This window comes from Prionailurus bengalensis, chromosome D3 (assembly GCF_016509475.1).
Source record: "Prionailurus bengalensis isolate Pbe53 chromosome D3, Fcat_Pben_1.1_paternal_pri, whole genome shotgun sequence".
NCBI classification, from domain to species: Eukaryota; Metazoa; Chordata; class Mammalia; order Carnivora; family Felidae; genus Prionailurus; species Prionailurus bengalensis.
The window spans coordinates 84999305-85071393 of NC_057356.1; positions in this window are offsets into that span (position 1 = coordinate 84999305).

A 72089-nucleotide genomic window follows, 5' to 3' on the forward strand; every position below is an offset into this window, starting at 1 on the left:
CCCCATTCATTGACCTGGAAGTACTGATGACATTCAGACGCGAATCTTCAGGGAAACAATCATTATCTTGCGAGGTTAATGTCCGGGCAAGGGAAGACCTTCTCAGCACTAGCAGCAGTTGGGAGGGGTCTATTTTGGCTTTCCTGGGAGTTTTAGGAGAATCTCCGAGTTTAGCTTTCTGAAATTCATTTACTCCTTCGTCTCCATCCAAACTGTGTGTTCTTATTCTATATCAGGGCCCTAACTTCAATATGAAGACTTTTTGAGACTACACACTTATTTTCCGTTGAAGTTCTTCTAAAATTATAATTAAATCCTAGACCTAATCTTCATCACTGTTTGCATTCCATCTGTAAGAGTTAAATGTCTCTATAAACACTTCCTCGGAGATCTTCTGGTTTCACACTGTGCCCTGAGTTGGTAATTATTAGCTTTAGCTTGACATTCGTGTTTTTCAAGGTTTTCAAGGCAGTTGATAAAAGCTCCAACTCCACAGTCTTAATTCCTATTACCACCATACCACTCAAGTAGTAGAGATACTACATGAACCAAAGATGCCCCTTCACCCTGTACCCCTTCCCATCCAGCACAGGGAAAAGTCATAGTAATTGTGGGACTACCACATGCCAGAGTTCATATCATTACCTTTGCTTCTACGAGTAAATTGTCTCTCTTTGTCCAGGATCCTCTGAGTGATCAAAGTCAGAATCCCATTCTGAGCAACTGCTTTCTTGGGCCCCTTCCTTTAGAACTATCTTATTTGGTTTCCACCCAAGGAGACCTGAAACAAGAATTTAGTTGCCAGCACATTACTTAGGAGGTAATTTCAGGAACTGGAGGGGACACTGGGGAGAGTGAAAGAGGGAAAGGGAAAAGATGATAAAGCCCGCATCACTGATCTGGCCGCTGCTGTGGGAAATGGTGCCCAGTCCTGGGGAACGTCCTCTGAGGACCCATAAAGCCTGCACCTCAGCATTCTCCTTCTGATATAAGAAGCACTTTATTCACTAATCCCCATCCCATTTCATGGATTGTGGCCTCTGGGACTTTAACTTTCAAGATTTTCAGGCTGCCCTTGTTGCTACTTGAATGGCTTCCCTTAGCTTTAGGATGGATAAATAAATAAATAAATAAATAAATAAATAAAATGCAGCATGAGGCTGCAAGAGGTTGCTAGTGTAGGGCAGTGGCCTTGGAGATCATCACCTGAGTTGTTATCAGGTGAGCGGAGGGGCACGTGAAATGAGGCACACGATTAATAGGTCATATAAAACAATTGTGAAAGTTGACAGATTGATGCAGAGCCCAGAAATAGATTCAAGTCCATGTAAAAATACACTGTGTGATGAGAATCATATTTCAGTTTAGTGGGACTAATAAATACTATTCACAACACCATTTTAAAGTTGGAGAATCATCAGTGGTTTGACTCTACTATTTAGACTATCTCATCATCTTAGGAAAAATAATGAAATTTATTGTAGTGGTTCCCAATGTATTAATGATAGCTTAATTCAGATGACAGTGTGATTTAATGTCCCAGCCTTTTCTTAAATGGAAAATGCAGCAATCAGTAAGTATCATCTTCAGTTGTCCCACAAAGGCATACTTCAGAAACCCAATGACATTATTAGTTATCATTGTAAATAAACAGAATTCAAAGATTTTGTTTTCCTGGATATCATAATACATGAAAGAGATTGAAAGCATTTTTTCATAAAGCCAAGGTTTTTTGTAATAAGGTTTAACGTTCCTGAGAAAAATATTGGTGCCTAATTTGTTTTTCATGGGTAAAATTTCACAGGTAAAATTATATGTAATTATTGTAAAGCAATGAACCTTTGTTCATTCATTCATCACACTCAATGCAGTATAAATGCAGAGAACACAAAGGAAATGTCAAGAAGAGGATGAGGAAATTTGCCCAAGATTAAAAGCCTTTGAAAATGACCTAATATTTCTAATATCAAAACCATTTCTGATCCCCCAGAATACTGTGTGCCTGTGAAAGAAAAATACAATCAGAAAGAACACAGCAGGGAATGGATAAATCTTTTAGAAAAAAGTACATGGGCAATATTTAGAAAGATTTTTGTCTGAACTCTGCAGGACAAAGGATGTGCAAACTGAGGATTAAGAGATATTCGCAAAGCAAAAAACCAAGGGAAACAAGATTGACAGCCTCTTATTGATGGATTTCAAATCCTAGAAGAGGAGGAAGAAGAAAGGAGTCAACATGTGTCAATTCGACAAAATAGAACTCCGGATAGGCTGTATTCTAAAAACAATGAGGAATAAAACCAACATAGGCTACTTATAAAGGGAAAAAAATATCATAAGGAATTTGTATTTTAAGTATGAGTTAAAATACACCACTTTTAGAGAAATATGCCACATTTTGGACATATCCACAAGTAAATAAAATGCAGTTGCTTTGAATTTGAGTCTAAGAGTATGTGCTCAAGGATATTAAAAAATAAATTTACCAGATCAAAAAAAAGATCAAGAACTAACATAATAAACAGAGGTAGGACTTATACACTAAGGAACCTAAAATAAGACTTGAGTCAAGGGAGAGATGTGAGATGTGTTTCTCTAGTATGGTAAGTTCTAGAATTATTTAAGAGCAATTCTTCTTTAATCCATAATTAAATGTACTCCCAGTATAATTTTTTATTTTAAGTTTAAGGGATGTCTTTAAAGTTTACTTTCCCCCACCAAATGTATAAAAATTGCTAGGAAATGTTTTGAAAACAAGTGAATAATAAGGACTTGCTTTGCCATAAAAATAGTGAATAACTAAAATAATGGCTGTTGAAGTAGACTCAGATTAATGAGGAGCCTAGAAATAAGGTCAAGTCCATAAAAAATATAAAATGAGACCTATTTTCAATGTAATGGACAAAATATACATAATAAGATGTTGAGGCAATAATTTTTTTTGGTGCAAAAATTCATACGTATTTATTTTGGTTATGATGTTTGAGAAATGCCCATTTTTGGTCCTGGGCCTATACACAAGTATGTTCTCCCTTTGCTTATCAGATTATTCACCAAATTTCTTAAAGCCCACAAATCTCCATTGTAAGGTGATGCAACGTTGCTCAACTAAAATAGTTAGATGTTAGTTTGAAATGTTGGGTTGAATTTAAGAGTGCGACTGAGTCTCATGACAGACTGAAATACTAGCCAACTACTTGTTCTTTCAAATGCCAGTTTGTAAATGCCTGGATGCTATTGATACATTGATACCTACATTCAGCCCAATTTTTAAAATTCCTCTAGCTTTGCTACTTGGGCAGACAGGCATATATATTGTGCAGTGCGAAAGCTGAAATACTTAGTCTCCACTTGGTTAGGGTTCACTTGGATAGAAGTAAAAAGAGCCCATTCTTAGTGCCACAGTTGAAATCAACAAATTAGACTTTAAACAGGCTAAAATATCTCCTATACTAGCTTAGACTGTGGGTCTAGCCTTCCATGAAGTACAACTTAGGCAAAGGCTATGGGGATTTCAGATCTCAGCTCAGAGATGTGAAGAGCTTGGAAGTTGTCAGTCCCAGACATAAAACAAGAAAAACCTGGACAAACCGAGAACCGATGACTCTTCCCAGATGACCAGGGAACTGGGTTTGCAGAACAAACTACTATTAGGAATCTAGAAGCACAGTCAAATTCTGAAATATAAGCCAGGATATGCTTAACTGAAAAAAAAGCCATGGAGTCATTTACATGTGTAAATGATAATTTTGACAATTGCTGGAGGCTAAGGGTTAAAGAACACATAAGTGAGAAACTCCTGGGACCTAGAGTCCTTGGGAGACCCCACATATTCATGGGCCTTACTTCCAAGAACCCTAATATTATAAAAGAAACACATACATACAGGATGATTGATTTTTGAGAAAAAAAAATTGCAAACACAATTCAATGGACAGAATACAGTTTTTTCAAGTTTTGTTGGAAAAATTGGACATCAGGTGGAAAATAATGAATCTTGAGATATTCCTCATAACCTTATTCACATAGTTAATTCAAATAAATAATAGAATTAAACATAAACTGTGAAAATATAAAATACTTAGAAGAACAGGAGAAAATCTTCATGATCTTGGTTTAGGCAAAGAGCTCTTAAATATGACACAAAACATGATCTATAAAAGATACAAAACCATATATTTGACTTGAGCACAATGAAAATGTTTGCTCTGTGTAAGATGCCGTTCACAGAATAAAAGTGAGGCTACAAGTGGGACAATATATATGCAAATCATATATCTTACAAAGGACTTGTGTCCCAAAGATACAAATCATTCTTTATTCACAAAAATAAGAAAATATACAACTTAGTTAAAAAAAAAGAATTCATGAAGGTTTTATGAGACACTTCATAAATGAATATACATGACTGACAAATAAGCACATGAAATGCTGTTAACTATAATTTCTCATTGCAGAAGATAAAATTAATACTAAAATGAAATGCTCTTACACACCTATTTGAATGTCTAAAATATAAAAACCTGATGATGCCAAGAACTGGCAGCACATTTGGATCCTCTACTCATCTGGAATGTATTTTTATGTATGGTATAAATTAGGGGTCAAAATACATTTGGAAAATTGATCCACCATCAATTATTAAAGTTCTCACACTTTGCCCACTGCACTACAGTGTCGCCTCTGACATAAATCATCTAATGGAATATGTATGTTTTTAGAATCTGTTTTACTTTCTATTGATCACCTAGTCTGCCCTTGTGCCAAATAAGCACAATAGATATTAATATGGATAGGGCTTAGGAAATTAATTTTAATGTTACAGTTTTCTTCAAAATGGCCATGCCTCTGGGATGTAACTTTTCCATATATGTTTTGAAATTATTTTTTTAATGTGTGCCCTCTCCCCCAAAGAGGGTTTTGAGATTGTTTTGATCTGCTGAGTAATTTGTGGAGAATTTGCATCTTTAAAATACAGTCTCCCAATCTTTGAATATATTTTTCCCCATCCAGCAAGATCTTCCTTAATTTCTTTCACTACCATTTTGTAATTTTTCAGTATGAAGGTTTTTCACATCTTCCATGAAATGTATGCCTGTGTTTTATATTAATAAATACGATTGTAAGTAGGATATTAATAATTTGGTTCTTATTTGTTTCTAATGGGCATATAGAAATATGATGAAATTTTGCATGTAGACCTGGTATTTAGAAAGACTAATACATTTAGTTATTATTTCTAAATATTTGTCCACTTTTGAATTTTCCACGTAGGCATTCATGGTATCAGTGAGTAATGACAGTTTTATTTCTTGTCCAATTTTATTATCCATTTCAGTTCTTTTCTTTTTTTTTTAAGTCAACTATTTTTTTAAAAAATTTTTTAATGTTTATTTTTGCGAGAGAGAGAGACAGAGTGTGAGCAGGAGAAGGGCCAAGAGAGAGGGAGACACAGAATCGGAAGAGGCTCCAGGCTCTGAGCTATCAGCACGGAGCCCAACACGGGGCTCAAACTCACGGACCTTGAGATCATGACCTGAGCTGAAGTCAGACGCTTAACCGACTGAGCCACCCAGGTGCTCCATTTCAGTTATTTTCTTGTCTTATTGCATCAGCCAGGGCATCTTGTACAATAATAAATAAAAAATGGCAAGAGCAAGTATCCTTGTTTCATTCTGTAACTCTCAAATGAAAGCAAAATAAATGTTTACAAATGAAAGAATTTCATTTTGAAATATGCTGAAATTAGTCAAATCTCTCAAACAGAAAGAAACAGTGCAATATAAGTTCTTAGCCATTCATAACATATTTTTTTAATTTTGTTACCTCATTTTCTCAAAACCATCATGGATGCATATAACAGGAATTACAGCTGATATAAACTGAATCTATTACTGGAAAGTTAGATTACTTTATATCACTTTAGGACACAACAACAGCCAAGCCAAATAATAAAATATACTTGTCCTTTCTCAAATAGTTTACTTTCAACTTATGGATGTTGCCAGTTGGTTTCTAACCATTAGCAAGTACAAAAGCATTGAGTCACAGCATAAATAGCAGTATGCCATTTATATACAATAGAATAGAGACGTTCTTCTTCTTTTTTTAAATGCTTATTTATTTTTGAGAGAGAGTGAGTGCATGCCAGTGGGGGAGGGGCAGAGAGACAGAGAGAGAGAGAGAGAGAGGGAAACACAGAATCCAAAGCAGACTCCAGGCTCTGAGCTGTCAGCACAGAGCCCAACACGGGCTAGAACCCACAGGCTGAGATCATGACCTGAGCCATAGTCGGATGCTCAACCGACTGAGCCACCCAGGCACCCCCTATGGAATACAGACATTCTGAAGCCTAAGTCGCAGAGTTGTATAGGAATGAAGAGAAAGCTTGATGAATAATTCTACTCTATTTAACGGACTTAGAGAATGATTCACCATCTACAAACAGGAAAAAAAATCGATGTCTCCTTGCAACACAAATTCTCCAAATTATTTTGCTTCTAAAGAATAAGCTTAATTCTCAAAGCACAATAAACAAAAGAAAAATTGCATTGTTTACAGAGTATATTAGTTACTTTGACTTCCAGAAAAGTAGAACAAAGACGATGCACTGACACTCAATTCGAATGTAATTTCAACTTGGCTTCAGAGGCTTTTACCCCTTATCTCCACATAGTCCAATTCAGAACTTCAGCCACCACACACAGAGAATTGGCTTAATCTGGATAAGTGCCTTACATTCTCTGCAACATTTTGTATGCCATACTACAATGGCTTTGAAATGCTGGTATGAACATATTCTCCTCATTTATTCCATTGAAATTTGATGAAGGGCTACATACAGGGAAAAGAATAGTGATATGGAAATCAGTTCCTCTCAAAAATGGTATCTGACCACCTGACATGAAATTATCAAGTAGGTTATAAAAATTTCATTCAGAATTAAATTATAAGATTTGTTATATAAATATTTGAATACATGCCTTTTTCTCCACTCTTCGGTTGACCCTTGAACGGCACTGTTTTGAAGCAGGCAAGTCCTTAGACGTGCAGACTTTTTTCAATAAATATGATACAACACTGTAACTGTCATTTTCTTATGGTTTTCTTAATAATAGTTTATTCTCTCTAGCTTACTTTGTTGTAAGAATGCAGTATAGAATACACATAACGTACAAAATACATGTTAATTGAATGTTTGTGTTTTCAGCAAGGCTTCCAGTCAGCATTAGGCCATTCGTAGTTAAGTTTGGGGGAGTCAAGGTTATAGGTGGATTTTCAACAATGTGTGGGATTGGTATCCCTAAGGTCTGTGTTTTTCAAGGGTCAACTGTACTTGGTTTCTGTTCCTGCCATTAAAAATATATGTAATAAATTTGTTGGTTTATAAAAACACAAATCTGTTATCTCAGTCTGTAGGTCAGAATTCCAACACAGATCTTGGCAAGTTATGATGAAGACCCTAGATCTACATTCTTTTTGTTTCTTTTTCTTTTCTTTTTTTTTAAGCTCTAGGGGAGAATTCACTCTTAGGATCATTCAGATTGTTGGCACACCTCAATTCTTTATGGTCCCCAAACCACAAAGAACTGAGGTATCCATTTCCTTGCTGGCTGTCAGCTGAAGACCATTGCAAGCTTCTAGAGGTATCTGTGTTCCTTGATTCATGGCCACCTACCTTTAGCCAACTGTCTGCTACAGTCAACCAGCCGTGGTGAGTAAGTCCCTCTTATATCTCTCCTGCCTCTCTATCTCATCTCTCTGACCCACTTTTCTACTTTCCTCTTCTACTTTTAGGGATTCATGTGATTACACAGATAATCCAGGATAATCTCCCCCTTAATTAAGGATTAAATCCTTAATCTTAATCACATCTATAAAAAGGCTGTTGCCATATAGTGCAACATAATTATGAGTTCTGGGGAGAAGGACATGGCCATCTCTGAGGGCTGTTATTCTGCCTGCCACATAGCCATCTAGACTTTTTGTAATTTTCACTTATTTCTAGAAGCAAAGTGTCCATTCCCTTCCTGTTCCAGGAAACTATAGTGTGGAACTTATCTCTCAAGGCACTGAAAAGTAATATGCTGATAAAGAGATAAAGAGGTAGCTTATCCAAGTAGGTAGATCTATCCAAGAGGTTGATCATCCAAGTTATCCTGTAAATACTCAGACACTGAGGTTCAAGGTATTAGAGGATAGCAAGTTTGCACCACGCTCTCCATTAACTCACACATTTGCATATGGAAGAACCAGACAGCGTAAGACCTCTACAGTACCATAACACACGATTGCCTGAATGACTATGCCCTGTTGAAATAGAGTTGTGTTTGGAACTTCGGAGCAAAGGCAAAAATGATAGGCGTCAGGTATGTATACTGTATCGTTTTTTTTTTTTTTTAATTTTTTTTTTCAACGTTTATTTATTTTTGGGACAGAGAGAGACAGAGCATGAACGGGGGAGACACAGAATCGGAAACAGGCTCCAGGCTCCGAGCCATCAGCCCAGAGCCCGACGCGGGGCTCGAACTCACAGACCGCGAGATTGTGACCTGGCTGAAGTCGGACGCTTAACTGACTGCACCACCCAGGCGCCCCTACTGTATCGTTTTAAACCACGCACATATACATTATCTGAATAATTTATTAAAAATGCAAAATTCTGGCTTCCCTCCAGGTCTATAAAATCAGAATCTCTGAGAACGATTTTTATGTTGGGTTGTGCCCCATGTGACTCTTACGTATTAAGCTTTGCAACAGACTGTACACTTTATAGGTAAAGGTTGTTTTTGTTTGTTTGTTTGTTTGTTTGTTTTTGTTGTTTTTTTTTTTCCGGGAGCTGCTTAAATATCATATAGAATATGGGCAGGTTTGTTCTGAATTCCTTATTGAATAAGTAGTATCTTGTTAAATATAAAAACGTAAGTGATTAAATATAAAATCCAGGCTTTTGACTTAAAAATCATGACGATTACAGAAAACATAGAAAACACATGACAAATACTAGCTGTTCTTTGCTCACGGAAATGCAATTCTCTACTAATAGGGGCTGCATTCTCCCCTAAGAGAAAACTGGTCACGCTAACACGAAAACACTAACCAGAGGAAGCACAGGAAACAGGTCCTGAGAAAGGAGCTCTTCCATACTCCACACTGAGTTATGAATAAAGAGATCAACCCAAAATCTCAGGCCGGGAAAGGAAACCTTACCCATCTAGACTACCAAGATAGATGCAAGAACAAAGCAACGGAAGGCAAATTGACACAAAGGGTTACATGTGGATTTTGAAAGATGATGAACCCTCAGTGCCATTGAAAGAAAAGATAGACTCAAGCTACATAACTGTTAAAGCCAATTAAGAGTGTTAAGGCAAATACAGTTTTCCTGTTTTATATATTCAAAACGAAATCATGAGTTTGGGTAAAAGACATTTGCCCAAACTCTGAAGTCCTATCCTCTTTCAGTATAAAAGTAGGGCCCTATGTATAAGAAGGATTTGGGAATCTGGGGCGCCTGGGTGGCTCGGTTGGTTAAGTGTCCGGCCCTTGGTTTCGGCTCAGGTTCATGAGGTTGGAGGCTCAGATCGAGCTCCACAGCTGGCAGCACAGAGGCTGCCTGGGATTCTCTCTCTCTCCCTCCCTCTGCTCCTCCCCTGCTGATGCTCTCTCTGTCTCTCTCAAAATAAATACATTTTAAAAAGAAGAAGAAGGATTTGGGGATCAGGGCAACTGTGCTTTAACACTTAGGACATATGGGGTAAAAGGGAGGAAAGGTGAATAGGTCTAATGAACTTTGACTTGACGTTACGTGTCTCAGAAGAAAAATACATATAGTTCTGCAGACCTGAAGCTATTCTGGTTTTGAAAGAAATGGAACGAAACCTTTAGAGAAGATATGTTTTGACAAATGCCTGTAATGGCCTTGCTCAGAGATAGCCAAGGATGCTTCTGTTGCTAAGTCCCCCGGGGAAGCTCACAGGAAAGTGAGTATGGCTGAGACTGGGGTGTCTACCTGGGAGAGGCAAACCGACCTTGAAGGATCTCTAAGCTTTCTCACAGAACAATCACAGCCGCCAAATCCTCTCCGGTGAGAAAGAGCACATCACACCTGCCTCATGGATGGTGGAGGTCACCCAGGGTTCTGAAAAGGTCTCAGACTCTGTGCCCTCATCTTCTGAAAGGAAATGTTATTTGGACTCGGCCTCCCCTTTCTGATGCTTAGACTCTGACATGGAGATTTATCACTAACTAATTCCTTAGAGGCAGAAACAGAAACACACGTATTTGAACTCTTCTTGGACACATGTTAACTGCTTCACCACGCTTGAGTATCCAAGCATAAGGAAATGTCCAAGAAAAAGGAACCGAGTAAAACGTGTACTTGCCTGAGAGAGACGAGGCAGAGCTAGGTGGCAGGGAGGCAAGGAGAGAGGCAAAGACAAGAGAACAGGGCAAATACAGCCTAGAAAAGTGACTTATAAAGGTTCCAACAGCAGGTTGTAGAAGACAGTGAAATAATGGAAAGGAAAACAATATGGAAAGTAGTAAGATAGGTCATAATTAAAAGAGTGGCATTTGGGCGCCTGGGTGGCTCAGCTGGTTAAGCGTCTGACTTCAGCTCAGGTCGTGACCTCGCGGTTCATGAGTTCAAGCCCCGCCTCGGGCTCTGTGCTGACAGCTCAGAGCCTGGAACTTGCTTCAGATTCTGTGTCTCCCCCTCTCTCTGCCCCTTCCTGGCTCGTGCTTTATCTCTCTCTTTCGCAAAAATAAATTAACATTAAAGATTAATTTCAAAAAGTGCTATTAATTATATAATTTTATTTTTATTTTAACTCATTGATAAATGAATTTATCTTAACTAGGTATTTATTTGACTTTTTCTAGGTTGCACTTCTTTAACTCTTTGTGTTGGAGATATGATTCATTATCATCCTCCTTTTAAGGCATTGTATTGGGCACCAAGAATGAGACAGGATATCTGTTCTCACAGAGTTTACGGTCATGGAGCATTTTGCCTAATACATAATTTATGCTATTCCTAGAGCCATTTTCACAGCAATACAGTTTAATACATGACTGACCCCAAATGACTGCAATATTCATTGGCCTCATCATAGAACCCATTGCAAATATGTCGATTTCACGGTCAATTGTTACCTTGAGTCTTGTACGTAACTTTTTTCCACTTCCACACCTGTTCTTAAGCAAAGAGTGGTACCATCTATTCTCTTGCTTAAGCTCAATATTTGAATTCATTCTTTTCTTCTTTTCACTTACTCCACAAATCCTGTCCACCAAACCTTGCCATTTCAATCTCCAAAATATATCATGAGTTGTTTAAGAGCCAATGGCAAACTTGTATCCAAGTCATAAAATTCTGTTCCCTATTCCCTGGACTACTGGAAGATTTTCATTTTCTACTTAAAATTCACTTAATACACAGCAACCACAGTTGTATTATATTCAAAATATAAATCAAGTCGGGGCGCCTGGGTGGCTAAGTCGGTTAAGCGTCCAACTTCAGCTCAGGTCATGATCTCACAGTCGGTGAGTTCAAGCCCCGCGTCGGACTCTGTGCTGACAGCTCGGAGCCTGGAGCCTGCTTCAGATTCTGTGTCTCCCTCTCTTTCTGTCCCTCCCCTGCTCATGCTCTGTCTCTCTCTCTGTCTCAAAAATAAATAAAAACATTAAAATTTTTTTTTTCAAATATATATAAATCAAGTCATGTCAATCCCTATCGAAAAACCTTCTATTGCTATGTAAGTGTAATTAAAGAATAAATACCTACATGTTAACAATGTGCAGAAAGACCTTTATGATTTAGTCCTGCCAAACTTTCTGCCCATATCACTTGCTTCTAGTTCATTCTGCTGCGGCCAGTGCCTTTGTTCGATTCCTTGGGATGTTTTCATGTATTGTCTTTCTCTAGTAGAGGATTTTCTTATCAAGACACCACTCCTTTTTTGGGGTTTTGTTTTGTTTTGCTTTTCCTATTTGCTTCTCCTTATCGTTCAGATTTGAGCACAACAACATCATAGGTGTTTGTAACCTGGTACATTGGAAAACCATCACAATATGTTTACCTTGAAGAAGAAGAGAAATCAGATAGAGAAGGTATAATGAAAGGAGAGTTCAATTATGTTTGAGAAAGAGACTCCCCACATGCAAAACTCCATTTAAAAGAGTAATCATAGCATGGATATAGCCACAGGAGTGATACAGATATAATTGTCAATTTCAACCTGGTAAGTAGCAAGATAACTGTTCAATTGAGTATTAGTTGTTGAACATCTCCATATCTAGGGAATCAGAATAGCTATCACTTATTAAACTTCACAAGTCTGTGGGTTGGAAATTTGAACTGAGCTTGGTTCTCCTGATCTGTGCTGGATTTGGTATAAGCTCAGCTCAGCTTATACATGTGTCTAGAGTCAAGTTCCTGCTTAGGAGCTGGTTGATCTAGGGTGGCCTTTTCTGGGACAAATTGTCTCCCCTCCATATAGTTTCTCATCTCCCAGTAGGCATGGCTGGAGCTTGTTCACAAAATGGCTCAGCACGCTTTCAAGGAAATAATGGAGTATTTATGGCCTCTTGAAACCTAGGCATGGAACTACACAATATCACTTCTGATGAGTTTCTGTCTGTCAAACGAGTCGCCAGGCTGATCCAGAGTCAAGGAGTGGGAAAATAGACTTCGCTTACTGGTCGAAGAAATGCAAAGTCACGTTGCAACAGGGCTTGGTAATAAGGAAGGGAGCAACGGCGGTCATGTTTTGTAACTCGATTCAAAATGGGAAGGAAAAAAAAAAGTAAACAGAAATAGGATGTTATTTACCAACCGCTTATATTCCCTAATGTCTATGCCTTTTGGTTAGAACTTTGCTAGTTGCAATTAAGAAGCCGGAATTCACTCATAGAGGTTAAAATGATCATTACTTAAGAAAAACCTTACTAAAGTAGGAGCATCATATGGTCCAGAGACAAGATGTAACTGTTCTCTTCTGGTTATTTTATGGATTTTTATAGGAATAAATATTGTTATTTCAGTAAGTACTTTACTTTGTAATCTCTAGTGCACTTTTATAGGTATTACCTGCTGGTAGTATTATAATTTTTCAAATATATATTCCCTACCATTGACTTAATGGGTTTGAGGCCTTAGTTTGTAAGTATAATTGCCACAATTACTTTAAAAAAATATTATTTGAAAGAGCAGCCAGCTCTTTCATGACTACTTCACTCATAAAGTTTTATTTCAACTCAACTATTTCCTGGACCATGGATGTAAGTAAAATTTTTGAGTAATAAACACTATAATTCCTTAGTGCTTACATGTATACAGACAATATTCTGCTCTTTTTAACCTGATGGCATCCTGGCTAGGTAAAGAATTTTAAACATATCCATTTGCTTTTTTAAAAATATTTTTTAATGTTTCATTTATTATTGAGAGAGAGACAGAAAGAGAGAGAGAGAGAGAACATGAGTGGGGGAAGGGCAGAGAGAGAGAGAGAGACAGAGAGAGAGAGGAAGACACAGAATCCGAAGCAGGCTCCAGACTCTAAGCTGTCAGCACTGAGCCTGACACGGGCCTCGAACTCACAGACCATGAGATCATGACCTGAGCCGAAGTCAGATGCTTAACTGACTGAGCCACCCAGGTGCCCTGCCATTTGCCTTTAAAACTCTCAAAAGATTGTTCATTATCTTCTGGAATCTAGTGTTAGGAGAACTCTGGGGCCAGTCTCAATTTTTCCACATCTTTAGGGACTGTGTTTTTTACGCCCAGCACTCGTAAGATACAATCATTTTTCTAGAAGTTTACATTTTTTTTGATATTAGGAACTCAGTTTTATTGGGAGAATGAACAATAGAGCTCCGTGTCCATGACTTTTTTTATGTACAAAGTAACAGCTCATGATCAATGCTCATTGCATTTTCCCCTATAGGAAATGTTACTGTATACTGTGTTTAACTTACATTTAATTTCTTTATTTCTTTTATTTATTTATGTATTTCATTGTGTTCCACACTTGTATTTATTCATTCACATGCTTTTTTTTCTACTTATTGATTCATTTTTTCAGAAAGCATTAATCTCACATATTCGTTTTCATAAAATGTTTTCCAATTCTGAAATAGTTTTACTCTTTTACTTGTCCCATTCCATCTCCTAATGTCCTGTAGTTTTAGATGAATTTCATATAAAGTTTACACTTCAAAAGAAATTCTTTTTCTTGAACTTAAAAAAAAAATCCAACTCTGACTCCTACTCCAATTTTATACTTTCTACATTCTTCAGTTTGGTTTAATAAAAAACATTTAACTAGTGTTAGCATATTTTTTCACTACCCACATAACAGAAACAAAAGCCCAATATTTTTTTTTTCCTATATGTCCTTAAAACTCCTCATCCATTAACAAGTAAAGAACTTTGCTAAGTGAAATAAGTCAGACAGAGAAAGACAAATACCATATGGTTTCACTTAGATGTGGAATTTGAGAAACAAAACAAATGAACAAACAAAGAAAAAAGAGACAAACAACTAACAGACTCTTAAGGACAAAGAACAAACTAGTAGCTGCCGGAGAGGAGGTGGGTAGGGGGGATGGGTGAAAGAGGTGGGGATTAAGAGTACATTCATCCTGATGAGTACCAAGTAATGTGTAGAATTATGGAATCCTCATATTGTACATATTACACTGTATGTTAATTATACTTTAATTAAAAAAGTAAAAAATTAAAAAAAAATAAAACTTCAAAACCAAAAAGAACTGTTGTGCCTCAGACCCACGTTGGAGGATTCAGCTAAAGGAATATGGAACAAAATTTAAAATACAAAGAGATAATGGCGAGTGCTAACTGCTCAAAACCACTGAAGTAATATACTGGAGTGATGGAGATTGAGAAGATACCAGAAACAATGGTCTTATACGGGGTAGAAAAACCCTGTCCTACTTTCATGCATCATCTTAGGTGGAAAATTGCAAGAAGATTCCTCGAGAGCGCATGGCTACTGAAAATGTGGCCCTTGTACCCACAGCACTGGTGTTACTTGGGAGATGGTTAGAAATGCAAAGTCAGAGGGAGCCAAACCATAAGAGACTCTTAAAAACTGAGAATAAACTGAGGGTTGATGGGGGGTGGGGGGAGGGGAAAGTGGGTGATGGGCATTGAGGAGGGCACCTGTTGGGATGAGCCCTGGGTGTTGTATGGAAACCAAGTTGACAATACATTTCATATATATAAAAAAAAAAGAAAGAAATGCAAAGTCAGAAAGGCCAAGTATCCTGTCTCATCTTGTTGATTTTGACTCTGTGGGACTGGTTCCAGGAATCTGTGCATCCACAAGCCCTCAGGTGGTAACTTTGCATGTTAGTTTAAACAGAGGATGCATCCCACACACCATGGAATTGATGTCAATGCGTTTGCGGGAAGGATGTACATGGGAGTCTGCGACAGAGTTGAAGGGTGTGGATGGACCACCAAAGGGGTAAGTGAGCTCTTCCAGTCTAGTCGTGTCTAGACATAAAGAGCACAATTGTTCCACAATAGCATCTGCATGCTAAACACACCACGACGAGGATGACAATCTCATATAGACCAAGAACTAAACCCATGCAATGGTTTCCTGACCTCGCGTAAGAATTGGAATTTTTAATGTGTCCATGAAGTTGGAACCTAGGCCCAATAAAGTCCATACTGAATGCGCCTCCATCCAAGTATGCAAGTGTGGATGGCTGGAGGTCAAAAAGTTTTCTGACTTAGAGGAAATTTAAGAATGTATTATCTATAAATACTAAATATTTGTATATAAAGTCCATATACAGTACACAGCTCTATTGCATTTTTTTTCTGTGAATGTGCTTTCCTTTGTTAAAGGCAGGTTAATCTAGTCCTACTATAGATTCAAAGTGATTATATGGCTTATCCTTTGGCAATTATTGCTTTGTATCTGAGCACTGCTTAGTGGTACCTTTTGGACTTGACCAGGGTTCCAATTAAAAATTCACTGCCGGGGTGCCTGAGTGGCTCAGTTGGTTAAGCGTCTGAGTTCAGCTCCGGTCATGATGTCACAGTCCGTTGGTTCGAGTCCCGCGTCAGGCTCTGTGCTGACAGCTCAGAACCTGGAGCCTGCTTCAGATTCTACCTCTCCCTCCCCCCCCCTCTCTCTCTCTCTCTCTCTCTCTCTGCCCCTCCCCTGCTTGTGCTCTCTCTCTCTCTGTCTCTCTCTCAAAAATAAATTAACAAAACCTAAAACAAAAAAAAAATCACTGCCTGTGTGAGTTTGAGGTATGAGCAGACAGAAATAGGAGAGGTTGACCAGAAAGCACATTGCAAAAATAAGTCTGCAGCTGTTTAGGTCAGAGTAACTGCAAACACATTTCTTTCAAATGTCCTAGGCGCATTTTTTTTAATTAGGACTACGTATTTGTCAAGAGCCTTAACCTTATCTTTAATATGAATAATCTGAGGGAATATACTTTTTCTGTTTTTAGTGTCTCTAGTCAATGCATTCACACGAAACTCTTTGAATGGGGTCTGTTTCTGTTCTATTCCAAGTAATAACCATCCAGTTCAAATATCTAATCTAGTAGTTTACAAACCTCATTTCATCCCACTCCAGGATTTAGTTAAAGTATACACCCTTCCCCACCTCCCTGGTGCTGCTGTGGATAAAAAAAGAAAATTGATGTGGCTCATGGTTTCTTCCATTAATCAGATTGATGTATCTCTAATTGCATCTGTTATGTAAAATTTTACTTTTAAAGGTTCTGTTTAAGTTTTCTTTGGATGTTGAGTAAGTTTCTACTTATTAAGTACTTTCAAAGTTTCAGTAATACTCAGATGTGTAATAATACTCATGGATATATGTTAATGAATGATATAGCATTAATGGTGAATTCCAATAAAGCACTTAACATTTGCTAGGGGTTCTCTGGAGTAATGTCTCAACCAATGTCATTCCAACAAAGGGGGATTGAAGTAAGCTTGACAGACTGCTCTGGGACATTTATAGATCAGTGATAACTGTGTTATCACACTCACTAGGAGAAAGCTTAGACTTTGCCAGTAATATAAAAGATAGATCTATGTCCTTACTCTTGAACATATTCATTCTTTTTTTTAAAAAAAAAAACATATTATTTATTTTTGAGAGAGAGAGAGACAGACTGTGAGTGGGGGAGGGGCAGAGAGAGAGGGACACACAGAATCTGAAGCAGGCTCCAGGCTCTGGGCTGCCAGCACAAAGCCCGATACCGGCCTCAGACTCACAGGCTGTGAGATCATGGCCTGAGCTCAAGTTGGGCACTTAACCGACTGAGCCACCCAGGCACCCCTTTTACATATTATTTCTTATTTTCTATATCATCTAACTTATTTTACCTAAGACATTTAAAAATGCACATGTCAATCATAAAAAACACGTACTAGTTTCCTTTTCATTTCAGCATAAAATTTAACTAATGAGAATATGTGCATGTTTTCCTGTATATTAACTTTTCTAAATGTATATACTTAAAAGTGGCCATTTTAGATTTAATGGAATATCCTTTGAAGTGTACTTATGTCAACTTCATCCTATTTACTTAAGTTCTTTTTCTAATGTAGAATATTGACTTTTAAAAATTTATAAAGTAGGCAGAGCACAGCTAAAACAATTCTCCTTGTTCATAAAAATGAGAGAACTAAAATACTGCTATATAAATAAACAAATAAACACACCAAAAAAGGAACCTCCCAATTTGTTTGACAAACAGATGCTGGTAGTTGGGAATATATATATATACACACACATATACACACACATATACATATATATATATATATATACACATATACATATACATATATATACTAGCATATAATATATATATATATTATATATATATATATATAAGTTTCAGAACTTACCAGCAGATTTAGAGAGCTATTTTATGCTTTTTATGCTTATTTATTACAATTCTATTTCTTGTCAAGGGTTTGCTTGTGTCTAGAAAATAGTATCTTGTCATAGATTAGTGTTTAGCTGTTTCACAAAAATTGAAGTCATTCCCCAGAGTGTTAAATTGTCAAGGATTGTTCTGTTCTTGATTAGTATTTCAAAAGACAAAGTCCCATGTGATAGCAGGTGGGTATTCTGTAGGTAGAGCTCTGAAGATGAAAACGCCCTTAAACACCACGTCGTATTGATTAGTAAAAGCAACAGTGGTTTGATGGCCGGGGCTGTTACTTAGACCTGGCGATGGGGAATGGAAGAAAGTTCTTTCTCTATGTACATACTGTTCTCATTTCAACATAGCTGCAGGCTCTTGCACTTTGAATCACCTCACAACAAGTTTTAAGCATTTGTGGAATAGTAGAGAAGGGAGTTATTAAACTTAGAATAATCAAGTCAGAACTGCCTCGGAGTAGACTTTTTGAATTAAAGTGAGGGAGACTATGGACTTCCTTCAAAATATAAAATTTTCTAGTCAGTAAGTAACTGATTGAATAAGTAGATATTTTTCCACATCAGATGAAAGTGTGCATAAAAAATTGGGGGATCTGTGATTTTACATATATATATGTATATGTATAATGCATTTAATATATTAACATATATAATTACATACCAGCAACCTCTTCTGCTTCAACATGTTCTCGAATATTCATATTATATCTTTATAATATATATAGGAAATCCAGAATTTTATTTTCCTTGAAATTATTAACATTTTTTCTCCAAATATGGTTAAGAAATTATTATACAATGTGTAAGTGTGAGCAACTATTAAGAAATCAGTCTCTTTATCATGAAGTTTCCCAGAATGTTCCCTAACTTCTTGCTCTAATTGCGATTTGAATGTTCCATGACGATGCTGCTTTCCCAGCAGCCTTTTCAAGTTTTTATGTGTTTTCTCCCACACTTTTCATATACCTTGGCTTGATCATGAATATGTGGCTTCCTTGTTCCCTGTTGCTTCTTCTTAGAGCACTCTCCCTCTCTCCTTGAAATCCTTCAGCTTTGACGCTTGTATTAGGAGACCAGCCCTTCTTGCTTGAAATCTTAGCTCCTTGCTCACTGGATATCCCTACTAATTTTAATTCTTGGTTGTTTCAATATACATTTGTGTGATGTTTCCAAATCCTGGCATGTAAGCTATTTGGCCTCAGTCCTCCTTAATCAATCATTTCCAAAATGGTAACCTATACTCATTTATTATCACTAACTTTAAAATAATTACAATCCCAAATAGGGGAGCCTGGGTGGCTCAGTCATTAATCATCTGATATCATCTCAGGTCATGATCTCACCATTTGTGAGCTCGAGCCCCACATTCGGTAAGCTTGAGCCCCACATCAGTTGAACACAAGCCCTGGGTGAGCCCTGCTTCCCTCTCGTTCCCTTCCTGCCTTTTTTTCTCTTCCTCTCTCAGCCCCTTGTGGGATTCTCTCTCTCTCTCTCTCTCTCTCTCTCTGCCCCCTCACTCACTTGCGCCCTCTTTCTCAAAAAAAAAATGACAATCCCAGTTACCCAAATCTTCCTCAAATAGCACTTACATGGAGTATTAGAAGGATTGAAGAATATTTCACAAGTTCTCAATGTCAAAATTATATCCAGTGTTGGTATGCATGTATTGCTTTTCTCCTATTACTGTTAATGAATTGTGAGCACCCTGTAAAAACCAACCCCTCCATGTATGTATTCTGGTTTTTTTTTTCCCCTCATATTACCAGGAATAATTCTTAGCAATTATCATCCCATTTTCCATCTTTAAATATCTTTCCATTAAGCCAACACATTCTTTTGTCTGCTTGTACAAAAATAACTTCAATCTCCTCTTCCCCTGACAACAACCATATTGCTCAGTTCCCCTTTGCAGAAAAACTTCTCAAAAATTATTTTCATTCACTGTCTCCAAATTATCTCCTGTCTCTCCTCATCTCCACGTCTTGAAACAAAGGTCAACATTCAATTTTCATTTACTGGATCTTTCAGCAACTGTTGAAACAATTGATCACATTTTTTCTTTTGAATATATTTTTTAATGAATTAATATTTTGAATATATTTTTAATTAATTAATTAATTATCTATTTAGAGAGAGAACATGCATGAGTGAGGGAGAGGGTTAGAAGAAGAAGAAGAGGAAGAGGAAGAAGAAAAAGAAAGAGACAGAGAGAGAGAGAGAGAGAGAGAGAGGGAGAACCCAATGCAAGCTCCATGCTCGGCATGGAGCCCGATGCAGGGCTCAATCCCACAACCCTGATATCAAGACCTGAGCCGAAATCAAGAGTTGGATGTTCAACCAGCTCAGCCACCCAAGTGCCCCTTGAATATTTTTGTTTAATTTTTTTAATGTTTATTTATTTTTGAGAGAGAGAGAGAGACAAAGTGTGAGTGGGGAAGGGGCAGAGAGAGAGGGAGACACAGAATCCAAAGCAGGCTCCAGGATCTGAGCTGTGTGCACAGCGTGCGACACGGGGCTCAAACCCAGGAACCACAAAATCATGACCTGAGCCCAAGTCAGATGCTTAACCAACTGAGCCACCTGGGCATCCCTTGAATATATATTTTTTTTTGATTTGGGTATCCAGCAAATCATATTTTCTAAGCATTCTGCACCAATTGTCTTTTCGGATTCCTGTGCACGCATGACTCTTAAATGTATATATCTTTCCAGTCCTATCGCTGATCTCCAGAAGAGAACATTCCATTTCTACTTAGATGTCAAAAAGTCATCTCAAAACTAACTTGGGGAATCTCCACTGTGATGTGGGAAACTCTGCACGTGGCTATTGGAAGTGACTTGGACAGAATGATAGGGGTCTCAGGATTAAAAGATTTTGTCTTTATTTTGCTTTATCTTGCCATACCTCCAGTTAAAACTGATACCCCCCCAGGTCAAAGACCTTCTTTTTTATTCCCTTCAGAGAATAAATCTCCAGATTTCCAGGGCACGGCTGGGCAGGCAGTTTCCCTGAAGTTCGGTATAATAAGGAAAGGCATGTGGGGATCTAACTGTTCTCAAGTGATTTTCTCTTCCTCCTTATTTGAGACATGTCTCTTTACCTCCTTTTAAAAATTGTTTTTTAATGCTTATTTATTCTTGAGAAAGAGGGAGTGTACGAGCAGGGGAGGGGCAGACAGAGAGGTAGACACAGAATCCGAAGCAGGCTCTAGGCTCTGAGCTGTCAACACAGAGCCCAACGCAGGGCTCAAACCCATGAACAGTGAGATCAGGACCTGAGTCAAAGTCTGACACTTAACCGACTGAGCCACCCAGGCACCCCTCTTGATCTCCCTTTTATAAAGGTCATAGTTGCCACCAGTTCTCGTGAATTTTCAGGGTTTTTTTTTTTTTTTTTTACCATGAAATATATTTGGTTCTTGGTTCTCCGTGTTTCTTTTCTACATTTGGGATAGAACTAAGTAATTTAGCAGTGTCTACCTTGTACTTATTCCCAAAACTCTGTTGATGTTTTTTCCTCTCTGATTTTCTCTGCCTTGATAAATTCATCTCTTGGAAGAGCAACAACAAGAAAAACAAAAATAGCATTTACTGGAAATTCTGGAAAGAATAAAGTAGATGGGTGCATTCAATCCATACCTTAACTGAGAATTGGAATGGTCATTTCTACAGTCTGAAGGCTAATGAAATGATGAAGCCACTTTTAAGACCTAAAATTCACCTTTCTCTACAATGTATTTGCTGCAGTTCTCATATTAATTATTTCTTAAAGCCATGTAATTAAATAATATATTGATTTAAGGAATCCGCATAGTAGTTTTTTGCGGTAAAATGATTTACATTATTCATTAAGCTAATACAATTTCATGGTGTTATTCAATGTTTCTTTAAAAACATTTAAATAATGAGAAAACAGAAATTGGAAGAATGTAACTCGTGACACAGGTAAATTTCAAGTGACAATGTATTGTAGATCCTAAAAGTTAGAGGCAATTGTTAGACAAATCGGATATTTATTGTTTGGCATATAGAAAGAACTGAATAAATATTTTTGTTAAATTAATTAAGGGAATAAATTAATATGTTCTTTTGATGACATGTTTTTATTGTTCATGATTTGAATTAGTATGCATACAATAAGTAATATTTACTATGTAATAATTTTTTCAATTTTGTGTGGAGCTTTTCTAATATTCATAATTTTTAAAGGTTGATAACAGTAACCACACCTTACATATGAGAAAATCAAGGCTTATGAAATTCAGATAACTTGCCAAATATATTTACCTGGAAAAGCTGGTACTAAAACACAAACTTATCTGACTCCAAAGCCTGTTCATACCACTGTGTCCTCTTTTGGCTTGAAAACATTATGATTCTAAATGTAGAATATACTGGGTCGTTAATAATGATACAGATCTCCATTAAATGAACCATTCTATAGCACTATTATTGGACCTGTAATGGATAAACTGATTGGCTGATCTAATTTATTTCACCACGAAGTATTCTTCATTACATACGCAGTTAAAATGTTTACATTTAATTATAATTTCATGCTTAGTGGAAAATTAATTTGCAATTTATCAAGAGATTTATTTCATACCTACTGTATTTGAAATACACACAGACACAGAATCTGCTTTGTTAAATACGAAAGACACGATACTGATCAAATCAGATAGGAGGCCGCCACAGAGCTCATAATGTAAACTAGAAAGACAGAACGAGCTAAACAAAGAGTTAATTCATATCAGAATGGAAATGTTGTGAAGCACATATATGATGTGCTGCTGGAAATGTGATAGCAGAACTGACTGGTTGAAGGTTAGAGATACTTCCCTGAAAACTGTGTGAAGCTGAGTTCAGAACAAGCAGTTGAAGACACACGAGGGATTGGCGGAGGTGTGAAGAATGGGAAATATGTACGTAGGGAGCATGGCATGAAGAATACAGGTAGATGGACTAGATAACCAGTGAAGGAATATAGGTATAGAGCCATTCCAGAAAGGTCCCCATTCCCCTGTGAACCCTTTGTGCCTGCCCAGAAAGCAAAGGGAGTGCAATTTAATCTGATCTTTGAAATTGGTCTCATCTTGATAAGACCTTCACTGAGCTCTGTCCTCTGTAGGTATAAGAAAAGAGTTTGACTTCCCAAATCACTGCCACAATAAAGTGCTCTACATGAACCCTTGTAGAACTTATCTCCAGGCAGCTTTCTTTGACTTCGGGGATGAAGTTACAATCAACATGAGCTGTCTATTCAATCTATAAGAATTCTGCCCCTTGCTATTTTCCAATAGAGTATCTATCTTCAGGAGTAAATGACAAAATAATTTTATCAAAGGACTTCTAATAGTAAGTTAAAAACCAAAAAGTCAGAGAAAAATATTTAGCACCATAGTGGTGGAAAGGCATATCACTCCAACAAAGTGGGCGTGTCCTTCTGAAAACACGTTATGAGGCAATTGAATCATGGATGTCTTTATTTCCTATGTTGAAATAAATTTCCATGTAATACATATGAATAAACCTGACCAGTGAAAATAAACTCTGGGAGTGAAACTCTACAACCTGTGTACTAACAAACTTTTTGGTAATTCTCATATACAGTAAACGTTGGGATCTACAGACTTCTCCAGGTTGACTAGGTAGCTTGGCTTTATTCCAGGGCCACAATTTTCATTTCTCTTCCTAACTTGCTTACAAACATACCTTAAGAAAGCTTGTGGGTCACAATAAAAACATTTTTGTATTTGAAGTTTTCTAAGTAGCAATTCCAACTCAGCAAATACTCCTCAACTAGTAGTCACTTGTTGATGTGTCTGTATTTCATTTGTAATTCATTTGCTTAAACTGGGGATGTGTTTTCCAGTGGAGGAGAACAGTAAAGAATGGTATGCTTCCCAAAATAGATCACCAGAATGTTCTTCATCGGTATTAAATAATACACATTTGTCAATGAAATATAATGAAAAGGAGTGTCGTAATAAAAATGCAGACTATGTAATAGTATTTAGAAATTACATTTTTAGTATTACAAGTTATAGCTTAAAGAAGACCAAAGTTACTTAGAGTGCAAATAAAAAATAAGCTTGTTCTGAAGTCGAGTTCTGTGATCCATTAAGGGCTTTACTGGTTGATGGTAATAATACTTTATTAAATCTAACTTCACTTCAGAATACATACGCTTTTTGGAAATTCAAGTATGTCTATAGCAAGCTTTTTTTTTTACTTAATCATAATTTGGTAAACTTTTCCCCATACATAAAATGAAGGTACAACGTAAAAATAAGATAGTTTTGTGAAATCGGATAATTTTGGGGGAAAAGGTGGAATTTCAATGTAATTTTTATGAGTGGAAGTTTGGAAAAGACTCAGGATAAGATGCGGAGGGGAAGGAGGGCTAACAGATCATCTGAAAACAAAGAAAAGAAGTGGTAAGTAAATATTAGTTCAGACACCTGTCTGCCCTACCCAGTAGGGGCTGTTGAGCTCTTGCCAATTGGCCTGCAGGGTAGAAGATGGACTGGAGAAAGAAATGTAGAGGGAATTGAGTCTTCAGCATGGTTGGGCCACGAAAGGGGAGACAAGCAAGCTAATTGGTATGCGTGAGATATTTTTAATCTGGGTGTTCTTAACTCTGGCTGAACCTATATATAGCAAGCATTTCAGAGGATAAGCATCTTTTTATGCTAAGAAGTTGTTTTCATTTCTTTAAGATGATTATTTGCAGTTCAGCCATAGATAAAGTACGTTATACCTGCTTTTGGCATTGATACCCTGAAGAATTGGATGAATTCTAATAGTGAGGAAACTTTACCTACATGAAATTATGCATGAATTACCATCCGAAATTGCTTACTCTGCTTTTAGGGATAAAAATTAGTCTCTAGAAAGCCAGTAGCAATCTTTTTTTTTCTATCATCATGTACTGGCATTGCCTGTTATTGTTTATAATGGCTCTTTAAAATTCCACAATGTTATGATAATTCTCAAACTATCGCGTCAAAAGTGACTACATTTATAATAAAATATTGGTATAACTTCAACCGTATCCACCTACTCCAAGGCACTCTATACAATACTGGGTAGCTTTCTCTCCACAGATTCTGTGCTTGATAAATCAAGTTCTAAGTGCTATGATGTTCTCCACTGCATACTCCTAGACTACATTATTACTTCGATGACTTATTTCAAATTGAAACTGAATTCTGTAGTGAAATTCATTCATTCACTTTTTCAAATACCTATTGAATGCCAATATTCTAGTCTGGGGACCAATGATAAGTGTAACAATATTCTAAATTCTACCTTCTTGGATGCTAGAGTCTAAATAACTTCCAAAATACGCTAATATTTAAAAAAATCACCCCTCGTTTTGAAAAAATTGTTATTTTTAAAAGATGAGTTTAGATAAAAATATAATGAAATTAGAAACTTATGTGTATGAATATAGTAGGGGCATGAAAACTCATTTTCAGTTATATGATGGTTTGGAACAGCTCTCTCTCTCTTTTCATAATGTAGAGGAGGAATATCATATTCTGTAGAAATGAATTAACAGTAGAAATTCCTAAAGAAAAAGTCATTTGACATCTTAAACATTAAATAGAACGTAGGGATCCATTAAATGGTTTTAAGAAATTCTCCTTAATGGAAGCTTATTTTCTAAAGACTTTATCTAAAGTGGAGTTAAGCAAATGATCGAGGAGTCTAGCTCTTTTTATCCGGAGCAGCAACCATCTCTTCTATGCTTAATAAGTATATGACAAGTGTGGCAGGAGTTCATTATAGTTACATTGCTGCCAGGAACTTCAATTATTACTGTCACTGTACTTTATATTCAAAAGGACATTTTGATTCATGTTGCTCTAAACATTTTTTTCCCTCACCATAGAAATGAATTTAGTGGATAATTCCGTTCTGTTTCCAATGAAAGGCATTAGCTTTGAAATGTACAGATAAACACTATGAAATGTCAATATGATTAACAATCCGGGGCAGAAAAAATGGTTTTAGTGAAATTATTTTCTCTAAAATTTTATGTTTAACTCAACATTCCCCCTCTCTGAAAAAAGGTATTGAATGGTCACTATGTCCGAGGCAAATTTATTATTTGTAAGCACTGTGGAAGAATGGATGCATAACAGTAAATTGCCCTGTCCACAAAGAGTTTATATCCATAAAAGAGATAAAACATGTACCTAAGTATCTGCAATAGGAAGTGGAAACTGAAAACAAGGCATATGTCGCATTGAATGTATAAAGTCCTTTGTGATCCCACAAGGCAAGGATTCCCTACACTGACACCAGAGTCTGTGGTGGTGGGGGTTGCAAAAGGTAAGAAGAAGGGACAAAGCAAGAACGTGAACTTTAGAAGTATTGGGTAAGCCTCAAGGACAACTTCATTTCTGCTTTGTGACCATGATGAATATGATTGGACCAGGTGAGCTTCCAAGGGCTTCTCTTGCTCTTCGAAGAAATGCCCAGAAGTAGAGGAAAAGTTAGTTCTTTCTAGAGTAGTAGTTGAAAAACAGAATTCTGGGCATGAGAATTTGCCTTCCTACTAATGTTCTAGGGGATGCTCATGGTCCAGGGACCACACTTAGGGAACAGTTTTCTTAGGGCCCATTATGGAATTGGCTTTCTGGATCTTGCCATATCTTATTCAATTGAAAGCAGAGAGAAACAGAGACTGTGCCCTTTGGCCTTCAGACCCACATGCAGGCAGCCTAACAACATACTCTATATTCCTTTCCTATGCTTCAAAAATGTCAAACATACTATTTTGATGTACTCTGCCCATATCCAAATATTTTCCATGGAAATCAGAGTGAAGATGGTTTGTGTGTGTGTCCGGGTTAGGGCTTTGGTGTTGGGAGCAAAGAGCTTTGAGTGGCCTTGAGCTCTCCAGAGGATGTAAAATACATATATCTACTATCAAGGTGAAAGCAGATGATAATTATATTTTCAACTTGTTATTTATAGTGTACAGGATTGAATAGTGTGCCCCCAAATTATTGTCCACTTAGAGCCTTAGAGTCTCTGCAGGTGTAATCAAGTTAAAATGAGATCATATTTGTGTGTGATGTTGTGATTTATGGGAAACATATATTTGAGTTTCGTCTATGGTTCTTGGCTCACAGTTCTCAAGACCTTCGTAATTTCCCAAAGGTTGAGAATCATACAGGTAGTTGTTAGGTTGATAAGTGACCTTTGGAAAGCAACTAAGGGTCAGGGCTGGTTACAAATGGAACCAAACATGTGATCAGAGGACTGGAACTTTCAGTCTCACCCCCAAACCTCTAGGGCTGGAGGACATTGTCATGTTTATGTAATGAAGCCTTCATAAAAACCCAGAAGGAGGGAGCCTGGGTGACTCAGTCGGTGAGTGTCTGACTCTTGGTTTTGGCTTGTTTGTGATCTCACAGTTTGTGAGTTCAAGCCCTGCATTGGGCACTGATAGCATGCATCCTGCTTGGGATTCTCTCTCTCTCTCTCTCTGCCTCTCCCCAACTTGGGCTCCCTCTGTCTCTCTCAAAATACATAAGAAAACTTAAAACCAAACCAAAACGAAACAAAAAAACAGAAGGATGGGATCTGGAGAGACTTTTAGTTGGTAAACATCTGGATATATGAGGAGGGTCATATGCTCAGAGAGGACACAGAAGCTCTTTACCCTTTCTTTCATATCTTACCTATGTATATCTTCCATCCGGCTGCTTCTGAGTTATATCCTTTGACAATAAACTGTTGATCTCATAAGTAAAATGTTTTTCAGAGTTCTGTCAGCCACTCCAGTAAATTAATTGAACCAAAGAAGGGGAACCTGGGATATACAGCCAGTTGGTCCGAAGCACAGGAAACAAGAGCCAGGGTTGCAACTGGCATCTGAAGTCAAGGAAAGGAGTCGTGGGAACCTCCCATCTATAGTCATTGGGATAGAAGGACAGCTAATCACTTGTGACTGGCATCTGAAGTGGGGGCTGAGGATAGTCTTACAGGACTGAACCCTGAACCTGTGGAATCCTATACCATCTCTGAGTAGATAGGTGAATTCTCAGACATCCTGCTGGATTAACATGGAGCCCAAATCCAATAACACCGGTATCTTCATCTGAAGAGAAGAGATGCAGATACCCGTGGTAAGAGCCCAATGACAACAGAGGCAGAGATTGGAGTGATACAAATCAAAACCAGGGAATGCCAAGGATTATAGGCCACCACCAGAAGCCGGAAGAAGCAAGAAACTCATTCTCCCTCACAGCCTCTACAAGGAACAAATCCTGTAGGCACTTTGATTTCTGGGTAGGGTAATTTTTTTTTTTTTCCTGAGCCCATTTGAAATGATTCTGCACAAACCCACACTTTTAGCAAATTACCTCATTCTTGCCCCTACACACGATCCGGTTCTTTACTGATTTACACCTTGTTGTTCAAGACCCTAGTGAAATTGAATTTTGAAAAGAAAATGTCGACAGGGTGAAATACAATAAACTATTTGTCATACCTTAAATAAATTTCTTCTTATTCTGTACCTTTAAACTCCATACATTCTCGCTCCGTAGATTAAATAAATATCTGATTGCAACTTAACTTTGTGTTTTATCATTTCCAGCAAGTCTGGATGAATAGGAGAGAGAGAGGTAGGTCTTGCGCCTTAAGCATCTACCAAAATGCCCTCAGCTAATACTCGCTTATTCATATATATTATGACTTTCTTGAAGTTGCTCATCCTTCCCCTAAAAACTTACCCTTTAAATGTTCTTTCCTAACTTTGCTTCTGTGTACTTGTCTCTAAAAGAAAAAAAATGATATTTTACTGGGAAAAAAACTAAGCAGACTCAAAAAGCTGATTTAATGTGAATGATATTTTCCATATGCTGAGTTTAAAGGAACCCTCAAGGTTACAGTATTACATTTCCCTAAAATTTTTAGCTTTCATTGTTAAATCCCAGAAAGTCCAAATAGAAAAAGTATCCTTGTCACAAAGAGTCACAAGCATTTCTGGAAGGAGTCAATCCCGTGAATGCAGACTTTCACAGAAGCGTCTAACCCCCGGAAACATACAAAATACAGTGTCAGAGAAAACATGAGGGTTATGGACAACCAAAATCAATTTTTTCAAGCAGAAAAAAAAAGTCTTTCTAAAAGGACTTATATTCTGTGTGACCATAATTGTAGGCCTGAATAGAATGTTCTTTCGATTTTGGGGCTGCAATCACTCACTGAAGCATGTATTGATTGAAAAAGCCTCGTGAGAATTCTGATTACCCTAACATTTTTAACTTGAAGTGAAGGGGCGGCTTTTTTATTTCATTTTATGCAAAATTACAGTAATTGCTGTCTGACCTTTTCGATATGGACTGTTAAGCATTACACCGCAGGATCTTTTCACAGAATCAATTATTTTAATTATGACTATCTGACAAGAAGAATCCAGGACATAAACAAGAAAAGAATATTTAAATAAAATGGAAAACAGATTTTTTTGGCACATAATACAAAAGTGCTGTTAATTATAAACTTGACCATTGTAAGCTTTTAGTGCTTATGTTTCAAATTCAATTTTCATTTCCAAATTACACTTACATAGACAAAGACAATTTATATAAGGAATACACTGAATGATAACATAAATTCTCTCAAAGAAGAGGCAAGCAATAAGAAAAAAAATAAGCAATAATGAAAATCTAAAGATAAGACTTAACAATACTATAGAAATATCAATGTGTTTTAGAATGGTAAAATAAAAAGGCAATGAAATATCGCCTTAAAGGAATATGTCCTGTACACCTGTGTAAACCCACATCAAAATCTATCTGAAAAAACAAAGATATGGCAATAAAAACTCTGAGGTTGTTATATATTTATATTTGATGTATATTTTTAAGCTCTAATATAGTAAGGATTATATTAGATTGGTTTTCATTTTTAACTGATAGAAATGACTAGAAGCTATTTCTATCACATGGCCAAACCCTGGCCCCATAAAAAAAGTTGGCATAGTGTAATGTAACCAGTTCAACGTTCTTAATCTCCTTACATTGACATTTAAAACCAACATCTGCAAAACTATACTTAGACACATACATCTTTTCTAGTGGCTGTGATTCTAGATAAATGTTGAAATAATGTACAAGAGAATTGTTCTTGTTGATATCTCAAAACATGTACAGATGGCGGGCAGGAAATAATTTTTTTAACTGATATTCATTAGCTCTTATAATCGCATCACCTTGGAAAGTACCCAATAAGAGAAGAGAGCAAACATTTTGATTTCATTAGCCATAAAATGGTTTCAGAAAAAGAACTGGGCCCTCAGGATACTCTGAAGGAAGTAAGGGATTATGGCAGCCAGTAAGTGCTAGGAAGAAAAGAGTGAGCAGTGTGAGGTGTGAAGGAGAGAAGTGAGAAGTCAAACAAGGAGTTTCCTTTGGGCAGAGAAGAAAATCTGCATAAGAAAGAAGCATTTTGCCTTCTTTGGGAGTGGCCATTATAAAAAATTTTTTAATGTTTATATATTTTTGAGAGAGGGAGAGAGACAGAGTGTGAGTGGGCGAGGGGCAGGGAGAAAGGGAGACAGGAAATTTGAAGCAGGCTCCAGGCTCTGAGCTGTCAGCGCAGAGCCTGATGCAGGGCTCAACCTCAGGAACAGAGAGATCATGACCTGAGCCAAAATCTGATGCTTAACCAATTGAGTCACCCAGGCACCCTGGAGGGGCCATTATAAAGGGGCATAAGGAGCCAATGCAGGATGAGACTCTTTACTTTGACTGTGGTAAAATTCGCATGGCCATATACAAAGATTAAAATTCACCAAATGGGGTACTTCCAAAATAATTTACAAAATTTGTGTATTGTAAATTTTGCAAGTAAATTAGACTTCAATGAAGCTATTAACCAGAAAACCCAAACATTTATTTTAAAATAACTAAATAAACAGCTCATTGAAGAATTTGTTTTAAAAAAAATGACAAAAGTCTCACAGACCTGTGGGACAATACCACACCGTCCAACCACCACGTAAATGGAATCACAAAAGAGGAGAGAGAAAAGGGGCAGAAGAAATATTTGAAGAAATAAGGTCCAAACCCTTCCATTTTGGGAAAGACAAAACTACTGATTGATAAGAGATGAACAATAAACTTCAAAGAGGGCATACAAATGATAACCACACTTGGTAAATCAGAGTCAGACTGTTGCAAACCAAAGACACACTGTCCAGGTTGCAGCCTGGCCAAAAGGGGCATAGGAAACCCATCCCACATTTTGGTTCCATTGTACAGATGTATCCCGTGTCCCTCTTGCAACTGATCTGATTGAAAGATGTGGCTGTGAGTTAGCAAATGATAGGACAGAGGTGAAGTTATTCCCAGTAGAATGTGTTGGCTGATTTGTGGTGGTAGAGGGAGAGCAAAACTCCCCACATCGATCCTGGGAAGTACAGGCAAGAAGAGAACATTAATAATTTTTTCCTCTTTCAGGGCCTCTCTGTGCAGACTTGATAAGGAAGGGAAGTGCCCTGGTGCAACTTTCCCAAACAGTTGCCAAAGCCTCAAATTTAACTCAATACTGGAGCTGCCATCCTGGCCAAATCTCAGGCGTGGACCACAATTTGATCACCATTAGTTCTACCAGGAGCGCTGTCTATCTGAAATAGTCAAGGGTGGCCCCAGTCCTGCACATCCCTGCAAAGCATCCTGGCCTGCCTGCCAGATGTCTCCCCCATCCCATCACCATAGCCATTCAGTCCTCCACTGGGGTGAACAATTGCCGCCTGGCTAGTGGTGTAGACAGACAGGACAGATTGGATTAATTGTCCTCAGGAAATCTCTCTCAAAATAAGAAACCAGCTTAATTACTGAAACTGACCTGGGAATTCTCAGACTTATTAGCCTGTCGAGAAGACCCGTCAACCTGTGCACTTATAGGAGCCCCCACCCCCACCCCCAACACACATACACACCAAGTAAAAACCTTGTGAACACTTTCCAGGGAATCTGGACAATACTTTAAAGGTAGAATTCAGATATTAGCTTTCCTTCCTCCCCAAAACACAGTGAATGGCATCTTATATAAGACTTTAAGATACCTTTATCTGTTAAGGAAATTCCACTGGTGAATCATGTAGCCTTCGGATGACTGCAGAGATCTCCCCAGAGTGAAACTCCTCTTGGTTACCGTGGAAAGCAACCGTGTATGTAGTTACCCCTTCAATGGGAGTCATCGATTATAAAAGGTGGTATGAATTATGTCTCTGATTTTATCTGCAGCGATCAATGACAGCATCTCTGAAAGGCAAAAGGACCAGCCTTAAATCACTGGCCAGTATCATTATGGATGATAGAATGGCCTAGACCTCCTCCTTATGGGACAAGGAAGAGTTCTGCAATCACTAATACTCCCTGATGTACCTGGTTAATTCCTCAGATCAAATAGAAAGGTCAGTTCAGAAGGCTGAGAAAGCTGTCTGACTTTCAAAGATAGACCCTAGTGCTTAATGGGATTTGTTCTGTTGGCAGTGTACAGGACCCTGAAGGTCATGGTTGAAATCAATACCATAGGTTGACCTCATCCTGCTATTCAACATTGTGTTGATAATAGCCTTAATTAAGTTTTGTATGAAACACAATGAACAGATCTGGTTCTGGCCACTTTCAGATTAATCAGAGTGGCTGGCAGAGCAGTACTCTTAAGGGAAATTTGCCAGTATACAAAACAATATACAAATAAGGTCTATATTTAGGGACATAATTGTCCACGGTGCTCTCACATCTCTACATGTCTTGTAAGCAGAGGCACAGATGGTCTCTTTTCCAGACTATCTTTTCTAGGAAGTTGGAATACACAATACTTAAAAGACAGACACAGTGGCTCCCTCCGAAACAGGTTTGCTGAGAGTCATGGAAGATAGAGACAGTGTCTTTCTTTACATCAGGCATGTGGACAGTCCCTCATAAAAAATTTGGGTTCCTTAATCCACAGATTCCACACTGTGTGTGTGGATTTCAACCTGCCCTCTTCCTGTCACACTGCGGTAATTGGAACTCAGGGAACCAACCTGAAGAAGTGCTGATCCTCTATTATTCCTGTGAGTAATGAAGTTCTTTGTCTCTGATCAAGAGTCTCATGTCTTCTGTCAACACCCATGAAACCATGACAGGCTAACTTCTTGGTTTGCAATTAAGGTTAAATTTCATACTCATGATAGCTCTTGACAAGCACACTTTCGGCAACCAGATCCAAACATAACTCAAGCTTCCTATTTAAATTTCTTCTCACTTTTATAAAGAAGATGACGTTAATTCCATCTTTTTATGCACTATCTTTCAAATACCATCTAATAAGTTAGGGTTGTTCAACACTTTCTTAGTCTTTATTACCTGTTTTGTTTCCTACAAAAAAATAATATACATACTTCCTGGAAATGTACAGCTGAGTAACCTGAAACTGCAGGATCTGCCATACAAATATTTTTGGAAACATAAAGAAGATAGCGTAAGTAACAGACAAACTATTATAAGAACTGTACACAATTGTAAGTCTTCCTATTTCTACATAATAAAATATTTTTCAGAAATGCTGCACGACTTCAATTTATTCCAAACAGAGAAAATACGTTTGTCTTTGGGAAGAAAAATCGGATACGTTCATTCATCTCTCACATTTTCAAAACTTAACTAATCGATACAAAGACAAGATCCTTATTTAAAGGTAATGTTTGCCCAACACACAGAAGTACACACATTATATCACTCAGAAACAGACGGAACTGACCTACGGTGCTAGAAATGATGGGTGATTGTCTTTGTTGGAGCTGTGACTGGAAGGTGCCAAGAAGTCAGCTTTGAGGATTCAGGCAATGTCCCCTTTCCTGTCCAGAGTGCTGGTTAGATGGATTCCTGTTATCAAACTCTGCACTTAATAGTGCTTGCCTTTGTCTGTAGGTCATACTTCAACAAGAAGATTACTTTTAAGTGTGGTGTCCTGGGGGCACAGAAAAAGGATACTGGGCCAAGCTTTGGTAGGCAAAAAAGCTTCCTGGAGAAAGGAATGGCTGAAAGTTTTCAAGAGTGGAGGTAGCTGGATACACTTAGAATGTGGGGAAGTACCTTCAGGAGAGAGGATTGCATCTCGATGGGAGGAGCAGCAGGCAGTTGTTTCCAGCAAGGTCTTGGGAAAGACTTGCAACTAACAGCTTGAAAAGGGGTGACACTGGAGGAGATATAGAGGCAGATTACAGAAGATCTTTTTATACCATGCCCACGACTTTAGGTTTTGCAAGATAATAAAGACTTGAGAAAAGTCTTTTTTTTTTTAATGTTTACTTATTCTGAGAGCAAAAGGGGGGAGGAGGGGCCGAAGGAGAGGAAGAGAGGGAATCCCAAACAAGCTCTGTGCTGAGTGTGCAGAGCCCCACGTGGGGCTCGATCCCACGAATCGTGAGATCATGACCTGAGCCGAAATCAAGAGCTGGACACTCAAATGACTGAGCCACCCAAGTGTCTCAGAGAAAAGTCTTCATATCTTGAATTTCAGATACATTCCTATGTATTCCTACTGAGAACTGGTTTAAAAGGGGGTAGTGGTAAGGGAGATGATGAAAGATGCAGGGCTTTTTCAGTGTCTTTGTAGAAAACTGCACAAGAAAAAATAAAATTTGCCTGAGAAAATATGCAAGTAAAATAAGTCCAGTGGGGACCCCAGGAACGGCACTATTGTAATAGACAATTTCGCATTGTCCTCTGCTCTCTCTTAAGGACCAGATGGACAGGCTCTCTGTTACTATTTCAATTCACTCACAAGAGTTCTGTCATTTTATTTCTACAATTGGTATCCAAGTTTCCGTTAATTATCCGGTACAAATCCTTTTTATATTGCACATTTTCATTTTGCTAGGGTTATGATAGCAAAACAATACCCTTGAAGGTTGCAAATAGATTTCACTCAGCCCAGTTGATTTTTGCATACTGATTACTTTATATCCCAGCAGTTAATCATCAAGCTTCATGTCATTTCAGATTTCTTAATATATACTTATCTCAAACGCCAGACACAGAAAAGATGCGAATGGGAAAAATGTGAAAGCTGACAATGATTCTAATTTCCAAGGCTCTCGTTCCTGCCCAACACAGTTGTTACAACTGTGAATGTTCCTTTTGACATTGAACTCTTTCACTTCTATTGCCTTAATGACAAAACTGAAATCAGAAGGGAACTATTTTTATTTAACAGCTCACAACACGTATCATATGAAATATTTTATAATTTGTAACACAGTACAAGACAGGTAGGCATTATAATATTATGTGTACATATACATCTATCTATCTGGCCTTTTATACGTATACATGAAAAACACACATTTACACACACATACGTATTTATACACATATATGTACACTCGTACATACTGACCTGGGGGGTTGTCATCTCCTGCATCAAGGGTCACAAAAAGATTTCCATACATGCAAGTCCATTAATTAAAACTCATGCTGTTTAACTTTTAATTGTATGCTTTTTGATAAGAAAATATAAACATATGTGGCTCCTGGGTGGCTCAGTCGGTTGAGCGTCCAACTTGGGCTCAGGTCACGATCTCTCAGTCTGTGAGTTCAAGCCTCGCGTCGGGCTCTGTGCTGACAGCTCAGAGCCTGGAGCCTGCTTCGGATTCTGTGTCTCCCTCTCTCTCTGCCCCTCCCCCGCTCATACTCTGTCTCTCTGTCTCTCTCTGTCAAAAATAAATAAACGTAAAAAATGTTTTTAAAAAGAAAATATAAACATACTTACTTTGGTACAAGTTATATGTCATACATCCATCTCAATGGGCTGTGTCTTATAACAAGTAATGGGCATAGCTTAATATTGAATGTAATTTGTTTTTTATATGGCCTTTCCCATTTCCATTTCCTTTTCTTCTCTGATTATCTTTCATGTTCTTTTTTCTCAAAACAATAGCAAATATTTATGGAATTTATATTATGTTCAGTATGAGAGTCCTTTTCCTAACATATCCAAAGAGGCAAAAGAAGATAAAATTCTGATATTTCAAAATGTTATTAAAGGGTGCACTATTGTAAAAGAAAGCAAATAGACACACAAAACACTGTTTATGTGCAAAAGAGATATTACTACCTGGAAGAAATAAGAAAGATTCCTGCATGTGATGACCACTAAGGAAACTTTGAAATAAAAAATGCAATTAAAACTGGTTGGTCAGTTATCGTGGGCCATTGTACTGAAAACAGAAAAAATAAATTTTCAAAGGTAGGAAAATAAGAGGTAGGCTGATGAACATTGAGTAGCCTAACAGATTGGAGAGGGGAGAAAACGTTCAAAGAAAGAGACAGGGTTGGAAAAGCCTGTTAGAACGTAATGGGGTCAACCCCAACTCCAGGTCTTAAGTGCCTATTTTAATCAGAGATAACTTCCAAACTCCTCAGGTTCATAGACTTCATAAATTCTGATGCAACATGTCTATGATCGCCGGTTAGAAGTCCTGGAAGGTATTTGAATATTGAAATGAATTAGCGTGTGATGTGTCTAAAAGGAAACTTGCTTTCATTCTGGAGTGAAACAATAATAATGGAGAGACGCACAAAAGGAAAACAGTAGACTCATCAAATCTCACAGTTGGAAGATGGATTAGTGATTTTGTAATGCCACCCTCTAGATCCAAACATCCACAATCATCTACTCTGTAATCTATGTTTAACTACGTCCAAAAACCACTTGTGATAACAATCCAATTTTACTTGCTGTGATTCCATGGTCTCTTCTAGTAATATATAAAAATTTTGGCAGTGTAGACACTGATAATTGCTTTTCCAAGTCCTACTCCTTCTTTCTTACTAAGTGAGCCATAATTTTACTGATGCGGCAATATGCATAGAACCAATTAACTTTACAGACACTATTTCACCTAGGGATAGTCACGTGACGAAGTCCATGAAGCATGAGTGAAAGTCTGCCAGCGATTTCTGTACATGTTTTGCTCACTACATCTTTCTCTCTCCCTCTTTGTCTTTCTCCAAAGTGGGCAAAGGTAATCCTGAGATAGAGAGCCATCTTGTGGCCAAGATGGTGAAGCCACCTGCTGAGCGTCGCTTAGATGGATCCTTGAGAATTCTGAAGCAGATCGGGAAATGTCTGCTTTCTGATTTCTTCTCATGTGTGGTTAATACAAGAACTTTATCTAATTTAACCATGTTACTTGCAGCCAAATGCAACCCTAACTGATATTCTTATGCTGACCAAAAAAAAGACTGAAATTCATGTAGAAAATCTAAATACTCACTTGCAACTTCATGACTAAACTCAGACATAACAATCTCAATTTTTTTTATCCACTTTTGAGGTATGGCTTTTTATCCATAAAGAAGAGACAATAATTTAGGGATTTCTAAGCGTACCTGTCCTCTTCCACATATTCTTGGTATAACACTGAGATGACACAAAGTATTCAATCGTCAAGTCAGGCTCATGGGAATCATGGACTTTACTCCGTAACCAAGTTTTCATTCACCTTAGCAGTGAATCAAAGGATACAAGCAATCTTAAGACATAAAGAATTATTCTTTTGGAGACACTCAGACTGGCTGAGATAGCTGCCTAGGATGGTCATTTATCTCTGGCTTCAAGATGCATTGTGGTCTGGCTTCTGCCTGTGAAGGTTGCTCTGAGAAATGAATGCTCAATGGTTACTGAGATGTTAAGGAACATCATCTTTTGTCACATTAATTACACGGCTTAGGTGACGATACCCCATTTCCGAGCCAGTCATATAAATCCATAAATCCCAGATTTCTTTATAGTAAATAACCTAAACAGACCTGATTTATTCAGATGAAAATATTTCACGTATAATGACTCTGTTATCTTTCCACCCAGAAATACCATTTATGAGCGTATTAGAAGATCAGCTTACTAAAATGATCATAACAAGATTTTACTGGTGTCACTCCCTCTTTCCAGGTTTCTCAGGAAGAGAGAATGAGTTACAGTCTTCTGATCCTTTCTTTTCGAAACACTCCCTGACAAACTGAACTTTCTATGACTTCACTCTTCTTCCCCTCTGGGAAAACTTAAAAGTAAGTCCTTGCTTCTCAACTCATTTCCAGTTTGAGGTCGACCGGTTCTGGATAGGCAGTCGTGAGAGTGAGAAACAAACTTTTATTATGGTAAATACTGAGCTTTGTGGACTTTCCAATCCAGCAGTTAGGTATCCTGACTAAAACAGTGCTTTTAAAACGTTATTGATTCCTCTCCAAAACCAAGATCAACAAGACAAAATCTTAACACTGGAAAACATTTTACAAATAGACCCAATGCTCAATCCATTTCTGCCAAATTTTATTATTTTAGAATACAACCGTAGCAGCCATATTCAACTATAACAAACCTGTGTGGTTTTATTTACCTCTGTATGTAAAGACCACATCAATATTATTCTTTGGTGTATAAGCTTATGAGAGCATAAGGAATGTACTAAATTTATGAATCATTATCTCTCATATGAATTATTATTTATCACCACCTTTTCTGTTTTTCTTCTATATTGTCTTCATTAACTTCTATACAATTATTTTTAATTTCCCACAAAATTTGTTTACACTCTCTACTTTACTTTTACTCATACTCTCTGCTATTCGTCTCAGTGATTTTCCAAGCAAAACGTATCTTTAGACTGTTTTTCAAATTATGTTTTTTGATTAGCCAAAATAAAATTTTAAAAGTAATTTAGGGGCTCCTGGGCATCTCAGTCAGCTGAGCATCTGACTCTTGGTCTGGGTTCAGGTCATGATCTCATGGGTCATGAGACTGAGCCCCACACTGGGCTCTGCACTGACAGTCAGGAGCCTGGTTGGGCTTCTGTCTCCCTCTTTCTCTGCCCCTCCCCGACATGTGCACACACACACTGTCTCTCTCTCTCTCTCTCTCTCTCTCTCTCTCTCTCAAGATAAACATTTAAAAAATTAAAAAAATGAAAAATCATTAAAAAATCATTTAAAGCCATAAATCAGAAATGTGTCTAACACTTCTCTATTCCACCCCTATTAGTTACATAGATATACCTCTAGATTCTATTTGTATTATTTACTGCAATGCTTGCTGGTTTAACAAGTAAAACTCCAAGTGAATAATAATGAAGCAACAGAAGGAGAAATCAAGAAATCAATCCCATTTACAATTGCACCAAGAACCATAAAATACCTAGGAACAAACCTAACCAAAGATGTAAAAGATCTGTGTACTGAAAACTATAGAATAATGGTTTAAACACACAGAGTTATTTAATTTTCACTCATGTAAAACTGTCCTAAAGCAATTCAAGGTAGTTCAAGTCTCCTCTAGGCATTAACTGATTGAAACTAACCGATGTTCTGCCATCTTATGCGTGTGATTTCAAAGGTTGCTCTACGTCTACGTTGTACATCCAGCCAGGAACAGAGGTGGAGCATGGAAAAACATGGTGGGAAAGTCCTGAATGCAGGTGTCGATGTGAAGGAAGTCAATCCTGCTCTGTTCTGCTGTCAAGTTGCCAAAGAGAACAAGGAATGCTGTCTAGCTATATATTCTAGAAGAAAAGGGAATGGGTTCTGATGGTTGTGATCTGTTCATCCTAAAAGCTGATTTTCAGATTCTCCCTTTTTTTTGTTAAAGTCCTCAATTTTTATTCAAAACAAATGAAAAAGAGTCATTATTTGACTCCCTGCCGAGGCATTTTCTAAGGGTACTAATTACGCCCAGTTATAAGTAGGGCATATCAGTTAGCAGGCTTGGTAAGACAAAGGTTTTTCTTCATTATAAGGTGCCACAAGAAAATAGACAATTATTTTTCATTGACCAAGTCAGATTTACATTTTCCCCAAGTGAATACATATGGCAAGGAGTCATCTAACATCAAGACACATTCCTTCCTTAGCATGCTAATGAAGAGTTCTTATATTCTTTTCCTGAAGATCCTTCTTATTTTTCCAGGATAAAGAAGGTTTCAGAGGATCCAGTACGAGATATATATATTTTTTTAATCTCTAAAAAGAAAACCCATTGAACAGGGACACCGATTCATATTTTTATCCTTTCTTTTCTTTCCTTTCTGTTTTCTCAGGGTCATATTTTACCTCCTCCCCATTCATATTGCTTTGATTGTATTTACCCTATTCAGAACACTTGATTGCATTTAGTACTATTTTTTTTTCCATTTGCACAGAAAGTCCTTGTTCTTTCTCTTAAGAGAGAATATAGAACAATTGTAGAGATGGTGTATTAGCTTCCATTCAATCACGAAGATCAACCTGAATTTGTACACACATAGCTGTGCAATAGGAAGCTCTTTCCAGAAGAGAAAAAAATGGGAAAACACTGAAGGTTAGAACAATGAATATAGCTGTGGAAAGAAAAAAAAAAGGATTAAAATGAGCCAAATTTCTGAGGTAGAAACACAAAGAATGAAACAACACCGGCTGATGGGAAGAAGAGCAGACAGAAAAGAGTTAAAGGTAATTTTGGATTTTAATTTTGAGTTAATAACACAACTGGGGAAATCAAAGGAAGGAAGTAATTTAGAAATAAATATGTGCATTCAATTTTAGGTGTGTGGATCCATATGGAGAAAGAGAGAGAGAGAGAGAGAGTAATCACACTGACATTTTAGAAGGTAATTTTCTTTAAGAGCATATTTTTGCTCTCAAATGCCTCCTGGAACACGCATTGTCACCATCAGATACTGTTAGTGACTATCCTAGATGATTTGTTTATACTAAGGAAATAACTTTATTTTGCTCTAACTCCCCAGAACACACACATAATGTACACAATGTACACACATAATACACGATATTTGGTCTTTGGCAGAAGAGTTTTCATCAGCAATGCCAAACTTCTAAAAAACATAGCACATCACGATGGAACAGCTAACTGAGGCTATAGACTGCTTACTTTACTAATAGCCCATGCAATGCTAGAAACATGCTCCCCAAAGTTTCTGGGATTCTTTATGTTATTTATCAAAAAATGAAAGTAACAATGAATGTTAATACTTCTTTCATCTCTACAATCCTAAGAAATTGGCATTACCAGATGAAGTATAGGTTAACCAGACAAGAGCCTTCAGGACCTCTTAGAAGAAAGGGCGGAGCACAGCAAGAATTAACAGTTTCCCCCATGTCCTCCCTAGTAAATTCCAGTGAGACTAAAGGCATAAAACTTATATTCAATTGCCAACCTTTAAAAAGTGTTCTCAGTGACCTATTAATAATAATTAACAACATCAGTATTCCAAAACAGTTGAAAGGGAATCATTACGGGTGACTCAGTTGGTTAAGTGTCCAACTCTTGATTTCAGCTCAGGTCATGATCTCACTGTTCATGAGTTCGAGCCCTACATTGGGCTCTGTGCTGACAGCATGGAGCCTGCTTCGGATTCTCTCTCTCCTTTTCTCTTTGCACTTCCCCTGTTTGTGCTCTCTCTCTGTCACAAAATAAATTAATAAAAAAAAATAGAAAATACTTTGTTTAGTGGTCTGTCTCCACTATGTGAACATAATGAATATTTAGGAAATATTAATTCAACATAGGGTAACTGTGGCCAGGAAGAAAAAATGAACACACTATACTGATCTGACAGCTATCTTATTATTATTGTAGTTTTCTAAAACTATACAGTCATATACTTCTTGATGTACAGTGTGGGGATAAGCTTAGAAATCCCCCAAGCTTACACCAATGGGTTGACAAGGCATAAAGAAATACAAAGTCATAAAATGCTCACATCCGAGTTTGAGTAAACCAGATTGGCACCCCAAGACTGGGGGGGTGCAAAGAACCCCGAGAATAGAGATGCACAAAGGTTCCAGGAATAGGAAGGTGCAAAGGCACCCTAAAGTAGAGGGGGGGTGCAGAGCCCCCAGAATAGAGAGGGAGAGGCAAAGGTGCCCAATACACAGGTGTATGGAATAAACAAGATTAGATGTTCAGGGTGGAAGCACCCCAATTTAGTACTATAGCAGCTTTTGCAGGAGAATAGGGCCAAGTTAGGTAAATTGGTGAATGGACTAGGGACCCTGTGCTGCAGGCAAAGCAGCCCAGAGCAGAGTTGGTTAACAAAAGAAAAAGTGCCTTATTAACCCTGAGGTTATTCCCCCCATCTGTCTCATCCCCTAGAATAGCTAAGATAAACAGAGATGCTGTCTCCTGTCCGCTGTAAACAACCTTCCTCCTGACTGTCCAGCACCCAATTTTGTTTTGTATTAACCCAAACCCCTAACCACAAATATCCTCAAGTCCCCCTTTCCCTCACATCCACAAGTTAATGTTCACAGATTCATTGCCCTTTTGTGCACGTTCATCGCCATGTTTGTAAGCCTTCTGATCCTAATAAAAATGGGGCAAGGACGCTTATTCAGGGCTCTTGTCTTTTCCCGGACATTAGCCATCTCTCTCTTTAATCCTGTGTCCACTTTTTTACTGGCCAAAAGAGAATTTTAAACTTAGAGTCTACAACAGTACAAGGAAAATAAAACAGATCCAAAAGGGAAAAAAGAAGAGAAAAAGAAAAAAAAAAGGGGATTAAAAGAACAGCTATTTTTATAATTGTATTTTAAAATTTTTAGAAGAAAAAGATTTTTTAATAGAAGAAACAAAGGAAAGAAAGTAAGGGAAAGGAAAGGAAAGGAAAGGAAAGGAAAGGAAATAAAGGAAAGAAAAAAGAATGAGAAAGCTTTTGCCAAACCCTGACACCCTCTGAGTTGTCCTTCAGCATAGGATAAAAATCATGCAGATCAAAACGAAACTTCTTTGACATTTAACCTACCATCTAGACAGAATGTTTCATTGGCCCAAAGGAGAAAATGGAAACTGGGGGCTGCTTATCTCTCCTCTTTTCTTTGTGTTGGGGAGGGAAACGTGCCTCAAAAAAAACCAAACAATATGCAGATCTTCAAGATTTAGCCTGTAATGAAATCCTGCAAGCAGATTCGCATCCACAAAATATAAATTATTATTTTAGAAGGGTTTCTTCTTGTATTATTGGAGTTTCTCTATATTTATGAAGATCCACAATAATGGGAATGCTGTTCTCATTATGACATATCACTGAGAGATTAAGAGCCATAGGTCCAGGTGGATATCTGCAAGTGTCATTATATTTGGTGTGTTTCTAAAGTATTAGAGAAATCCTTTTAAATCTCTGACAATAAAAAAAAATCTGTTCTTCATGATTACTTCTCAAATGTATCAAGTACTTTTGATCTCTAGTAAAGTCCCTTCTGTAGTATAAACCGACTAATTTGGAGAATTACCTGTGTAAGCTTCTTTGAGTCATGCTCGTGTTAGCATCGGTTGATCTTATAACCCAGAGAAAGATCCTAAAAGGGTGGAGGTTGGTCTAAGGAGAAAGGGAGAGAAACCTGAGTCCAACTTAGATGCAGAGTATCTGGAAGTAGAGGGAAGGCTGGAAGAGAAGGGGGCTCTGAGGGGCGTAAGGTGGGACAATTGTCAACACATTTGATTCTTTATTAATATTTTATTTACAATGTGCCGCCCCACAGACGTTTCCATAAATAGTAAAATGTTCTTTAGCTAGTCTATTCCCTGTAGCCTATGTGTCTGGTCTCAGTAGTGTTGCTTTAACTTAATTCCCCTTCTAGAACTTTCATGTTGAGTCGAGATATTTAACTAAGGTTTCCGACTAATTTATTTTGTGCACATAATGAAGGATAATGTTATTGACCATTGGCTTTGTTTTCAAGTAGGAGTGGACTGACCTAATTTTGATTTTGCATTTTGCATTCACATTCAAGTGGAAGAAATGTTTAATCTGGGTTTCAGCCCAAAGTCTACCAAAGATGTTCAGAGTCTGTCTGCCTTTCTGAGAGTCCTGTCCAGTAATGGCAATCCCATTCATTCACCAGTGTCTCATGGCTTTGCCAGGGCTTAGAATGTTAGGGCAGAGTACGGGTTTCTTAAGTTTTCTAACTTGTATTATTGGTTCTTGAAACTGTTACCTGGACCCCAGGGAACTTATATTCTTATCTCAAGAGGAGTTGGTTCTACCCCATAGATATATCTATGCTTTCAAAGACATTTCCTAAGAGATCCCCATTTTGGTACCAGCCCATGAGTTTACTCCTAGGTTGTATCCTAATACCTCAGTAATAGTTGACCTCAAATAACACAAATATTTCTGATGAATATCAATGTGTTGAACTAAGGTGAATAGCAACTTTTGCCAGTGGTCAAATGAAAGTACTCACGTATGTGACGATTAATTGCCATATGCAAGAATATGTAGATCACATATCATTTAAAGAAGTGTTAGTTAAACTTTAATGCTAGTAATTAGTATCCTTGTGTGAGGCACATCACTCCCTAAATAAACGTTGCCCCTCCCAAAAAAAAACAACTCAGCTATTTAAATATATTTTGTATTTTCTTACGCAACTTTCTAAACACTCTTAGAAGAAAAAGTTGTATTTTTTTAAGGCACAACCTCATTCATGGAGCATGTTTCTAGAAGTTCTCTCAGACATTTTTCCAGACTCAATAAAAAAAAAACCCTATAAGGGCCCCACATTGGGCTCATGCTGGGTATGCAGCCTGCTTAAGATTCTCTCTCCCTCTCCCTCTGCCCCTCCCCTGCTTGCACGCATGTGTGTTCTCTCTAAGCAACTGAATCAATCAATTAATTAATTAATTAATTTCATTTAAATAAATTAAAAATAAAAAAAATTAAAAACCTATAAGGCTGCACCTAGAAGGAAATGTACACAAGTTTTGATAACAACTTACGGCAGATTTAATAAGGCCGGTGAAATTATCCCAGAAAGAAGACACTTATTATTATTCTACCTGAGCCCTTTCCACTTTCCATTTTGTCATTTCTGGTCACTCTTGGCTCAGTCCATGCTCTCTAGTGACCGTTCACCTCCTTTGCCTTTGTGCGTCCACATCACATAGTAACCCACACCTCTTTCACTCCTGATTTCACAACAAATTTGCTACTGTTGTCTCTTCCTCCTATACTGCTTTCCTCTGCATTTTATGCAACTTTCAGTCTAAAGCCAAGTGCCACACATTCCAACTTGTCTTCTTTGATATGTCCTACAGGAAATAGCCACTAGTCTGACTGTTCAAATGCTTTCCACTCTTTCATGGCATTAGCACTTGTGTGTCTGACTGACTTTGCTCACTGGGCTGCGAATTCCTTCTGTGCAAAAGCCAGGTCTGACTCATCGTATTACTTCCCGAACTGTTGAGTTCAATCCTTACGGTAATATGAAAATAGGCTGAATGAATGAAGAAAAAATAACCTCCTGAAAAAAAAAGCTGTAATTTCTGGGCTGTAAGAATTAAGAAACGATGCAGTGGATGTAGGTAGACAGAGATGTTGACATAGTAAAAGAGATTGACTCTACTTCCCTAAATGTAAGAAAGATGCATGAGTGTCCACCAGCAAGTCAATTATAGATGGAACAATTCACAAAGACTAGCTGCGGTGTGTTTGATCTTAGTTTAAGATATTTGCAGACGTTCGACAGCCCGAGCTAATTTAAACAGGCTGGGGTTCTGAAGTATGATTCAGCAGCAGTCAGATGAGCAATAGAGAAAACCGTGTGCTGTGATAACTGGATGATCTGGTGACATTTATTTATGCATCTCTCCTGTCTGGTGGCAGAGTCTAGTTCTGAGTTTCCTAGCAACAGTAATGTGCACATGCGAATATGTCCATGTAAATAGCAGATGCGGTGAATAAAGTTTCCACTCGCTCATAGAGACGACAGCTTGAATTTCCAGACCTCGTTGATACTAAACCAATATGTTTCAAGATTGTTTCAAAGGAGCCTTGGTCCGGTGGACAGCATCATATAAAATTTCCAAAAAGAGTCATTAAATGTTCCTGAGCCACTGTGACATGAGCACAGGTGTGGAAGTGGAGCGTTATTGCATTCTTTGTATTTTGAAGGGGGCAGAATCTGGGAGACTTTGAGGAAGCAATTTATTTTTCCTGAAATGTCTAAGATAAGGAAAATATAAATCAACAAATACGAAGGTTTTTTTTTCTTTCCGTTTTGAAAGAAAATACTGAAATTTTATCCTAAAACTATTTTTTACCCTGGAAGTGTTCACGGTCACCCTGCAGCATTCACTCTAGGGGAGTCATGTATCATTACACTTCTGAAGACCCCTGGGTCATTTTATTGGCATCGTTTTGACACTTGGGCTCAAAAACGATTATTAACTACGAGAACAAAGTATGATTTATACATGTGTGCCAGTGTGGTATTGATTAACCTTTGCGCAAAAGCATCTACATCTTCATAGTAAACTATGCATTTACCTGGACACATTATGATCAAAAGGCGAAAAAAAAGATGAAAAGTAACAATGCGAAGTGATGCCCACCCCTTGCCCAAAAAGTCATTTTGAATAATGAGTCCTCCTCTAATGCTGTTGTGAGAGGTAATTGTCAGGTTGTGGTCCCGTGACATGTCCAAACCACCATGGCACTAATGAGACTAATAATTTAGTATCACACGACAGCTTTCTAGCCTCTTATGTGTAAAATGATTAAAGGAAACACAATATTAGCATAGCACAGAGTAGGCGTTCAACCACCGTTAAACTGTGGACTCTCATTCCCTCCTCTCACCCTTTTTGAATGTTATGCAAACTTATGCAAATATCTACAAATTATGAAGCTCTAATGGAGGTAGGTTTACCTTCCGTGGTAAAGCACCTGCCTTTTATTATAATATAATACATCCTATGTATATTTTATGTATATGATTATATATATATATAATCTGTTAACCTTCCATAAGGCATCATTGATGTCACAAAAAACTGTTTCCAATATAAATGTGGATCTCAAAAATAGTCGTAGAAAATGTGGCATGATCACTGTATTTCAAGACTTGCGGGTAGGTGGAGTCCACAAGTAAAATGCTTTAGGACCTTTATGTTTTCTTACACGTTTCATCAAAACGTTGTCCATTACATCAGCGCATAAACACTTGTTTGTGTGATTATTTTCAGTGTGGTAAGTGTAGATCTCTGCTTAGAAGCACACACCGTGAGACATCATGTAGGGTAGTGTTGGACTCTGGCTTGACCTTGCCTGGCTTAGAACCCCGGAGCCACAGCATCTGTTAAGCAACCAGTGTCCTCCTGATAGCATGAGATGCTTCCCCCACTCTGCACCTAGGAAATGCTCAGCAGGGTAAGCTATCTGAACAAGGACAATCTCAGCCTTGAAAGAAAAGCAAAGGGTCTGGTGGGTAAGAAAGAAAAAAGAATGACCTGTAAATGTGGTGCCACATGAGCATGCCCTAGCGAGAAATGATGCTCTAGGATCACGAGGGGATTTGCCCTTATCGTGTGTGTCCCTTAACTTTTCTCCTCAGGTTTTAGGATTGGTTTTCTAAGAAGAGAATAAAGAGAAATAGTATACAAACCCAGATTTTGTACAAATAAACGAGGAAAACCAAACTGTGTGACATGTTCGAATTGAAAAGTAAAATACATTTAATATCAAAAAAATGAAGGTAATATATCACAATTGCTCTTTTTTTGCAGATGAAATAAGAGTAGTCAAGAACACTGAGAAGTTGTAGTCAAAATCAGTGGGAAATCATTTAATAAACCTCTGGCTCGCAGTTTGGAACATATGCTCCAGCAACATGTTCTCAAAGTTTACTGTGAGATTCGCATGGCTCACATTCAAAAGAAGATTCTGGGTCTTGGGGTTAAGTTACTAAATCAGATTTTCCAAAGAAAGGGGCTCCCTGGAAGCTCATCCTTTTAACACGGTTTTCTTCTGTTTGAGTAAGTTTGAGAACGTTACTCTAACACAAAAGGAGATGCACCTTTCAGATCATCTTACTTAACAATCAAGAGTAGGTGTAGGGAGGCAGAGATGGAGATTCTAACTCAATAAATACAGAATGCAGCTCCTCATTTGGACACCTCCCCTTATCTGAAAATGCCCGAATCTGTTATGTCTGCAGGAAAGAAAATTTCGGTAATTTCAAATCAATGGCTACTTCGTTGAATTATGGCTGGGGATGCCCTCCTGCCCTCGAGCACCATGTAGTTTCCTTCACCCAGAACTATGGTAACCATAGTACTTGCCAAATTGTCCACTGCCCAACTGAGACCACAATCCTTTCAGGTTCTAAATTGCCACATTATTTCTTCAAAAACAAATAAAAACCTTTCCAGAAACAAAAAAGACTTTGCAAAATTGTGTCGGACCACTAGAGCAAATGGCTTCACCTTCACAAGGAGGATTGTTTTTGTTTTTGTTTTCTCCTACAATAAAATATTTTTCCTTCCTGTGCTTACCAACATGAAGTTTGGGGGTAGGCACAAAGAAGCAAATCCAAGTCTAAAGACATGGGCTAAGACCATCATGATTCATGCTGTACATATGTTGCTCATGGTAAAAGAAACATTCTTCATAATTTGTATCAGATACATTTAATCAAAAGTTACCAAGACCTTAAAAAGAGGAAACAGCATTCACAGGTAACACAAGTCCCATCTCACTCAAATTCCACATTTCCCACCATCTTAGAAGCTATATTAAAAGAAAACATCTAGTTGATTTCACCAGTATAACCCACTGTGTATTTTAATCTTTCTAAAAATTGTTATGTTTATTGAAGGAAGTGTGAATGTCTACTGGAGAATTACAAAAGACAATAGAAAAAAACCTGATATATCACCAATCAGTGGCAATACCATTTTATTCTTTTCATGTTTAAAAAAAAAACAAGATTTTCTTTAATATATGCTTTTTCACCCTGATTTTAAAATCTAACATTATAGGGGCACCTGGGTAGCTCAGTTTGTTGAGCATCTGACTCTTGATGTCAGCTCAGGTCATGATCCCAGGGTTGTGGGATCAAGACTCACATTGGGCTCCATGCTAACCTTAAGATTCTCTCTCTCCATCCACCTGTCTCCCCCACTCACTCTCTCTAAAATAATTAATTAATTAATTAATTAATTAAATCTAAGATTGTACCTTTAATATTTTCTAGAATCTCTAAATATCATTCAAGAGTATTATTTTTAACAACTGTATAGTATTCTATAATATGGATTTAATACAGTTAATTTAATTGTTGGAATTGTAGGTTTGTTTTTTTTTTTACTTCTTTTTTTTTATGAATGGTATGTTTAATTTCTTGGAGCATAGGAGTGTAGGCACATGCATACTTGTACACATATATATGTTTGTGTATGAAATATATATATATATATGTATACACAATACAATTTTTCACCTTAAAAATAAGATTATTGGGCTAAAGGTTATAAATATTTTATGGACTGATATTAAACGGTCTTAAATTGCATTTGGGAAAGGTTGTGCCAATGTACTTTTCTAAGAGCAGTATGTGAGAATGCATGTTTGCTGATAAGCTGGTGTATTCCAAATTTCCCAGTTGGACAAGAACATCAGGAAGATTCAGGCAGGTGCTAGGCATCACCTGGTCTCAATCAGAGATTCTAAATACCATAAAACCACACGAGTATTCTGTTTCTATGAGCATTTTCAGATGGGGAAAACACAAAAGCCAAACTCAGGTGGTCTATAGATTTTTGTCTTGCTCCAAACTACAAAGTGTACTCTCTCCATCTGCCTCTACCCATCACCTTTGTTTGTCGTTAAAGGTCAGGCAACCAACACTGACCACGTTTGACATTACGAGCATTGGGCCTCAGAAATACCTGTGACAGGTATTTAAAGCTGACATAAACAACACTGATTTAATTTCCACATTATTTTAGTTAGCACGCTAACACAAACTTCTTGAATAAAAATGTTGCTTAACAAAAGTCAGTAGTATTATCTTTTACACTTTTTGATAAAAATGAATACAATCATTTTCAAAGATGCTACAGAATTTTCACTAGAAACAAACTCGCATTAGTCTGGACCACATATTTGCTAACATCATAAGAGCTTGTGCATAATTTATAAGAAGCTAATTTAGTCTTGAACATAAATTTTCTGGTGGTGGGGGAGAGCTCTTTATTATGCCTGTTTTATGGCTTACCTTTTTCTCCTTTCCCTGATAAAGTGTATGCTTTACTTCCATACATTAACTTCTCTCTGTACGGATTATAGACCAGTAGGGACCACAATGAAAGTCTCTAGACACATACTTGCTACAGTTGTAGATAAGAACATTTCATTTATAATCTAATGAAAAATTGGATTAACATTTTAGACTTTTCTCTTAGGCATCTCACTTTACAACCTAATAAAATTCTATTCATTCGATAGATAACATTTTGGGGATTGAGCCTATGAGAAACATTTTTGTCTTTTAGGTTGAAAATACGTCTTTCCAATAGCAAAGCTAAATATTTTGCACCATATAAAATTGCATTTCTCTGTTCTCACGGAGAGATACATTCTCAGTTGCAAGCATTAGGTGACAATGCAACTTAGCATGCCCCTGTTTCTGGCATCCTAAATCTCCTTATTAAGGTATTCAGTATACTCCAGGCATGATTGCATGCATTGTAGGATAGATCTTATGAGAAATAAAAATTTCTGTTTCTCAGGAAACATTTTCAGTGTACCATCTCTCTAAACCTATCCCTATGATTTACCCAACCTTGATAGATCCATTATTCATAATTTATTATTAAAAAAATTTTTTTAATGTTTATTTATTTTTGAGGGGGGCGGGTAGAGCACAAGCAGGGGAGGGGCAGAGAGAGAGGAAGACACAAAATCTGAAGCAGTCTCCAGGCTCTGAGCTGTCAGCACAGAGCCTGACATAGTGCTCGAACCCACGGATGGCAAGATCACGACCTGAGTTGAAGTCGGACGCTCAACCCACTGAGCCACCCAGGCACCCCTATTCATAAGTTAAATATAGGTCTTAAAACAATTCTCTCATGAAGAATGAAACAGATTAATATCAGCCATTTTTCTTGGTGATAAGACTGTGGATCTTGAGTCTATGAAACAAGGGTAGTTTGGGACCGTGGACCTTGCCAGAAATGGTAAGTGCTAGGTGGATGTGTAAGGAAACCCAAAGACATTCAGAGCTGAAGGAAGGAGACAAGCAAGCAGTTGTGCTGTGCTGGGTGAGTCTAGAGCGTCTCAACTGTGGTTCCTACTGGCTGTTCCATCTTGGATGAAAACAATTATTTCCCTGATCCCATCTGGAAAGTTGAAAAAGACTTAACTTGGGACTTTGTATCAAACACAATAGGTGAAAATCTTTTCGAAAACTATGGAGCAACTTAAATACATACAAATATTTTGCCAGGTAGGGAGAAGGAGATGCATACTGTAAGCCAAAGAGGAAGCCAGTCATGTTCTGTCTTTATCAAAACAGTGCCCCGTGGTTTTTTTTTTTTTTTGGTCTCTATTTTTGTTTTACAAAAGAATTGTATTTGAAATATATTTTTTGTAATCTTGGACTCAATCTATTTAGAGGTTAAAGACCCCACACAAGTAGAGAGACAAATGTGGGTTTTCTGCAGAAATCAAAGTTCAGATAGGCCCCATGATTTACTTTTCATCTAAGTCAGTTACACTCAATAATTGTTCAGTAAAGCACAAAGATCAATGCCTCACATTGTTTGAAATGCACTTTTTGGCATCTTTGCAGCGATTTAATAGAGAAGGGACTGAAGCACGTTGGAAAAATGACTCGACCATTTTATTGCGAAGCAACGCCCGCACCCTGTAGGTGCTTAATAAATACGTGTGTGCTGTCTGATTTGTAATTTAAGGTACCCAGGTACTAAAAGATAACTGTATACGTGCTTATTCTAAACGTGTAATTTATGATCACACACAATTTAAACAAATTCATATTGCTTGAGGTGGGGAGGGGGGTGGACAGGACCATGATCCGTTTGCTGTGATGCTGTGTATTGTCCCCTGTCGCTCACGGAACCTGTCACAGTTCAGAACCACTGCAGGTTTGTCCCAGGAGAGAGAGATGTAAGAGACCAGGAAAGAGCTGCAGGTGTAACAGGTATTAACATCCGTTTTTGGAAGTTTCTCCAAGCTGAGTTCTTTTCGGGAGCCTGTGGGGGTCGGAAGACACGCGCGAGTGGAGCGGATTGTGCAGAACCCGCTGGGGACCCTCGGGCCATGTGTGTGACAAATCAGAGCAGGCTCCTGGTCCCCGAGGCGGAGCTGCGTGTCAGTCGCCGGCAACGGCCCGCCGATTCGCTCTCGCCCACCGGCTCCGAGGCCAAGGCCAGGCTGGACGGAGTGTAAACACCTGACTAGTTCCCTTAAATCAGCAGGTGTACCCGTGACCAGAACATGCGGGACAATTAGCGTTCACACATAATAGGAGAACTCGCCCTGGGGGCCTTCTCGTTCCTGGTGCAGGATGTGGGCTGCCTATGAACATGCTATTCGTTACAGCAAAAGCAGAGGAAGAGGCCATCGAAGTCCCCCACACAAAAGAGAGAAGCCCCTTTTGTGAAGATGCTGCCCTCCTCGGGTGGTAGCTAGATCGGAGCTTGGACTCCACTGGTTCGCTGGTCTCAGTGGCAGGATAACCTTTCGACTCTCTTACCGCCCCGTCTGCAACAACGGCCATTTCTTTGGCTCTGGTAGCTCCCTAGAACGTTCTCCATGTCTTACAAATCTACTTTGTCACATGTCCACATGGGATGTGCTCTTTGCGCTGCATTGATACGTTTTGTTTTGCTTTCCCTTTCTTGACGGCTGCTTTTGGGAGGATTTGGTCAAAAGGACTCCGGGAACAGAGAGTTAAGGCCAGGAGGATGCTAGCCAAAAAACCCCAAAAAACAAACAAACAAACAAACAACCCAGTGAGGTGTCTCAGGGCTCTATGCTGAGTTTGAGCTATTTTGCCAGATTTTCTTCAGCTTCAGTGAAAAAAGAAGTATAATTGTACCATCATCCAGTTCTCTTTGTGGTGACACAAGTGTAAGCAATGACACTTGAAAATGGATGATGTTAACACTGTTCTTAAACTGTTCTTCAAAAGAGATTCAGAGCATTAGAACACTTATTTATTCGCCTTAGCTCCTCTCCTTTCAAAAACTTCATCTCCTATGAAATAAAAATAGAATCAAACTTTAATTAAAGTGATGAAAAATGTATGATATGTATGCATGAACGATGATATATGACAAAAGTAAAGAAGAATCTAGGATAAAGGGAAAAGTGGGGGGTGGGGAAGGGCCGATTTCAAAAATTCATATTTCTGGAAACAAATTGCCAGCAAGATCGCACTTAGACATCTTCTCTTGCGCCTTTAGTAAACATAATTTTATCTTCCCTTTTAGAGTTGGTGATCATTTACTTTGCAATGTTTTCCTATTGAAAATAGTAGCTTTCTATTGTCACAAGCAAATATATTCATGGATTATGACTGAAATAAACTGCCCAAATTATTCATTGCCCAAGTGACTTACGTGTTCCATATAATGTGTCCCTATGCAAAGTACAAACTTTTCTCTGAACATTTAAAAATTCCTCTTTCTTCCTACTCCCAACCCTCCTCCCCCGCAACACACATAAACAGATCCACCTCATAAAATTCACCCTCAAGGATCAGACGGATCATGTTGGTAGACCTAACAAAATGCCATGTTGCTAGTAGCTACATATGTTGAATTTTAATGTCACAAATATATAGACATTGTAGATAAAATGGTCCTCATGGCATATTTTCGTGGCTTTTTAGTAAGCGTATGTCATTCGCATCTCAAAAGTAGATATTTAGAACATTGGTATTTTGAAACACAGTATTGAATCCACATAAAATAAGGGGAGAATCAGTTACAATGTCGTTTGCTGTGTTCCTGAGCACTTGCCTATTTATGACATGGCTGGCTGGAGGGCCGACTTCCCAAGACGAGTACCCAGCTATTCCTTCTAAGAGAAATGTCGTGTTCTCTGTCAGCATACAGTGTCATTACTAAGATTATTTATAGTGTTTACATCTAAAAGTCACAACCTCTGAATCTAACGGGAAGGAAGCCAGAGGCCAGTCGGAAGGACAGAACTTGTGCCCCACAAATCAGTTGATGCTATGAATTGGAGCCGTCCATCGGTCCAGTTTGGGGGCCTCCCCATATGCAGAGTGGCAGTTTTATGAGTGACCGAACAGAGACGGAGAGCAAGAGGCCAGGCAAAGGCCTGCCTTTATAATGAACTATACTTGTCATAAAAGCTAGAAGACTGAAGGCTCGTTTTGAGATGCAATTTTTTTTCTCTCTTCTCTAACGTGATGTTACGGTACTAGCCACTGGTTCGAATCAGCAATTAGTTTACAAGGAGGTGAAAAGAGGGGAAAAAAAAAGATATGATTGAATACAATGCTTAACCTTCAGCAGATGGAGCAAGGTGAATACAATTTAAAAGTAAAAGATTAGGCTCTTTTTTTGGCTTAAAATCAACATAAGCATTAGAATGGAGCCTATGAATCGCGCATGCGCCTTTTCATAATGCAGCAATCATTCTATGCTCCCCTGTGCTGCAAGGCAGTACCATGAGATGAGTAAAAGCAGGAACTAATGAAAATAAAATAAAAGAAAACAACAACAACAACAACAACAACAAAAGCATGACCGTCAGGGCCCTGGGTGAAAAATCAGAAAACTGCTTATTGGTGTAATTTTTAACAACAAAAATACTGAGCCAGGAGATTCAAGGTAAATTGAGCCTAATAATGGCGAAAGTCATTCCACAAAGGGACGTAATTACTAAAAAACATAGCATTCAAGGTAACAGTAATCAAGAAAGAAAAAAAAAGTAGTCCGCTTCCAAATGGGTCTGTAATGATCAGATGGGGAGAAATACTAAAATAGTCACATAGCTTTTTTCTTTTGCATCTTATGTCTAAAAAAACAAGGAAAAAAAATGTAAAGCCAGGCAGATCGCCACGTGCAGAGCCCCACCTGGATGTGTCTGGAGGCTTGGAAGCTTGAGTGGCTCAAGTTCTCCCACAAATGGACCCTGAGAGCTTGTCTGGAGATTTTAGCAGGGGAGCTTCTTCACCTCTCCTCAAGTAGCCATCTTTTGACTGATGGCTATATCCAGTAGGAAAATAAATAATTTTTCCAACAATTTTTAACCCTCTGAAACTTTCGGGCATATTCCACCCAGGAGGACTTTACTGTTGTAAGCCACTCTCTCACGTGTGCACAACTGAGAACATATGGGAAAGCACGATGGCTGACTGGCCCCCATCATACTGCAATTTGGAGTGTCATGGTCTAGCAAATGCTCTGGAAGAATCCTGGGGAGACAGAAGACGCTAGTCTGTGGTGTTTGGGAGCCGGATGCAAATAACATCCCAAATGAAAAAGGACACAATCTCACTCAGGAGATAGGTTGCACTGTAGGTTTTGATTTGTTCACTTTTTCTTCCTCACCTTACCTTGGCAAAGCCACTGCCTGCACAGTCATGACTGCAAAGCATTAAGAGGGCAGCAATAGTCAGGCTCGGAACGATAACATCGGGTGCCAACCATACGTGTCTGAAACTGACATACCAGCCAGGCCAAAAGTAGTCCTTTCTCCACAAGCCATCTTCACAAATACCCACCAGGGGGTTACAGTCTGAGGAAGAATCAACTGCGAAGAGCAGTACAGCACTGGTAAAAGGCTCCACACTGGGAGAATCAGCCGGTGGAGGCCCAGACGTTCCCTGGTCTATCTAGCTCAGCGGGTGGCATTGGTGGTCCCCACTCTGAAAAACATTTCTCCATTACTGATGAGGGCCTTACATTCCTCTGGTGCTAATTCATGGTCTTATATCCCAAAACACACCCATACCAATTATGTCATCAGATAACCTCAAGGAAACAAGTAGATATGTAAGGAGTAGCTTGGAAAAGGAAAGAAAGAAAGAAAGAAAGAAAGAAAGAAAGAAAGAAAGAAAGAAAGAAAGAGAAAGAAAGGGAGAGAGAGAGGGAGGGAGGGGGGGGGGGAGGGAGGAAGGAAGGAAGGAGGAAGGAAGAAAGAAAGAAAGGAAGGGAGGGGAGGGAGGAAGGAAGACCCAAATAAATGCAATAATCTAATACAAAGCAAAATATGAATCTAAATTAATGAAACAGAAAAATAAAAATTTTAAAGAATAGCAATAATTATTTTCAAAGTCATAAAAGAGGTATTATTTGTCAAAAAGAACATTTATAATAAAATAACAAAAAGCTAGGGTATGAAAAATAAAGTATTTGATGAAAGTCCTTGAAAACAGTCCTTGAAGATTTTATTATACTTAAAAGTATTTAGTAATTACATTTATTATTTATTAAATTTTTATTCATTATCTTAATACATATTTACTTATTGTGGAGACATTCATTTTCAATAATAATGGAATCTGTTCTATCTTAATAATCTTTAATAACACATTGATATTATATATTACTTATGTAAGAAAAATATTTATATATTATGTAAGATTATTAATATATATTATGTACCATATAATATATTATCAAATATTATATACATATCCTTTTGGATACATTTATATATTTACATAATCCATTCAGTGGACTTATTCTACCTTTTAAATATTTATGTAAACAAAACCAAAATTATATTCAGCATTCTCTTTACTAATTTAATAATCAAAATGTTTTAAAAACTGAGAGTTTTGAATGGTATTGTGCCTCTAAATATTGAAGTACTATGCCTAACCTTGTAAATACACTAAAGATAACAGCTTATTTTTAGGACCCAGAGACAAGAATATATATAGACTTAACTTACATCTTATGGTATCTATTGCATAATAATCTCCTTAACATTTTGAAACAAAAGTTCAAAGCTAACCAAAGGTTAAAAGCCACCTGCACTAGCAACTTTTCTCAGTCTTTTTAACCTGAGACCTATAGTTGAAATACAATTTAATTAGGTGAGTTAAAGTACCTAAAGCTTATTATAATTTTATTTTAGGGTAGCCTGGGTGGCTCAGTCGGTTAAGCGCCTGACTTTGCCTCAGGTCATAATCTCACAGTTCATGGTTTCAAGCCCCACATTGGGCTCTGTGCTGTCAGTACAGAGCTTGGTTTGTATCTATTTCCCTCTCTCTATCTGTCCCACCCTGCTCACATTCTCTCTCTCCAAAATGAATAAACATTAAATTTTTTTAATAATAATAATGATTTTATTTTATATTATAAATGGAACCAGCAATGCATTACAAGTATGTAATTCATCACGAACAAGTAGAATTTCTCAAAGGATTGAAAGAATAGCTCAACTAGAAGAATCTGTAAATGTAATGACCACATTAGCAAACCAGAAAAAAAGTTTATCAAGAGGGAATGTTAAATGTATGTTGCCTATTCTTTTTGAGTTTATTTATTTGAGAGAGAGAGATAGAGAGAACACAAGCAGAGGAAAGGCAGAGAGAGAGAGAGAGAGAGAGAGATGCGAAAGAGAATCCCAAGCAGCCTCCATGCTGTCAGCGTGGAGACCAATGTGGGGCTCGAACTCACCCACTGTGAGATCATGACCAGAGCCAAAACCAAGAGTTGGACACTTAACAGACTGACTGAACCACCCAGGTGACCCTATGTTGCCTATTTTTTATTAAAACTCAGAAAACTAGGAATGAGTGCACTTCCTAAACTTGATAAACCTTGTTCATAATTTTTTAAACTTTAGATACATTCCCTTTAATTATAAAAGTCATAAGACCAGGTTTTAATCACTATAGCTACTTAATATAGACATGGAGATCTTCCCCAACATGTTAAGGACTGGAAAAAAAATGCTCAAATGAAAAGGTAAATTAATCTTATTACTCACCTACATAAATAAAAAAGAAATCAAGAGAATCACATAAAATATTTGTAAGACTATAAGAAAGTTTAGTAACGTTAACATAAACAATGTCAAATTTTAAAATAAATGTCTCTACTTTAGCATCCATCAATAGGAAAATAATAAAATAGGAAGTATTCAAACAATATGCAATTTTATCAAATAATAATTTGATAATATTTTCTTACCAATTAATAAAAATGATAATACAGTATTAGAATCATGTGGAAAATCATCACAAATTATATGTTCTGAATCCACTGTCCTTTTGACATCTTTGTTCTTTCGTTGCTGTTGTTCTTATGTAAATTAACCCACTTATTGTAAGCCAGCGATGTTTCAAATGGTGTTTCCCCTATGGGTCTTCTGGTGGCCAACCTCACTGCAGAGGCAGGAGGGGTGGTGTAGGTCGGCCGCTGTGTTCCCGTGAGGACAACAGTGCAAAGTCCCAGAAGCTCATCTCATCTGGGTTCTGCCACAGAAGGAGCCAATGTGCTTGGCGTGCTGGCTTATTCCATTTTCCTCATCATTTCCCAGAGGGGGGCCCTCTAATAGGTCTGGTATTGACACATACCTCTGACCTTCTTGGTGTATTTAGCTATGTCACCTTGATGTCTTTATTCTTTATGTTATGTCCGGTAACAACCCCTATACATATTCATTTCCTCTTTAAAAAATACAACAACGTTATGAAATTTTAAACAACTACTTTGTTCAAGTAACTTGGCTGTGTTCCCGGTTACCAAGTGCTGCTGTCTCTTGCCCGCTATCTCCTATTCTCCATTAATGATGAGGAATAGTGCGCCATCATGACCCATCGTTGGGTCAAATGGTGTCGAGGAATGGTAACTATTTCCTGCCTTCCTCTTGCCACCTTGCCACCCGGCCATGGCGGGGAGCGGGGGGCGGGGGGGAAGCTGCATTATTAATACAACGCTAAATTTGTTTCTCTATGCCAAATTGCAATATTTGGCTTTAAGTACAGCGGACATTTCAGTTCCATGCACACATGAGTGTGTGTGTGTGTGTGTGTGTGCGTGTGTGTGTGTGAGTGTGCAAAAGAAAGACAGAGAGAGAGTGTGTGGTAAGAAGGCAAGACGTGATGGTAGAATCGGATACTAAGATGTATCACATTAAGTGTTCCTTCTGCAAGTTCAGATACTTGAGCCTGGGAATTATCTCAGGATTTGAGCAAATGGAGTTGTTCTCCAGAATTAGAATTTTTCTGGTACTAAAGCTTCATATTACTAAATTCATGTGTGACAAATATATATCATATATACTTAATCTCTGTTTACCTGCTGCCTGTCAAATTCAGTTCGGGGTCTTCTTTTGCATGAAATTGAAGCCACAGCAATCGGGAAGCAGCTCCCTCATAATGATGGCAGGGGTGCCACAGGGCAAACAGAGGAGATGAAATTAATTTAATATAGACATATAAACTTTATTTATTTAAAGTTTTTATTTATTTATTTTTTATTTTGAGAGAGAGAGAGCAATCAGGGGAGGAACAAAGAGAGAGAGAGAGATTGAGGGGGAGAGAGAGAGAGAATCCCAAGCAGGCTCCAGGCTGCCAGCACAGAGCCTGACAGGGGGCTTGATCCAATGAACCAATCCCATGACCTGAGCTGATATCAAGAGTCAGTCGCTTAATCAACTGAGCCACCCAGGTGCCCCTGGAGATGGGATTTAAACTGAGGGATGAGAAGGAGCCAGCAGGGGAAAGAGAGCATTCCTAGGCTTGCAAAGCACATTCACAATGTAATTCTTCTGAAAGTCCTATGAAGCAAGGGCGGGTATGACTAGTCTGGTTTTCCAAATGGCAAAAATGATGTTCAGAAAAAATGAATGATACACCATATCACAAAACAAATTAATAATATATGTAGGAATAGTTTTGAGCTCTTTTCTGGAGGGTGGATGATGATGTTGGATGAATTCTTTCCAAGTTTTTTTTAAAGTATCTCATTGGACTTCAAACTCTCACAAGAAAATCACTAAGTAATATGAAACCATGAAATAATCTGGTTTTCTTTAGGCTTCCTAAATGTTTCCAGTAAAAAGACATTTCACTTGGTATGCCAGACAGAAAAGTGGGGATCAATTTTAAAGTTACCAGAATACCTTACAGAAAAAAGTTCAGAATTCAGGGATGCACCCTCAGCGGTTACAGCCCAATGTCTACTCCAGCCCACACCATTGGTAGGCTGCACGTCTGAAACAAAGAACACGTTCCTGTAGCAAATACATTTGCTTGGAATTGTTTTCTCCTCCTACCGTGAAGCCTGAGTTGAATTTATTTCCAGAAAACATAAAATTGAGGTGATCTGTCCTGTTTCAGTTAGAGAAATAGATGAGAAGCCTTTATTTCCTTCCTCCAAGACTACTCGAATCTGGATGATGGCAAAAGTTTGTTGCAATATCAAGTATGGAGTAATAGTTCAAAGGCATCTAAAGAACTAATGTCTGCCTAAAATGTTAAAGATGTTAGAGACCATGACCAATAAAGAATCATCCATTTACGAAATGCTAGAAGTTCAAAGAAACTGCAATTATTCTGTGCTACTCTTCACACACTATTAAAATATTACCTGCAAGTGCAGATTGTTGCTCTTCATTGCTTTGCTGTTAGTGTTCCAATTTCAGGGAATTGTGCATGACGAAATCCCATTTTAGCCAATTTTTGAAGCAATGTTTCATCATTTTCTTTATTCTTACTCTATCCTACCTGATTTTTGCTTTTTCCTGCCTCAGCTTTGTGTTTCTGACAATCAAGTACAAAAGAATTCTTTTTATCAGCCTTTAAAAAAAAAAAAGAAAGCAGGCAGGGCTTTTAATTTTTCTTACTTTCAGTCTGTCATTAATAACCTTGTATTTAAGGGTGCTCGGTGGCTCAGTCGGTTAAGTGTTGGACTTCGGCTCAGGTCATTCACAGCTTGTGAGCTGGAGCCCCGCATCTGCTCTGTGCTGACAGCTCAGAGCCTGGAGCCTGCTTCGGATTCTGTGTCTCCCTCTCTCTCTGCCCCTCCCCTGCTTGCGGTCTGTCTCTCTCTGTCTCAAAAATAAACATTAAAAAAAGTAAAAAAAAAAATAACCTTGTGTTTAATGTTTTATTTGTTCCCCTCCCTTTCATGCCAAAAAAATAAAAGGGGGGGGGAAACTAGAGAAGACTTGTACAGATGGTCTAAACTTTTCCTTATGTTTTATGCTGCTGTGTACATATGAATTTTATATGTGAAATACTGGAGAAAGCATACATTTCTTGCAAACAGAGATAACTTGCAAACACTTTTTAACGAAAACTTACACGTCTTATGATTTTTAGGAATTCAATCTCTCTTCCTTAGTAAACCTCAATGCATTTACTTCTAAAAATGAGGATAATAATCCCTAAACACATCATCAAATGTTTGCAGTTGAATGTCTTGACATACACATCAAAATGCTTACTAACATAAAAATCCTCTCTCTACTCGTTGAAATAATCCCACTATCTCTTATTTGTCTTGAGTATAGTGTCTTATTTTCTTGTGTATTTTTCCACTGTTTTGTGTAGTGCCTAACACAGAGCAGCGCATGATAAATAGCTTTGTCCTCCACAATATCGCCTTGGAATGGACCTCTGCATTTGCCTGGGAGGCTCCTCTCCACCTCTCCACTTGGTTGTACTCTACTCATCTCAGGACTCCACTTGAACGTCAGTCATTCGGGCCACCCTCCTGGATTCACAGACCAGACTAGGGCTCACTGATACGCGGTGACTTGGCATAGTTAGAATCAACCAATTGCGTGTGTCATGATTAACATCATTAACACCTTCTTGCACTTGTACCTGTATAGTCCATAAAGGGCTTTATAACTGCTGTCTCCAGTTCCTAACAATAGAAGTATTCAGTAGAGATTTAGTGTGTTGAATGAGTAGATGAACAAATAAGTAAAGGTCATTCAGCAAAACTAGAAAGAAAAATGCCGGGGCCTAATATTTTCATGCAGACGACTTAGTCTTCTCTAGTTAATTTAAGAGCAGAGGGATTTTATTAAGGGATATCAAATAGCTGACCAAAGCAGTGCACTGACTTGAGAATGGTGCCAGAACTAAACTTTGAGGAACAGCCTCAAACTCCAAATATGTAGAACCAGTTGGAACCCCTTCCAAGTCCACAGGTTGGACCTTCCGGGTCCACTCTGTTATACTGTCTTCATTAGACATGTGTCACCACTTCCTACCACTTCCAATCTTCCTACTGGAGAGTCACATGTCTCCATCATAGCCATTTCAGCCTTGTGGAAGATGGTTCCTTCATGTGATGTTTTTCTCCAGTCAAAGCAGCATGGATTCTCCAATGGTAAGAGCTCTGCTCACACCTAATGCCTCATGTAACGCTTCCATGTTACAACAATTGTTGAACCCATCAAACTTTAGGACATTGGGAGTTTAATACATTCATCAGAAACTCTAACCACATGACCCATAGGCAGATGTTCATTTCTCATGGGCCTGAGTAGCATGTCAGACATTAATAGCATCCTCTGTTGCACGTGGTGTTGTGTTGCTCTAAAACAAGGTTATGATTGGTTGTGATTGTCCTTTGAGGGAATTACCCAACTTCACACAGCAAATTTTTCGACCACAGATACCTCTAATGCCATATGGTCTAAACCATAAGCTGGGTTATGTGGTGCAAGCAGCAGACCATGTGACCACTTCTTGGAACTACAGCAGAGACTTTTCCTGCTCTGAGACTCCTTTGTCTTCCGTTAAATAGGTCATAGCAGAAGTCTGCAATATGACGCTCCCTGTTCCTGAAGGGACCTAAAGGCATTGCATTCCTTCTTAGTTGTGGGAGGTTTAAGATATAATAATTCATTTTTACTTCAAGGGAGACGTTCTTCCATAGCCAGGACCAATGGGCTTCACTAAGATCGAAGATCCCTGAATCTTTATTGGGTTAATCTTCTACTGCCTGAATTGCATGTTTCTAACCCAAAATGGCAATTTACTTGCCACTTCATGTTCATCTGGTCCTCTAAACATGATGCCATTCATACAGTGGGCATTGTGATATTTTCTGGAAGGTATAGATGATCTATGTCTCTTTGGACTATCTTATTACCAGGCAGGAAAGTTATATAGCCTTTGGGCTTGACCATAAGTGTTTACTACTGTCCATGTTCATCTAGTGTGAAAGAGAATTCTTTCCTTTCCCCCTTCCTAACAAGGATGGAAAAAAATAAATATATTTGCCAGATGCATGATCTAATACTGTGTACTTGAGGCTGTGTTAATCAGCTATAGAAAATATACCACATGTGGGAGCACAGCTGAAACTGGGATAAATTTGCATTAGTTCATTGGTAAAAGGTCTGTCTGTTTTGTTTGTTTGGTTTTGTTTTTGGTTTTGTTTTTGTTTTTTGCAGGGCCAACACTGGCGTTTAAATAGGATGTGATGGGTCAATCACTACATTTGGTCTTGAAGTGTGGCACTAACCTTGGCCATTTACTCCAGGATGTAATATTGCTTTTGGATGACTTTCAATCCCGTAGGTTGGGGGAAGGAGTTTGAGCCTTCCATCAGACTGTTCCCACTACAATAACTATAAATCCAACTCCTTGGTATGCCTATTCTAATTAGATACTCAAGCATCTGGGATTTGCACACCGGCTAGGACTTCGTTTGGATCCTGCCACCAATATGCCCTACTTTAACCACAAGGCCTCAATAAAGTTTTGGGTCCCTAAGTATCAACTTGACCCCTGTATAAGAGAACCCCTGATACTCCCTTTCTCCAGTGTACTGTGATCTAAGTAAATAGTATAGAACCATTTGGGGAACGGTTGGGGAATTCGTTACCATATTAAACTGCCAAAGTATTGCTGAGTCATCACTTCTAAGAACTCAGTTTCCCTTTCAGTTAGTGGATTCCAGGTCTCAGTCATTAGATATTCAATAGTAAACAACTGAGATATTTACACTTGGTAAGTCTATTGGGGAAAAAAGTGATGACTTTTCTAAAGAGTTGTGGGCATTTAAATTGGAATAACAGAGTAAAAGGTACTCTATCTCAAAGAATGACTTCCAAAGTATGAAAATATAAATTTTCAAAAATTTAAAGTATGATCATTGCATTATTTCAAATTGCAAATGAATAGCTTTAAAAAAAAAAGAAAAGAAAGAAAAGAAAAAGGGCACCTGGATAGCTCAGTGGGTTGAGAATCTGGCTCTTGATTTTGGCTCAGGTCATGGTGTCATGGGACATGAGTTCGAGACCTGAGTTGGGCTCTGCGCTGTCAGCTTGGGTCTCTCTCTCTCTCTCTCTCTCTCTCTCTCTCTTTCTCTCTCCCCTCTCTCCCCTCTCTCTGCTCCTTCCCTGCTCATGCACACTGTTTCACTCTCTTTCTCTCTCAAAATAAATAAACTAAAAAACTAAAAAAAAAAGAGAGAGAGAAGAAAATTAGAAAAAAAAAGAAAACAAATGCAGACCCATAGGTGGATGGCTGTATAACTTACGATATACCCATACAAATGAATATGGTGTGGCCATTAAAAAGAATTACGGATCCATACGTACTGACATTAAAACATCTAAAATACTGTTAGGTGTGCAAATCCCACTTATTTTTTTATTAGAGGTATAAATTACATATACAAAAACGGACAGATTTTAGATGTAATATTTCATTTGTTTTTGCAAAGGCAATAACCCATGCAAATTCATGCACTTACCAGTTACAAGAAAGGATTACTAGGGGGTACCTGAGTGGCTTAGTCCATTAGGCTTCTGACTCTTGATTTCGGCTCAGGTCATGATCTCAAGGTTCATGGAATCCAGCCCCGTATTGGGCTCTGCGCTGACAGTGCAGAGTCTGCTTGGGATTCTTTCTCTCTCTCTCTCTCTCTCTGTCTCTGCCCCTCCCACACTTGCGTGCTCTCTCTCTCTCTCTCTCAAAATAAACAAATAAGTAGACTTTTAAAAAATGGTTAAACAACAAGGAAAGGATTATTGGTCCCCTTCCCAGTCAATCCTCTCATCCCAGAAACAGCCACTGATTTTTAAGGTAATAAATTGGTCTTGCTTCTTCTAGAACTTCATGTAAATGGAATCATGTGGTATGCAATATATTTTGTCTGGCCTATTTCTCTCGATACATTGTTTGGAGATTCATCCATGTCACTGCATGCATCAGGAGTGCACATCTTTTTATTTCTAAATAGTAGTATATTCTTTTCCTTATTCCTTTAGTTTTATAGGGCAGCTTTACTGCAGACACTTCTTGCCCAGTGAGACTTCCCACAAACTTCCACCTTCTAATTGTTTATTTCTAGCTCTTTCGTAATCTCCAAATTATAATTTCAGACATGAACTTATTTACAACGCACTTTCCAGGAGGTCTCCCTTCACTATCCACCAAATTTCAATAAACCCGTATTTAGCACCGTCTGCTTAGCAGACCTCAAGTCTACTATGCCCTCAGCTTGACTTCTTACGTGATTCGCGTTTTCCATTCAGATCCTCAACCACAATTTACAAAGACGGTTTTAATGTTTGATTTTGTTTTTGAATTTTGTTTGGATAGTGACAGGAAATAATATAAATGCATTCTTTCCTCAAAAGGTTAATAAGGATCACGACTGAACATGGTAATCTGATATCTCCATCCCAGGATGCAGCTTGTGAATATAAGCCCACAACCACATCACAAAGCACAGGCATGGGATTCAGAAGGGAGTGAAAATGAACCCTCATGGCATAGGGCACTTTCCGTTAGATTGGCACGCATTATATTCACGGGAGCACAAAAAAATTTCTTTTTTCCTCTTCCTAAATCAATCAACCTCTGAAAACAAATGGCTGGAACTCTGAAACATTATCTACGTCGTCTGTGGTAGATTTGTAGCAAACAAGAATAGTAATGGCAGGGCACCTGGGTGACTCAGTCAGTTAAGCCTCTGACTTTGGCTCAGATCATGATCTCGCGGTTTGTGAGTTCAAGCCCCACTTTGGATTCTCTGCGCCCCCCCCCCGCTTGTGCTCTCTCTGTGTCTCTCTCAAAATAAATACATAAACATAAAAAAAAATTAAGAATAGTAATGGCAAATGGCAAACAGATTTAAAACAGAAACTAATATTGCTTGTATTTGACAACTTTACGTGAATCCTTGCAAAATGACTTGGGGACAAACTACCGATTCACATCTTAATGACTAGCAGATTTCTACTACCAAAACCAAAAACAAGGACAGGGACAAAAGTCTCAATATTCTAAGACAAAATGATTCATTTCTCATGGGTCTTTTATCTTTATGGATCAGATTGTCTGAATGGATCTGAATATAAGAATGAGTGAAAAACAAATGTTATCATGGAGAAAAAAATCTGACAAATATCACATTTTGCTAAGGAAACTTTTAAAATTCTAAACTGTGTACGGATAGTTACATTTTAATAAACTCATAACATATAATCTCAAAATTAGAGAAAGAGTACAATACTAAATTAATATTCAAAATAATGCAATATCTAAAAGTAAAAAATGGAATATCAATCCTCAAACTAAACAGTTTGTAGAGTTTGGACAACACTCTGTGGGGTTCAAAAACACATCAGACAAGACAATCTGAATTTTAAGCTTTTCCATTCTTTTTAAAATTGTGTATATGCAGTGTCTCTCCTTAGTGAAATACAGATTCCCTAAACTAACTGTATTAGGTTTACGTCAGAAAAACAGAAGCCATTCTGGATATTCCTACAAAAAGGACTTTTATACAGGAATTAGAGCCTTATAAAATCACTGGAAGGCTCAGGAGAAAATGTCAGATTGAGTTCCGATGACCATCTTAGCTGCCTAGAGCAACAGAGATCCTGCTACACCAGATCATGCCTTCTGCTTCTATTTCTCCTAAATTTTGTGAAAATGCATCTTATTGGCAGAATCTAATCTAAACCATATAGGAAAAAGATTTTGTGGAATGCAAAAAAAAAATGTAGGAAGGAGTAGCTATTTTATATTGGTAAGAGACAATATAATAAAATAATATTTGGCTACATTGTCCTGCATTCGTTGAGAGTAAATATAATATTAATGTGCAATAGAAGGCATGCATTTTTCATTCATTTATCATCTGCCACATGTCAGTTCTGGGCTCAGTGCTGGCTGGGACTCAGTAATGAGAATGTACGAAGTCATTGCAATGATAGCTTCCAGTTCAGAGAGCAATCCCGTGTTATTCCACAATCACACAAGTAAATGCAAAGTCCTAGCTGTGATAGATGGCACCATCCCGCCATGAGAACATATGAAATGGGGACCAAACTTTACCTAAGGTGTCAGGAAAGACAAATTATTCAACATTGAAGATCAGTAGTCAGTTAGCAATGTTACCACATTGAAAGAAGTTTAAATAATGAAAAGGTTAAACCATGAAGCACAAATAGAGGAGATAAAACCATTGCTTAAAAATATCATAGAATGATTTTCTGAATAAAATACATTCATAATGAAACATATAACAAGCAAATAGGAAGAACCAGTCAAAATGTAGAATTGTCCAGTTCAACACCTTCCCATTCTTCAGACTAATTTTTTTAATGTTTATTTTTGAGGGAGAAAGAGACAGAGACAGAGCACAAGCAGGGAAGGGCAGAGAGAGAGAGAGAGAGAGAGAGAGAGAGAGAGAGAATCCGAAGGAGTCTCCATGCTTTGAGCTCTCAGCACAGAGCCCGTCGTGGGGTTCAAACCCACCAGCCATGAGGGGCACCTGGGTGGCTCAGTTGGTTGAGCATCTGACTTCGGCTCAGGTCATGATCTTGCAGTTCGTGAGTTCAAGCCCCACTTCAGGCTCTGTGCTGACAGCTAAGAGCCTGCAGCTGCCTTGGATTCTGTCTCTCCCTCTCTCACTCTGTCTCTCTGTCTCTCTGTCTCTCTGTCTCTCTCTCTCTCTCTCTCTCTCTCTCCCTCTCTCTCAAAAATAAATAAACTTTAAATAAAATTAAAAACAAAAAATCCCACCAGCCATGAGATCATGACCTGAGCCAAAGTCAAATGCTTAACCGACTGAGCCACCCAGGTGCCCCCATCCTTCAAACTTTAAAGACTGTGTTACAGAGTCTATCTACAGAACTATCAGTTCAAAGTTCTGCACACATATGTCCTTGAGATGTCTACTTCACTCATGTGTGTAAAGGCCTTTGATCTGACATTTCAAGTCGTCTGAATGGAATCACTTTTAAGATTCTTTGGCCTTTATCTTTCTACTTCTGCCCCCCCCAAAAAAAAATGCTCTTAGTGTAGCTGTAGAAATGGTAATGGCTAGTATTTGCTCTCCTACTAGAAACGTGTCAGGCAATCTGAGTGCATCAGTTCACAATAGCTTTGCGACCACCTTTTGAGGTAGGAATGAAGAAGAGATTGAATCTGAAAGCAGGGAGTTTACTTCTGGAGCCCAGATCCCTCATTCAATCTCTAAAGCATCATTAGGAGAGAAAGCTTTGAAGATGGTTATCCTATGCATAGGAAAACTGAGGGTCAGTGATGTTAAGTCAGCCATTTAAGATCAATGGCAGATACAGAATTCAAAATCATGAGTATTTGGTCCCATGAATGTTTCTTAAGGGTCAAGAGGAAAGACCGGTGTCTATACAGAAATGGCCACCAAAAAAATTAGCAAAATAGCCTCAAGATACATAATCCTATACATGAGAATTTAAAATTAGCTGTGAAATATTCAAATAATACCTTTCCACAGAGCAACCCCAGGGCATAGGTGAAAGCCAAAAGGTCAGCGAGCACCCATAGTTTTCCTGTTGCCCAGTTTATCGTAAGAGATAAGCTTGGTGGGAGGCTGGAAGATTTGGTCTCCAGAGGGTGAGGCTATGCAGACTGTGGGAGACTCAAATGGGTTTGTAATACAGCACACCTTGGACTGTGAGTTACTTGTTCTGCGAGGATTCCACAAGATAAGCAACCATTTGTAATACATTTTAACTTGATAAACGAGCTGTCTTGCAATATGAGTAATATGTGATGCTGAAAGCCACATGATCACAACTGACCTAACGGTCTTTCTCTCTTTCTCTGCAGGATTGTGGGTGATCATCTCCCATGCTTGGATGCTCGATTTCAGATCACAGTGTTTGGCAGATATCAGTGACTTTTCAGAACATTGGAAGCTGCCCACAACTGGCACTAGTGTATTTTTTGTTACTTCAAAGCACCTATGGACACTCCTTTGTATTTCCATACAAGAGTGAGCTTAGGAATGCTTTGTTTGCTTCTACGTCAGAATGCCTGCAGATAGACACCCTTTCCTCTGCTGCGTTATTGCCAGTTACATTAAATACAGTATATGACTAGAGTTTCTTAAAACTGTACTGTAGTCAATATTCATGTGAGTGGATACAATGGCCCCCATGCAGAAAAAGATTCCATTGAGCCAAGAGATAGCAGCAATTGCTTTAGTGATAGTGAAAGTTGTCCTACACAATAACTTTCCTCTCTCGTCTCCCTCACACCAGCCATGAAGGTTTTCAAAGGGAAGTGCAGGTTACTTTGTTTCTTTTTCTTTTTCTTTTGTATTGTCATTGTTATTTTGTATTATATTACAGTACTGTAATCATTTTTATATGAATATTTTTGGGTTGTAGAAGGAATCATCTGAGTTTCCATTATTTCTTAGGGGGAATTCCTTTTGATAGACAAGTGCTTTGGATTCCATGCATGTTTCCAGAATGAATTATGTTCACAAACCAGGGTTTTACTGTAACTTATCGCTGCCACAATAAAATATCAGACTTATTAGCTTAAAATAATCCAAATTATTCATTTTACACTTACAGAGATTGGAAGCTTAAAATCCGTCGCACTGGGTTAAAGTAAAGGTGTGGGCAGGGTCCGTTCCTTCTGGAGGCTCTAGGGGAGGATCCCTTTCCTTGCCTTTCGTATCTTCTAGAGATGCCTGCATCCCTGAGCTCATGGCCCCTTTCTCACATCACTCCAACATCTTGCTTCCTTCATAATATCACTCAACATCGACTCTGATCTGTGGCTTCCTCTTTGTAGAGGCTCTTTCGATTGCCTCATGCCTGCTGGGACAATCCAGGAAGACCTCCCTATCTCAAGCTCCTCAACCTCATCACGTCTCCAGAGCCCCTTTTGCCATAGAAGCTATCGTTAACAGGTTCCAGGGATTAGAATGTGAGAATCTTTAGGGGACTATTCTTCAGCCTACCATGAGATACTAAGCCTTTTAATTCCCCAGTCTTGTCAATTAAACCGTGTCCAGATTTAACTTCGTACCTCAGGACCTCAAGGACCACATTCTTCTGAGATTTCTTGGTGATTATGAAACATCACACATTCATGTAGCATTGCTGCCATAGAACAATAATCATTAGAGGGCCTGTAATAATGCTGATCTATAACTCCTGGTCAGAATATATCAAGGACCGCTCAAAGTCTTTTTTGCATCTTCTTTATCATAAACTCCAAGGAATTTACTTCTTTTCACAGCTGCAGTTTCCACAAGTTCTGGGTTCCCCGAGGAATTAGATATAGGATTTCTCTCAAGAACCTGTCAGTTGTATCTAGCCAGGCTCACTGTTTTAAGTGAAGTACTCATTAATATAAAGAATAAATGCTTAGATACACTGATAATTAGATAGGAGATAGACCTAAAAATAATAACTAATTGTACCAATATTTTTGAGCCTGCCATGTCCGTCTCCTGAGGTATCAGACCATTTCAAGTCCTAAAAATATACTGGCTGACTCCTCAAAAAGCCTTTGAACTCTCTCTCACTGTACTAGTCAGGTTCTTCAGAGAAACAGAACCAACAAGATATAAAGGAAGTATATTATGAAAAATTGGCTCATGTGATTATGGAGGCTAGGAAGTTCCACAGTCCAGCGTTTGAAAACCAGAGATCCAGGAAAGTCAGTGGAGTGATTCAGTCAGTCTGAAGGCCCGGGAACATGGAAACCAATGATGCAAATCCCAGTTTGGGGGCAGAAGATGAGACGAAATGTCCCAGTTCCTACGGTCAGGCAGAGAGAAAAAGATGGCACCCATCTATCATTTTGTTCTACTCAGATCCTCAGTGGATTGGATGATGCCCACTCTTATTGGGGAGGACAATCCACTGAGTCCACTAATCCAAATGCTAACCTCATCAGGAAACACACTGAACAGACACACCCAGAAATAATGCTTGACCAGCTACCTGGGCCTCCCCTACTCCAATTCAGTTGGCACCTAAAATTAACTACCGTGCTCCCTTCTTACTCTGTTAAGCCCTGCCTTGTGATTGCCAATTATGGGTCAGGTAAAATATATATGTGTGTGTGTATAAACACACACACACACACACTATATATATATAGTGTGTGTGTGTGTGTGTGTGTGTGTGTGTTGTTGTAATAGTTTTTTTTTTTCATTTTTATTTTGTTGATTAAAGATGTATTGGGGCCTTGACTGGCTTGACTGGGTTAGGAAAAGATTGGATCACATTTGTCTGGATGCATTATAAGACGGCCAACCCTAAGAAACATTTTGCCTCTGCTTAGGAGCCTCCTGTGGGGTGGGAGCAATGGGACCTTTCCCACACTTAGATTTAAACATCTATGGAAGAAGGTGTAGGAGAGCAGGATGGCATCCCAGTGGGTATGTTCACACAGGGCAGGATGCCAGAGCCCCTGAGGCAGAATTCACCCAAGAAAAAGAAGTGTTGCCAGGCAAACCAGACTCAGCAACAGAGCCTAAGTGTTGGAGGAGAGTGTTCTTTGGTGCTTCCTAGCCCCTGAACTTTGATCCAGTCCTCAGGATATTCTGAAGACACCCACTGGGGCAGGGGAGGGGGCGGGGAATGTCTGTGTGAAATGCAAAGGCACCTCTCTTTAGTTGGAAGTTAAGAGGCAAAAACCTCATTCTGGGAAACCTCCTCAGAGCAACTATCCTGGGGCAAGAATTGTAGTGATTTTTCCTTTGCAAGAAATAATCATGGCAACAAAGAGATTGAAAATGGCAAGAATTTGCCCCTTGGGGAAACTGGCAAGAATTTGCCCCTTGGTAGAGGCAGGGATGTGTGGAGCAATCAGGCTTATGGTGACCTTCCCTGCACCGGTGGGAGGGACCTGAGAAGCAGTGTGGCCACAGAGCAAGCTTCCCATGAGAACTCACCGCCATATACTGTGGAGGTTTCCAGAAGGGTGTGGGGAACTATGGATAGCCACATGCCTGAATGAAAAGGTGAGGGTTTTCATCCAGCACAATGCAGATTAAAATGAATGTGACCTAAATCTTACCTCCAGTTTATCTGCC